Genomic DNA, 72,089 nt, shown 5'->3' on the forward strand with positions numbered 1-72,089 from the left:
GGAGAGGTTCCAGACATTGAGAATTCAGAACGATTTGCTCAACGAAGAAGGGATACTTCTGCAATCTTCTTCTGGTCTAAGCTCTCATGCTTTTATGTTTGCATAGAAAGGGGAGCCTTAGGGTTGGAGACAAAAGATACCCACTGCGGCAATCATGTGTCATTTTGGCTCAACTGGTTACTATGGATACAAAATGGATACAAGGTGTCTGGTCCATTCCACAGTGTGTTTTACTCAGTCTACCTGGAGCCTTAGTGTGTCTGTCACGGGGCCTTCAAGGTGGTGGGTGAACATGTCCATGAGAGAGCCAGTCTGGCAGCATTGGAGAAACAGGCACAACCTCTGGCAGTTTTCACTCAACACTTGGTTTTTATCCCTTTCACTACTGCCTGGCTAGGCTGCTCTTTTTCTCGGAGGGCGTGGAGCAATTAGCTTCACTGAGTAATGGTTGTTAGCTTTTCCCACTTACAGTTACCATTCAGCTTGGTCTCACTGCTAATCCTGGGTAGCATTATGTTGTTGTCACAAGGTAATCTAACAAATTTCACACTGCTCCAGGTCCGGTGAACTATTTATGTCATGCCAGAGAACAGGAACGTTAACCTACATCTGTGGCAATACAGTGTGTGTCTACTGCTCTGCCTCCTACATGAAAGGCAGCTTTTGTCCCTCTTTATTGACAGGACTGAGAAGAATCTATTGCCAAGGGCATTAAGCATGTGCCAGGCAATTTATTTTATAGTAAGTAGCAGCACACACCCAGCACAGCAGCAGAGATTGGAGTTAGGTTAAGTTCCCTATGGTCTACCATGGTTTTCTCTGATGGCGCTTGTTATTGGCAGTGGCCAAACAGGCTCAATGATTGACTTGAACAAGAAGATGATGAATACCTAGCCAGGGGGTACTGGTGCACCCCTTTCATCCCAGCACTCAGGAGGCAGAGGCAGGGGCATCTCTGAGTTCGAGGCCAGCCTGGTCTACAGAGCGAATTCCAGGACAGCCAGGGCTACACAGAGAAACCCTGTCTTGAAGAAAAACAAAAAACAAAACAAAACAAAAGAATATGATGAATACCAACAAATCTACATGCTAATCTTTTACAGACATAAGAATGTCTATGTTTCCCTACAGGCTGCTGTAGTCATTCTGATTTACTGTTTTATCCAGACAAGGTATGCAGTTTCAGGGGTTTCCACTCTCTTTCTTTCTTTCTTTCTTTCTTTCTTTCTTTCTTTCTTTCTTTCTTTCTTCCTTCCTTCCTTCCTTCCTTTCTTTCTTTCTTTCTTTCTTTCTTTCTTTCCTTCTCTCTCTCTTTCTTTCTTTCTTTTTTTTTTCTTCTTCTTCTTCTTCTTCTTCTTCTTCTTCTTCTTCTTCTTCTTCTTCTTCTTCTTCTTTTCTATCATAATAATTTGCTACACAACAGGGAAACCAATACAAGAATTCTGCTAGTTACTACATACACATCATATACATTTCAACTGACATTTTGGAGTATAAATGGGGTGAGTCTCTGACTCCCTAAGGTGAGCCTGGGCCAGCTGGTCTCCATGAATGCCCTCTCTATACATGCTATGATGGGACTTCCTGGCTCCCAGTATAGTGTCAGCTCAGAACTGTATCCCAGAGGCCTTGACACATCTGTGTGCTTTCCTTTTCTCCATTTAGGGTCTCTAGGAATGGATATATTTAGGGATTGTTGGAAGAATAGGCAGGATATACATATTTGTGCTAGAACTGCAAGCTATTTAATCAGCTTCCCCTTCGCATGATGAACTCTGGGTCTAGAGCTTGCTTAGCCGTGTAGCGGGTAAGGGGCTGTGGCTTTCCATGGGGACAGCTAGCACTGGGCCTTCTGCTCACCAGCTGTCCTCCACTTCTTAAGTGACATATGTAGGTCAAAGAGCACTCCAGTGGATGCTCACTTAACTTTCCCCAAGGAGCACTGCTCTGGAGGCCATTATCTCAGAAGCCTGTGGGCGAGGTACTCGGGTTGCTGCTCTGGCCTTGCAAGCTTATTGTAATTATGTCCACTTTCTTTCTGTCTGACAAGGGCTGCTGCCATCTGGCTTCGGCTATTTTGGATGCTTATTGATTGATTGAATGAAGAACTCCAGTTCTATGGCCGGACCTCTCACTGTGTCTTTAGTTAGGGCTGCATTGCTGGGAAGAAATATGACCGGGCAACTTTTATAAGGACAAACATTTCTTTGGAGCTGGCTTAGTTTTGGAGGTTCAGTTCATTATCCTCAAAGTCAGAAGCATTGCTGAGGAGCTGAGGAGCTGAGGAGAGTTCTACATCTCAATCCAAAAGCAGCCGGGAGGCGCCTATCTTCCACAGGCAGCCAGGAGGAGACTGAAATTCCACACTGGGTAGAGCTTAAGCATAGGAGAACTCAAAGCCCACCCCCACAGTGACACACTTCCTCCAACAAGGCCACACCTACTCCAACAAGGCTAAGCCTCCTTTTAGTGCCATTCCCTGTGGGCCAAGCACATGATTCTATAGGGGACAAACCTATTCAAACCACCACACACTGTCAAATACAGTAGACAGCCACCATTGAATATCCCAAAGAAGCCAATGGCACCCCCATCATGGAATTTCTGTCTTAGGTATTTAATATGTCCTTGGGTCTCTTAGGAGAAACACAGTTAGGCGGTGAGTCTTACACCTTATATTTTACTTTTCCCGGTCAGTCTAACTTCCTCTAGATGCCTTCCTTAAATTGAGGCACTGTCATGTCCCCTTCATTCCCTTCATCTGTGTTTCAGGCACCCTTCCCCACCATATATTAAAATGGACTCCAGTGGCCTTGCTTCACCATAAAAACCTATGTTGTTAATGATAATTTTGTCCACTTTTATATCCTGCCCTGCCTGGCTTATTACTATCAAGATCCACTCCCATACCTTTGTTCAAACAAGTGATACTTTTTCTCATCAGAGGTAAGTGTGAGGGTGGGGCAGGGGGGGAGGCAAGAGGAGACTGCTCTCTCTAGGTCAGTTGTTCTCAACCTATGGGTTACTACCCCTATAGGCAGTCAAATGATTCCTTCACAGGGCTCAGCTAAAGCCATTAGAAAACACAGATATTTCCATGACAATTTGTAACAGTAGCAAAACTACAGTTAGGAAGTAGCAACAAAAATAATTATTATGGTTGGAGTCACCTCAACATGATGAAATGCACGGAAAGGGTTGCAGCATTAGGAAGGCCGAGAACCACTGCTCTAAGCAAAGCAAAGAGAACTGATTATTCAAACAGAATATGTATGCTTGGGATGTGTGAGTAGAACTGTCACAGGCTGAATGCTATCACGCGAGGTCTCAGGCTCCCATTCTTTCTCTGCCATGGACTTTGCTATAGATGACTTCTCTGGGCTGTCAATTTGATCTCCTTGGAAGTTCCGTTAACATGTTGTTCAGTCTTGGGTCTGCCTGACAACACAGTTTGCTCTACAGACACAGAAAACAAGCATCTTTTTCAATGCTGCCCAGAGGCTCTAATGGCTAGCTTTAAATGCTGACTTTACACAACTTATAATCTCCTGGGAAGAGAGTCTCGATGACCGATTGTCTACATTGGTTTGGCCTGTGGACATATAGGTTGGGAAGTATCTCGAGCTGATTGATCTGAGGAGACCCAGCCCATTTTGGGCAGCACCATTCCCTAGGCAGGGGACCCTGATTTGTCTAAGAGTAGAAAATCAAGCTAGCACAGGTAAGCAAGCAGCATGCATGTATTTAATGTTCCCTGCTCTTTACTATAGATATGATATAGCCAGCTGCTTCGATTCCCTGTGATTTCCCAGCAATGATGGACTATAACCTGGAACTGTAAGATGAACGGCAAACCCTTTACCCTCCCAAGTTGCTTTTTATCACGCTATTTTTATAACAGAAATAAAACTAAAACAGAGGGTTTTTTTGTGTTTTCATGGCCTGCCCAGAACTGAATACTGGCTCCTTGAGCCCATCTTTTCTTTTGAATCTAAATGCTCCCTTGGCAAAAGCAAGCCAGTCCATAGGTCCCATAATTACCTGTACCTTCAAAATGTTTAAAGACATCCCTATTTGTCTTAGTCACTGTTCTGTTGCTGTGAAGAGACACCGTGACCAAGGCAACTCCTCTCAAAGAAAGCATTTAATTGGGAGCATGGCGGCATGCAGACAGGTGCTGGAGCAGTAACTAAGGGCTACATCTGGGTTCATAGGCAGAGAAAGGGGGACTGGGAGACAGAGAGACAGAGACAGTGAGATAGACTCTGGGCTTGTAATGGCCTTTGAACCCTTAAAGCCCACCCCCAAGAGACATAGTTCCTACAACAAGGCCACATCTCCTAATCCTGCTAATCCATTTAAATAACACCACTCCCTGATGACTAAGAAATGAAATTTATCTGCCTATGGGGGCCATTCTGATTCAAACAGCACACTTGTGAACCTATACCATATCCCAATGATTTATCAATGAAAGTCTTAGCGATGTGACTGAGGCAGGGATACGCACACCTGCTTTCTACCAGCGTTGGAAGGAGTTCTGACCAGTGAGACATTAGTACTAGAATCCTTCTTGGGTAGGACAGGAAAATCTGCTTCCAAGTCTACGTTTACTATCAAATGTCTTAGTCCCGCCACAAGCCAGACTCTGATATGCGGGTTTTCATACAATTGGTTCATTTTGGGAAATGTTTGAAAAGAACAATAGGAGAGAAAGGTAACTAGAAGACAAGAAAGAACGCCAATGGATGTGTTTCACTGGGCACCTGGAGCCTGGTCCTGCTGGGAACCTCTGAACACCTGTGTCAGAATAAAGCAGGTGGCACAGAAGAGGACACACAGACTGACCAATCCCGTGCTGCCATTGTGAGAGCATTTACAGTGGCCACTCCCCCACCCACTGGATGCCTGCACAGAAAGGAAGCAGACAAGTTTTGCCAGGCATTTCGCGTTCTGTCAAAGGAGACCCAGTGTAAAATGCAAGGGTTACTCCATCCCCCTGAGGCAAAACGATGTCAGAGCACAGTTGCTATATGGCACCAAGGGCACAGCAAAGGGCAGGGGTGGGGGGCAAAAAAATACAAGGAAGAAATCAAAGAAGTCAGACACTCATGCATGCATCCCTTAACAGACTACATCCTGGTTGTTATTCTCTATGCCTGCCACCTATCTTAGATGCTAAACACATTAAAAATAGAAACACAGGATAGATTGGCGTTGTGAGCCCCAAGAAGACGACAGCACTTCCGTGGTGCTCCTGCCAAAAGCCAGATCCCAAATCTATGCAGGAAGAAATGTCTGGCAACCAAATTAAGGGACAAAATTTATACCCTGTACTCCTGCTCTTTCCCCCACCCCCAAATGTGACTGTTCTGAAAGACAAAATCTGGGGAGTTAGCTAAATACAAATCAAATGTGACATTGAGCCTGGGTTTTGTCTTGCTAACACAAGCGTCATTGGGACAATGTGTAAAGTCCAAGCATAATCTATAGGTTAAACAATGTATTTTGAATTGATGTTTATTTCCCAATATGTTCTATTGTATTGCAGATAATTTGAAAAGGTCCCCGTTTTTATGAAAATATACCGTGGTATGTTAGGCATAAAGAATATCATCTCTGAAATTCTCCAATAGAGAGTGACAGTAAAACTTTTAGAACTTGAGAAGAAAAAAAAGAAGATATGAAGGATATTTGATAGCTTTTTGTATGGATACTGTGAAATTATGTCCAAATGAAACTTAAATATTTACCACATGTATTCATGTGAATATGTATACAAATATGAATCTTTACATGTATGTATGTATGTATGTATGTATGCATGTATTGCTCTATGTATATCTATCTTAAGCACCTAGCAAAGGCTTCCTGTCACACAGAAGATGGCATATGTATGTTTGAGAGAGGAACAAACCAATGGCGGGTTTTGAGCTGTTTAGCACTGTCTTTTCCTTTAATGATAATTCAGGATATCCTGCTTAGAAGAGTTCTTTCACCCTAACACGTATATTTTCCTAAAGAAAATTGGACTTTGATCATGAATATTGGTTGAGTTCATAGATATAGGTAGACATTGGTTTTGTTTTATTTTGTTTTGATAGGAAAAATTCTACATATCCTGGAATTTACTACTGTGCTCCCGCTTGGAAAGGAGCTAAAAACCCATCAAGAAAGTCATTTCAGTGTGAGTTTCCTGAGCCAAAGAGCTCGACTCCACGTGGGATCACGTGACTAATAATTGGGAATAATTTGGTAAGAGTCAAAGGTTTCCAAACACGCCGTGACCAAATATTACTGCAAAATCAAGTGTTATGAATTTCAACACACAAGCTGTGCCCTGTTCATTCCTCTACTACACAGTGCTGATGAGTGTTGCTCAAAGCAGCTTAGCCCAGGTTCAGGATACCTGAGTTATATCAGTTGCCATACCTACCAAGTGTTCCGTGCTTATGGGCATAGAATGGTCTAGTGATGGAGACAGTAACCATCTTCCCCAGCACATGTCAACTGACCGCATTTGGATGGTATTCTGTTAGGCAAAGGCTGCCAGGTCATTAGAATGGAAACTTTCTTTCATCTCTAAGGAACAGGGAAAATTGCTTACATACCAAAGAATGGAGTTTGTTGTTTTTAGAGACAGGGTTTCTCTGTGTAGCCCTGGCTGTCCTGAAACTCACTCTGTAGACCAGGCTAGCCTCAAACTCAGGCCTGCCTCTTGCCTCTCAAGTGTTGAGATTAGAGGCGTGCACCACAGCTAGCAAAGAACTGCTTCAGAGTCAATCTCTTTATGATTTATTATCAGCAGTGTTTGATTTGTCTTCCTATTTTATATAACTATACATCCAGAGTTCCGTTAAAATCTCCCAGGTGTAGAGGGCAAAAGCGAAGGAATCCCTGGTATAAGTAAAGGCAACAGAGTTCTAATTCTCTGGAAATAAACTTAGTAATAAAATTGTATCAAATAAAAGAAAGATTACAGACGATGGCATTTTTTTTTTCAACTGCACGTTCAAAGTATTTAAAACATCACCTAACATCTGTTTGTTGCTTCATAGCAAAGTCTTAACGCTATCATGTAGTTTTCCGCTGAGAAGGAAACAAGCTGACACTCAGAAAACAGCAGGTGAGAGTTGGAAGAGAGCTCCAAGGAGCCAGCCCTAGTCACTGGTGCTTGAACATGGTTAATCCCCTCACTTCCTTTTACATAATCCAGCCAATTCTTTTTATAGCCACAGCTAGTTTGAGTCAGGCTCCTCGAAGTTCGCTACAAAACCTGTCACCACCAACACACACGAAAACCGAAACTGGTGGTTTGTCACACGCGGAGACTTCACCACGTTGGAGATGTATTCATCGTGGTTTTAAAGAAACCTTAAATAGGACCTTCTTTTGAACCTCACGCGGCGCTCCAGCCTTCCGGATCCCCCACCCCACCCCCACTCCTGGAGATTTTACCCTTGGCTGTTTCTTTCTCAGTTGTGCTCAATATCTAGACCAACCCGAGCTTCTTCGTTTGACACACGTGGCAACACATTTCGAGTCTTGTTTCTTATGTAACCTCTCACAAGCTGCTGTGTGTCTTTGGGATTCGGCCAATCCGTTCTCTATAATTCTCATATTTTTGAGTCTCAAGGCTACGATAAAACCATATTGTTATATAGTATTTTTTTTGGAGAGGTGGTAAATTTTAAAAGAATGTGAATCTGGGACTGCAGTTCCTGGATATTAAGAACAGTGAAGAGGCAAGTAGACTACAGCTTTGCATTGTGGGAAAGAGAAGACTCCCTGGGGACCAATGTTAACAGAGTATATTTTCTCCTATGAAAAATCCATTATATATGACCTTGCTGCCAACCTAATTCTAAATCCAATGGCATGCTTTAAAAACTCCTGAAGCTGGTATGAAATTAAAAAACATGTATATTATTCCTTGGACGTGATCTGCTATATATATATATATATGTATATATATATATATATATATATATATATATATATATATATGTAAAAATATAGTTCAGAGAAAAAGAAATAAAAACAGTTTATGCATAAATGATAAAATACTAGATCTCAACCAGGATTAGAGAAATGTGTATTAAAACAGTAATAGTATACTATATCTTACTAACAGATCGGCAAAGGTTAAGAATAGACCCTCTCAGATATATATTGCTGGTAAAAATTCAAGTTAGCATAAACTCTTTGGATGGCATTTTTGTAGTATTTATCTAAATTTCAAACACATCTGTTTCTTTGACCTAGAAATTCCATTTCTAGAAATACACAGATTCATCACACAAGCAAGCATGAAAGAGCTTATATTACAAAGTAATTTATTATGGCAGCTTGTCACAGCAAAAATCTAAAATCACTCTAATGGTATTTCAGCAGGGAAACCATTTAATATAGGAAATTTATGTTGTGAAAGAGCTACGTGGCAGGAGCAGAGTGAGAGGTGGGGAAAGCTGGCTATAAGATTATGTGCGAGGGGGCGAATTCTGCAGAGGATTAAACATGACAAAATGACAGAGAGATGCTGTTGGCTTCTGAAAAGTAGACTTTTTGTTGAGTTTGCTCGCTTGTTCTCTTGTTTGAGATGGGATCTCTCTGTGTACCCAGGACAGGCCTGGAACTCACTATATAGCCTGTGCTGGCGAAGCTCATGGCTGCTTCAGTGCTAGGATTATGGGTGTTAGCCACAACATCTATGTGGGGAGTAGAGTTTAAATGAGAATAAAAGGATGATTTATCTTAGTTACCTTCTATTGCTGTGATAAAACAATAGAATGAGAGAGAGAGAAAGAGAGAGAGAGAGAGAGAGAGAGAGAGAGAGAGAGAGAGAAGCTTAATTTGACCATGGTTCCGAAAAGAGGGTTAGAGTTTATCCTGACAGAGTGAGGGAACAGAGACAGGTGACTGGAGCTCACATCTTGATCCACAAGTGGGAGGCAGAGGACTCAATGGGAATGGCACCAGCCTTCTGAAGTCCAAGCCCACCCCCAATGTTACATCTCCTCCAACAAGGCCACACCTCCTATTCCTTCCCAAACAATGTCACCAACTAAGAACCAAGTATTCAAACATGTGACGTGACTCTCATTCAATCTACAACATATCACTCATTTCCCCAGAGGCTCATGGCCACATTATACTACAAAGTGCATTTAGTCCTACTTCAAAAGCCCCCGCTGTCTTTTATCCTCAATACAGTCTAAAAGTCTAAACTCAGCCAGGCATGGTGACAGATGCCTTTAATCTAAGAGCTCTGGAGGCAGAGACAAGTAGATCTCTGAGTTCAAGGCTAGCCTGTTCTACAAAGTGAGTAGGTTTCTCCATAGAGAATCTTGGCTCATAAAAAAAGGAAGGAAGGAAGGAAGGAAGGAAGGAAGGAAGGAAGGAAGGAAGGAAGGAAAGAAGGAAGGAAGGGTGGGTGGGTGGGTCAGAAGTCAAAGTATCTTCTAAGACTCAAGCCACTCTCCTGTAAAATCAAAAATCAGATCACATACAGCCAACGTACATTGGCTCAGCGTGTACATTGACATTGCAAAGGAGGAAATAGAGAACCAAAGTAAGATCAAAACTCCAGGACAAACTGCAAATCTTGTTGCGCCGTGTCTGATGTCAAAGGGCTCAGATTTTCCCTTCCAGCTTGGCTACTGACAACAACATTTACATAAATACATGCTACTTTTATAACAAAACATGCTTTTAATTTGATCTCAATGTTGCAATACTATGCAACTCATACTACAGTAGAAAACACCATTTACACTAAGGAGACAACATGGTTGGTCTGTCTTTGCCATGCAAGCCTGAAGCTATGCATTTGGATCCCCAGATCCACATAAAAGCTGGGCACAGCTGGGCATGGCTGTAAGCTCAGCGCTAGGGAGGCAGAGCCAGGGGGGTCCTTGGAGTTAACTGACCAGACAACCTAGCCAAATCAGTAGTCCCAGCGTTAGTATTTCAAAAAATAACAAGGAAAGTGATTGAAGAAGACATCTTACATTTGGCCTACACACACACACACACACACACACACACACACACACACACACAGAGACATGTGTGTATGCATATATAAACACATACACACACACACACATACCACATGCATTAAAAATAAAACCACAAAAGAAAATACAATTGAAGTTTTTTGCTGTGAATTTAGCCACGAATAAAAATCTACAATCTACCATTATAACAGGTGGTATTTTAGAATGCTAATAAATTGAAGTAAAGAGCAATATGTGTAATGGGGTAGTTTCAGTGTGAGATGTGAACCAAGCTTGATGCCCCAGGCTTATAATTCTAAAACTCAAGGGGCTGAAGCAGGATCACTGTGAATTTGAGGCCATATTGAGCTACATAGGGAGTCCAGCCCAACCCGGGCGAAAGAGTGAGATTGTTTCAAGAAAAAAAAAAGGTTAATCACTTTTGACTCTATTTATACAAAGGAACAAAATTCTATTTTACATTAAGTGGTCAAGTAAATTGTATGGAATTATAATTTTAGTAGTCAATAGCAAGGCTACATTCTATACATCAAGTCTCAACTTAACGATATTGTTCTTCTAATGCCATCTTTAGTAGGTCAGTAGAAACTATTTTATAAGATCAGGTATATGGAAATTTTCCCAGTTTCTATACTTACCCTAGAAGAAGTCAGGTCATTTGGAGTCTTTATTTTCCCTGGATAAGCTAATATGCTGTACTGAAGAGAAGAGCATCATATGTTGTGGTGGGGGCAACTTCTTGTCTTGTAGATAGAGAGATAAGGAGTTTGTACTTCTGGTTGGGAGGCTGAACTGTGCCCCCTGTGTGCCTATAAGAGATTGGAGGAAGAAGAGGGCAGCAAACACCTTAGTGCTGAGGAAAAATGTATAGCCCCAAAACATCAGGGCTCTGCTACATGAAACTGGACTGTGCAGCTATGTGCTTTCACTTCTGCCTTAGATTCAGCTAGCCCTGTGACAATTGCCACATGGTGGGCATTCATTAAATATAGATACGAATACATGAATGGCTCAAGAATGAACATTAGAAGAAAGAGTCCCCAGAGGTTTGAAGGAAAATGTATCAGGTCCACAAAGCATGTCAGGATGTGGAAGGCAAAGGAGGAGGAGGAGGAAGAAGAAGAAGAGAAGGAAGAGAAGGGGGAGAGGTGGAGGGAGAAGAGGAGGAGGAAGAGGGAGGGGCGGGGAGAAAGGAAGGAGGAAGAGGAAGGAGGAGGAGGAGAAAAAGAGGAAGAGGAAGAAGAAAAGGAAGAAAAAGGAGGAGGAGGAGAAGGAGGAGGAGAAGGAGAAGGAGAAGAGAAGGAGGAGGAGGAAGAAGAGAAGGAAAAGAAAGGGGAGAGGTGGAGGGAGAAGAGGAGGAGGAAGAGGGAGGGGCGGGGAGAAAGGAAGGAGGAAGAGGAAGGAGGAGGAGGAGAAAAAGAGGAAGAGGAAGAAGAAAAGGAAGAAGAAGGAGGAGGAGGAGGAGGAGGAGGAGGAGGAGGAGGAGGAGGAGGAGAAGAAGAAGAAGAAGAAGAAGAAGAAGAAGAAGAAGAAGAAGAAGAAGAAGAAGAAGAAGAAGAAGAAGAAGAAGAAGAAGAAAAGGAAGGGAGGGAAGGAAAAGGAAAAGGAAAGGAAAGGAAAGGAAAAAGAAAAGAAAAGAAAAACATGATTAGACTCATGAGCTACCTCTGTAGCGTGGTTCATTTGGGAAGCCCCATTTCCTTGTATAACCTAAGGAAAACACCATACATACTCAACTAGAACCATGCAGCCAGATCAAAAAGGATCACATTCTTTCTAATAACAGAGTACTTCCTATAAAATGTTTTGTCTTGAGTAAGACTCTCTCAAAATTTGCACAAATAACATGTCATTCCTGTTCTCAGAATCTCTCATTGTATATCTATCTATCTATCTATCTATCTATCTATCTATCTATCTGTCTATCACAGCATCTAACATCTACTTTCCTGAATCACCGAGCACATCTTCAACCTCAGAGCAATGAATCTTTCCTTTTCACACCTAGAGGGATGAAGATCCAGTCACAGAGGTTACGGCTCATGATTCTATCAAAGGAAATCTTATGGAAATACTGATACTCTTGTCATTACCATGGCCATTAGCTAAAAATGACATCATCCGGTAGTAAATTGGGTTGACATCTCTTTCCTTCCTCCATTGAGCAGCAAGAAGAGGATTAGCAGAAGGGACATAGAAGTTTCAACTCAGTTATTTTCATATCTGTAGCACCACTGAATACTATTATATGTATATTGGAGAGGCAGAATTGAGGGAAGACTTCTGTGGACCAGAAAGGTTGTAGATCTTGGAAATTCTTCTTTTTCTTTAAAAAAAAATTAAAGTTTTATTTTTATTTTATATACATTGGTGTTTTGTCTGCACGTATGTGTGAGGGTGTTGGATCCCCTGGAACTGGAATTACAGACTGTTTTGTGTGCTAGGAATTGAACCTGGGTCCTCTGGAAGAGCAGCCAGTGCTCTTAACCATTGAGCCCTCTCTCCAGCCCTCCCTCTCTCTTTCCAAAGGGTTTGAAAATTCTATCTGGGACTCAGCATCTGCAGAGATGTGTCTCTCATCCTGACTCACATTTTTCTAGTTTTGCTTGGCCTCATTGTCTCCTGGAACAGATGGGCTCTCCCATCTGCTAGCAAGCTTGATCTTCTAGCATTCCAGAAGATTCTAGCAGCTTCTAGAAGACGTCACATTTCTCCCTTCACTTTAAAATTTTTCCAGGGAATTCTTTAAGTGACTTGTTATCACTTAACCCTAGACCAGTCAAGAGGTTGGTGGTTTACTCCTATTGGCCCAGCCTAAGAGAGATGTCTTTTGTTATATACCCAAGTTTAGATTTGGGCAAATTAGGGTTGAATCCTTACCTCTGCCACTTAGAATATCTGCAGTCCTGAAGTAAGTTTTATTGTCCTTTGAATTCCAGATTCTTATCTGTAAAGTGGGGACAATTAAAAAAAAAATCTCCCCTGCAGGGTTTCTGTGAGGTTGAAAAGTGGTCACACAGCACTGCAGTAATCAGCACAGGAGGGACTCAGCTCACACTTGCTCTCATCTATGAGCCCCGAGCCCCTCCTTCCTCCATGAACACAGAAGTGTTCATCCTCACTTGATGAACACTTGATACACCCACCCCATCAGAAGAACTTAATAAACAGTTATTGAAAGAAAAAATAAAGACAAAGTCCATCCCTAGATAAAGTAATCAGAGAGGCCACATGGTTTAACACTCTAACCTATGTTTAATGGAAAGTGGTTGGTTGTATGAGACTTAAAATGGAAACAAACCTGACCTGTAACCCACTGCAGGTGAAAATTCCCTGAAAAACTTTTGAGTTGTCCTGAGTCCAGACAGAACTATGAAAGTCCTGTTTGGTTCAGAGTGACCTTTAACCTTTTATATCCAGTAACTAATCTGTAGGGGCAGGTTCTGATGCTAAGGTCCTGTTCATCAATTGGTTCTTGATCTCAGTAAACAAGCCATGGGCCAAATGCTGGGTGGGAGGAATAGGTGGGAATTCTGGGTCCCTGGAGGAAAACAGATGTGAGCTGGGAGAGGAGAGTTCATCAGGCTTCAGAGAGAGCTAAACCAAGCAGCCATGTGAGATCTCAGGAGGAGGGGGTGCCTATGGCCTCTCCTACAGGCAGGAGGTTGGAAATGTTTAGCAGGGATTAGATGAATCTGAGCCAGGAAAGTTTAGGGCAGGTGGGAGGTTAGGAGATAATAATATTGATAAGGGTACACTTTTCCAGGCAGGAGATAGTAGCACCCAGCAATTGTGCTAAAAAGGCAAACTGAAAATGAGTAACACGTGTGTGTGTCTTCTATTCATGGATTCAAAGGAAGCTTGGTGGGCGCTGACAGCAGGGCCCATTCCCAGAGCTTAGGCAGAGTATCCAAAGCTACACACAAGAGTAATCCAGGCTGTACTCCAGTTGAGGACTCTGGGATCTTCACGTCTTACTAAGATCATGGTTTATGCCTCTTATTTGTACAAGCCTGGGACCAAATGGATGCTTCAGTCCTTGCCTAAGAGCCACCATCACCAATATGAAGAACACTCAAACCTAAGGAGGTGATGGAGGCTCTGGGAGTAGCCCAGGGATAGAGTAAAGCCATTTTCCAGTCAATGTGACTTGGAACCTAGACATAGAGACTAGGTGGTAGCCAGTGTTGGACCGGTTCTGGCTCGTTCTAATCCTGTTATAGCATTTATGTTCAAATGAGTTCAGCAGAACCCAGATATTGCCCTCGGTTCTGATGTGAATATCTCTTTCTAAGGATGCTGAAAAACAAAATTTAAATAGATTTAAAAAGTGTAATCAAAAAGGTTCAACTCAGTCAGCGTTAGTGACATGTCCCTTTAATTCTAGCGCTTGGGAGGCTCAGGCAAATGATCTTGAAATTTTAGCCTGAGTGGAATGAATAGGAGAATTTTTTTTCTTTAATATTTTTATTACTTATTTTCCTCAATTACATTTCCAATGCTATCCCAAAAGTCCCCCATACCCTCCCCCCCCACTTCCCTACCCACCCATTCCCATTTTTTTTTTTTTTTTTGGCCCTGGCGTTCCCCTGTACTGAGGCATATAAAGTTTGCGTGTCCAATGGGCCTCTCTTTCCAGTGATGGCCGACTAGGCCATCTTTTGATATATATGCAGCTAGAGTCAAGAGCTCCGGGGTACTGCTTAGTTCATATTGTTGTTGCACCTATAGGGTTGCAGATCTCTTTAGCTCCTTGGATACTTTCTCTAGCTCCTCCATTGGGGGCCCTGTGATCCATCCAATAGCTGACTGTGAGCATCCACTTCTGTGTTTGCTAGGCCCCAGCCTAGTCTCACAAGAGACAGCTATATCACGGTCCTTGCAGCAAACGCTTGCTAGTGTATGCAATGGTGTCATCGTTTGGAGGCTAATTATGGGATGGATCCCTGGATATGGCAGTCTCTAGATGGTCTGTAGCTGTCTTCAGATACACCAGAAGAGGGCATCAGATCTCACTACGGATGGTTGTGAGCCACCATGTAGTTGCTGGAATTTGAACTCAGAACCTTCGGAAGAGCAGTCAGTGCTCTTAACCACTGAGCCATCTCTCCAGCCCGAGAATTGGCTTTTAAAAGGTGGAGAGAAAATGTAACCAGAATGATAGAAATACCTCCCCAGACTGGCATTTCCTATAAAACCTGTTCACCTGAGTTGGGTCCCTGGAACCTACATGGTAGAAGGAAAGAACCAACTTCCACAAGTTGTCCTCTGACTTTCAATCACTCTCCCTCACTCCGTCTCCCTCCTTCTTTCTCCCTTTCTCCCTTCCTATCTTCCTCCCTCTTTCTATGTCTCCCCCTTTCTCTCTACTTCTCTCCCTCCCTCTCTCTTCCTCTGTCTCCCCCTCCTTCTCTCTACCTCCCCCTCCCTCCCTCTTTCTTCCTTCTTCTTCCTCTGTCTCTCTGTCTCTCTCTGTCTCTCTCTTTCACACACACACACACACACACACACACACACACACACACACACCACCACAGTTAGGCTTTTCAATAATCTTGACTTGCCTTGATCAATATTTTCATAGGCCCTCCAGAAAAGGAACTATTTTTATCCAATCTTCTAGCCTTCAGAAGCCTCTAAAATAACAGAGAACTTCATGCTACACACATAGACAGCTCAGAGTTGCAAAGCTCTGACTGAAAAAAGAAGTAGTAAATTAGTTTTAAGGCTGAGGTCTGTGGTTGGAACAATGAGATAGCACATTTATTTTATTTTATTTTATTTTATTTTATTTTATTTTATTTTTTAAACTGTGTGGTAGCAGTTCTCCGAACACTTCCTTCAGCTGTGAGAAGGTGACTCAGCATGAGGGATGTCTACAGATACCAGAGCAGCATTGGATTGACGTTAATGCAAATGAGATGTCTCAAGGTAAATGAAATGAGCATTGCTTTGTTTTTTGTGTCTAGCTAGCCTCTGCTTGTTTGAAAAGCCAGTTTGACTCAACGAAAGCAAACACTGCTCTCCTCTAAGACCAGCTCTGTTTCCTACAGTCTTCTAAGCAATGCCTGAGGAGGTGCAGAATATATATATATGTTCCCTGGGAAAGGGGGAGTTAGTCATTTTACAAAATGCTTAAAAATCACTTTATTTTTAGAATGTTCTCTTCGGTCGTTGACATCTTAAAGTACTGTAATTTGAAGTGTTTGCATGTTGAGCGAGCGGAGCACAGCACTTCACAGCAGTGACGGTAATTCTCCTCAAATGTGTTATAAATCAATACACAGTGGAGGAATGCACTAGAAGCTCGGAGCACGACTACACCTTAGCAATAATAAGAATGGTTTTTAAAAGACTGGAACAGTGCTAAGTAAAGTACTAATTTTAAGTAAACTCTATAGATCTTTCTTCGTTGATGTCATATTCCAAACAATGAAATCCATGAAAATTAAGTGTCTGTATTGGAGTTAAATGCACATCTCAGGAGAGATATAATTTAATATCTTGGTTTGTTTCTCTACCACTGTGATAAAAACCAGCTTTGGAAAGGATGGTTTATAACCTGTTATGTGGTTTATAACCTGTTACTGGGGGACAGGAACTGAAGCAGAGGTCATAGGACACTGTTTGCTGCGGTATTCCCTGTGCCTTACTCACCTGCATTCCTTCACAAGACAGGATCACTTGCTCCATAGTGGCAATGGGCATAGTGGGCTGTGCCCCAGCACCAACTACTAATCAAGAAAATGCTCCACAGACATGCCCACAGGCCAATCTGATGGAGGTACTTCTTCATGTGAGGTTCCCTCTTTTAAGATGATTCTGGTTTCTCTTGTTGACAAAAACTAATCAGCACACTAGCTGTATGGCAGATATTGGGCGTCTAGACATCATAATAAGATTAGATATTACCTTATTCTTCCTCTACATATGTGTGTGTATATTTGTACATACATTTATATAAGAACATCTATATCACAGATAGAGGCTCATACATATGTACATATGTGGATGTAGATGCATGAACATGCAAATCTGTACTTGTACATATGTGTATGTGATTAAGTGTGTGTACATCTGTGTACACGCATGTAGAGGCCAGAGAACCACATCAGATGTTAACCAGACACTGTCTACATTTTTTTTTTGAGACAGGATCTCTTACTAGTCTCAGTCTCACTGTCTAGACTGGTTGTCCATCGAGTCCCAAGAACCTGCCTGTCTCCATCTCTCCAGAAAGAGAATTACTGTCATGCAAGTCCATGCCTGGCTTATATAGAATCTTATCTAATTGATTGTTTCTCTGCAGAAACAAGATTAATATTCTTGTGACTTGTATTCTTATCTTAAGAGGATAAATGGGGTTTGCAGGTACAATTACGTTAGTGATATTGATGTGGGAGAATTGTTTAGAATTGTGTAATAGTCATAATGCAACTATAAGAATCCTCATGCAGAAGTGCAAGAAGTCAGGGAAGACATGAGGAATGGGTCCATAGCATATGACCGCTTGTTGTGGGCAAGCTAGGAAAATATCTGAAAGAAAGCTCAGAGTGGCTACCATGTTGATTTTAGACTAGCAAGACTTTGATGATTAATCTCAATCGTCAATTTAATGAAATCTTAGAGTCACCTGGGAGATAAGCATAGCTTGCCTACTCTGACAGATTATCTTTATTGGTTTGACCATGGTGGCAAGACACACTTTAATAAAAGTGGGTGGCACCATTCCCTAGGCTTGGGTTCTGGATTGCATATAAAGGGGACCTGAGCTGGGCATCAGCACTCATTGCTCTCATCTCTTGACTGTGAACATGTTTTGATCAGCTTCTTCCAAGTCCTGCTGCCTTGGTTTCTTAGCCATGATGGACTGCACCTCAAATTGTAAGACAACATAAACCCTACCTTCTTTGAGTTGTTTCGGCCAGGGTATTTTGTCATAGCAACAGGATAAGCAATACGGACTCATTCTCAACTTTGGACTTCCAGAACTGCAAGATATCTTTATCTTAAAGTGGTTAAGTTTGTGATAACTTGTTATATCAGCAGTAGGGAACTAATAGTGTGTTTGGAAAATATTTATTGATCTGTTGGGAACAAGCAATAGAAAGTTGTCCTAAATAATGCCATTTTGTCCCAAAACGTAATGACTGTTCCTAACTATAAAAGAATGAACGGTTTTCATTGATTGAACCGTAAAGCCTACATCCCATATCAGTTGACACAGATCAACCACATAAGGAAAGTCCTTATTCATAAAACCTGATTGTTAGAAAACTTGGTAGAAAAATCTTGGCTCAGATATTTGTGGCTTTCAAGCTTAAATATTCTGTAAAATTCTGGCTCACAATCATAGTTTAGCTCCCAAGTCTGTTCTGTAGCTCCGATTGATCACAGTGCCTGACTAATGTAACTTTTTGTCATCTGCATTAACCTGGTATTTGAGTTGTGTTAGATCTAAGAGGACCCCATAACAGATCAACAAAATGGTCTAAGTATTTAATAAATTAAGCTATTATAAACTAAATATTTGATCAGGATTTTAAATTACTATTATTAATATTGTGTGTGTGTTTATGTGTATAAATATGTACATAAAGGAACCTTTGAAGTACAGAAGAGGTCATCAGATTCTCCAGAGCTGTAGTTACAGGCAGCTGTGAGCCTCCTGACATGAGTGCTGAAAACCAAACTCTGGTCCTTTGAAGAAGCAGAAAGTCCTCTTGCCAAAGGCTCATCTCTTCAACCCTGATCAAGATTTGACTAATCACATTGACATATGAGCAAACGGACATTCAGAAAGATTAGATAATTCAGGAACAACTGGAGAATAGACATTGGAAGCCAAAGTATATTCTTCTATTTCACTGTCCGCTAAAAAATTCCTAAGACATGTAGACATACATTAGACTCAAATGAATGATTAATGACTAGATAAATGACGAATCTAATGATTAGAGGAACATCTAATGGTAGCAAAGAAATCTCAAGCTGATTAAGACAGCTTGAGATCCTGTCTTAATCAAAGTTCTAGAGACAAATCAAGAAGAGACACCATGACCATGGCAACTCTTATAAGGGAAATATTTAATTGGGGCTAGCTTACAGGTTCAGAAGTTTAGACCATTATTGTCACAGCAGGAAGCATGGTAGCATGGAGTCAGACAAGGTGCTGGAGAAGGATTCTAGAGTTCTGCATCTGGATCAGCAAGCAGCAGGAAGAAAGAGACTGGGCCTGGCTTTAGCATTTGAAACCTCAAAGCCCACTCCCAGTGACACACCTCCTTCAACAAGACCACACCTCCTAATAGTGTCACTCCCTGGTGACCAAGCATTCAAATCAATGAGACTGGTTTAGTTAGGGTTTCCATTGCTGTGAAGAGACACCATGACCAAGGCAACTCTTATAAAGGACACAATTTAATTGGGGCTGGCTTACAGGTTCAAAGGTTCAGTCCATTATCATCAACTCAGGAAGCATGGCAGTATCCAGGCAGACATGGCGCCAGAATAGCTGAGAGCTCTATATCTTGTTCCAAAGGTAAACGGGAGAAGAACAATTCCTAGGCATCAAGGAGGAGAGTCTCAAAGCTCACCCCAACAGTGACAGACTTTCTCCAACAAGGCCACACCTCCTAGCATTGCCACTCACTGGGTCAAGAGTATTCAAACCACCACAGAGACTATGGGGGACATTCCTATTCAAACCACCACAGAGTCCTTCAGTTTCTTCCAGATTCCTTCAGTTCCCCCAAATACCAGTGACATGGAAATACAATGGTGTGCTTACTTCCACACACAACTTTGAGGTAAGCTCCTGGCTCTTTGTGGTAGAGAGGATGGCTGCCAACAGCCTTTCCCATGGAAAGTACTGGAGTTGCTCAACAGAACTTCACAGGTTGAATCCTTTAGCACCTAACTCATTCTTCATGGACTAAGTCAAACTGAATATAGAAGATCTTCCCTGTCTTCTTTGTCATATTCTTAGGTATGTGTATTAGTCTCATCTTTTAAAAAACACACCCGCAATCAATTAGGCCTCAGCCAGGGCTTCCCCAGGTGCTAGGCACAATCACAAGCATTTTAAAGATTTATTTATTTCTTTATTATATGTAAGTACACTGTAGCTGTCTTCAGACACACCAGAAGAGGGAGTCAGAGCTCATTACCGATGGTTGTGAGCCACCATGTGGTTGCCGGGATTTGAACTCAGGACCTTCAGAAGAGCAGTCGGGTACTCTTACCTGTTGAGCCATCTCACCAGCCCCACAAGCATTTTAATATGAGGATGCTTGTGTGTAAGTGCACCTATTTCTTAGAGCTCTTATAAAATTATTAATACGGTATAATTCTTTTACAAATCTATGGGCTTCACTTAAACACATCCTGATGTATTGCCAATATACAGATTCTGAATTTTCCCCTTCCCTACCTCTCCCATTACCAGATTTATGACGTGTGGTTTTATTTTATTACAGTATGTGAGCATTGGGTTGGGACCAGCCATTGGAGCCTGGTGGGGTCGCCAGAGGGTACACAGCTGAAAGGAACAACTTGTCCTTTCTCTCAATCTTACCAGTAGGAAATAGTTCAGTAGTAAGGTGTAAGGCTCCCCAGACTCTTTCAGTCTTTCCTGGCTGTTGATGGGGCTCATTCTGGGGCAGATGCAGTTGAGGCATCCATAATTGTTGAGAGTTTAACATTTACAATGTCAGCATATTGTTCAGAAGATGGCATTTTGTATAGAGATAACTTTTTTAAGGGTTTTTTTTTTTTTTTAATTTCATAGCCAGACATAGTGACACACTCCTTTAATCCCACACTTGGGAGGCAGAAGCAGGCAGATCTCTGTGAGTTTGAGGCTAGCCTGGTCTATACAGAGTTCCAGGACAGCCAGGAGTACTGAGACCCTGTCATATTTCAGAGCCAGTTTCCAACCCCCATCCCTCCTTCTCCCTGCTAGGTTCTCCCATTATCAAAGCTTTGCTGGCCTGCCTCTTCTCTACTTCAGCTCTTGACAGTGCTCCTTATCTGTTGCAGCCCTCTTCATTCTGGATGCCACCTCTCCTGGTCTGCTTTACAGCTGCATCTCCTGAATGCTCTCCCAGTTGCTTTCCTTCTAGCTCAGTGTGTCAGCTTCCAACCCATAACCACTACGTTAACAGTTTACCCACACTTTTGTGTATGTATGTATGTATGTATGTATATGTGTGTATGTATATATACATATATATATATATATATATATATATATATATATATATGGTGCCATCATCATCATCATCATGGTACTTTATTGGGCTACTCGAATTTCTCAACAACTGTCTTTGGTGTCAGAATGAAGTTTGAACCCTAAGCAGCAGGATAAAACATTCTGAAAGACTCTACTCCATCCAGGTCCTCAGTGGTTTGGTCATTAACCATCACAAGCCTGATAGCAAGGTGTACAACTTTTCTCGGTTTTAATCTTCGTATTCTCATCGCTATTCCGGTGCTTGGGAGACATGGGAGACATGGTTTATTTGCTGAGACCTTCCTTCCCAATCTATAGCAATGCGCAGAAGCCACTCAAGCTTCCTGCACTCCCAGGAGCGCCTACCAACTCTCCGTGCATCTCGCTAACATCTACCTTCTTGTATCTTGACCTGTGCTTTTGTGAATGATGACTCTACAAAGCTAAACCAACCATGGCCGAGGGTTACTTCCTGAGGAAGCTTGTCCCTGCCAGTTGCAAGAAATGAAAGAAGTTGAATTAGGAGGATTTTCATGTAAATAAGTGTATTTGACTAAACACTAAAAAACTCAGTGTTGTTTTCTGAAATCAGTTTTAAAACAAACAATGTTACCATAATCTTGCTATATAGTTAGGTTGGCCTTGAACTTAAGATCCTCTTGCCTCAGCCTAGCAAATATTGGGATATTATCATAAGCTACATGTCCAGTCGAGAAATAATATTGCTTTTGTTGTTGTTCAGTTTATTTTAGTGTGAATTTCTCTCTCTCTCTCTCTCTCTCTCTGTGTGTGTGTGTGTGTGTGTGTGTGTAAAGGGGGGAGAGAGACAGAGACAGAGTGAGACAAAAGACAGAGAAGTAGAGAGGGAGGGAGAGGGAGAAGGGTACGGGAGAGGAGAGGGAGGGAAGGAGAGACACAGAGACAGGGAGGCAGAGAGACAAAGAGAGAGGGGGAGGAAGGGAAGGAGGGAGAGAGAGAGAGGGAGGGAAGGGGAGGGGGAGATGGGGAGGGAGGGAGGGAGAAGGGAGGGAGGAGGAGGGAGCGGGAGGGATGGAGAGAGGGGGAGAGAGGGGGGATGAAGAGAGAGAGAAGGAGAGGGAGTGGGAGGGAGGGGGAGAGAGGGAGAGCACTGGTGTTTAAGAATATCTGAGATATAGGATTCCTTGAGCTGGAGTTAAGGGGGCTGTGAGCTGATGACCTAAGTGACAGGATCTCATTAGGTAGCTCTGACTGACCTGGGACTCTATGTGAATCAGGCTGACCTTGAATTTGCAAAAATTCTCCTGCCTCTGTCTCCATAGTGGTGGGAGTTACAGGCATAAGTCACCACACTGAACAGAAATGGAATTTTAAACATACTTGAATCTCCAGAAAATTACTTTAACATTAAGTATCTACTAGAAATAAAGCTGCATTTGAGAAGGTTTTTACATTTTTGAAGCAAGCTTTCCTAGCGGTTTTACTTTGGTCCTCGGCTGTTTAGTCATGTATCCAGCTATCCCCGGAAGCACTTATCGTCCTGCTTCTACAAGGAGTCCAACAAAACATCCCTTGCAAACCTGGCACCACTGTAAAACAAATCTCATTACTTATCCTTGGGATTTGCTGGGTGAAAGTTGGTATTAAATATATTTCAAATGATGAATTCATCATGCTAAGCCGTTAAACAGGATAGAGAGATATTATATACTTAGCATTTTTATATTTCCACTAAAGGGTGGTTACTTGTTAAATAATTTATATATTAATCCATAATACTATCTCTCTAAATCAATCATTTTTGCTTGGAAATTCCCCATGAGTCATTGCACAAATTACTTCTTGACCATGCTGTGTGCCAAGTTCCTTTCCAGGCGGTGGGAACACAGAGCCTAGCGCACAGCAGGTGAGATCTCTGTTGTGGTGGAGTTGGTACTTGTTGGGCCAAAAGAGATAGCAAACGAGGGGACAGAGTCTAAAATAATGCGGCTCCAGAACTTTCTAACTCTAATAAAATAAGTAAAAAATGGCTAGACGGATGGAGGAGGGAAGAGACTTTAACCTGCGAAGGATTCATAGGCTGATCTAGGTGGATTTTCTTCCAGACAAGGATGGCACATACAAGAGCCCTGGTGTAAGAATAAGTATGTACCTTCTAGCAAAAGCAAAGACTAGTGTGGAATATCGAAATGGAGAATATAAGCATAGAAGAGGGTTTTCTCTCTGGGATTTGTTATGTGTTTTATTTGGAATTTGAAAAATATATACTACATTCAAGGAGAGAGAGACCCCAGGTAGGTAACAGAGTATTTGATAGAGATCTAGAGTCAGGTTAGAAATGGCGCGGTTCTCTGTTGCGGGAAACTTCCTTCTGTGAGGAAAGTTCATGAGAATGAGCCCCAGCCACCTGCATTGATGCGCTAGAACCACAGTGCCTAAGAACGACGACAACCTGTGCCAATATGACTTAGTCATTTGTTCCAGGAAATTTGCCCATAGAAGATAAGAGTGAAAGCCAATAAATCACCTCAATGCTTGCTGCAGGAAATCCCTGCAAATGACATTATCTGAGACACAGTCTGATCATGTATTAAAGCTTACCTCCCCCCCCCCCCCGAAACCTCAGCTTACTCATCAAGACTTGCTTTAAGACCTCTACTTTAGTATGCCAATAAACCCTAAACAACTATATCCAGAGTTTACCCAACCAATCTGCTCACCACTGTGAGATGCCTGGGATTAAGCCTTTCCAACTCCAGTCCCACAAAATTGTGACATCTGCTTTCTTTGGCCCTGTCAAGGAGCTGCTATCTCTGCTTTACTATCTTTTGTCATCTGCACTAGTCATGGGGACTCATATGTAAATAACCCCTTTCCCTAACTTTCCCTGAAACTCAAAATTAATCTAATGAGATTCCTGGAACTGGGAATGCTCTGAGGTATCTCTCTATTCTAATCCGTTTATTTTACAAGTGAAAAAACTTACATAGAGGGTTGGTAAATGTCTTTAGTATCTCAGCTAGCTGGTAGTGACTACATTGTAAGACTTACCACTCAGGTACAGACTCCTTATAGATGAATGCACAAGATTGTGCTAAGATGAAGTATGTTGTTTTTATTTTGTCTATCTATCTATCTATCTATCTATCTATCTATCTATCTATCTATCTACCTTCAGATATGGTTTCTCTGCATAACTCACTTTATAGGTCAGGCTGGCTTCATACTCACAGAGATCCACCTGCCTCTGCCTTCTGAGTGCGGAGTGCATGTGACACCATGGGGTTTTTTGGTATTATTATTAATTTATTATTAATGATATTTTTCATATTTTAAATTGTGTGTCTGTCCCTCTCCTTATATTAGGGAACCACAGCTACAACAGCATCAGCCGCAAACACTTAATCACACAGAATCATGAGGATAAATGGCCGATACTCTGCCATGTGCTGCTTTGTCGAGCTATCGTATTTCCAGTATTGGGTGTATTCAATTCACTCTCGGCTTACGTACAATTTGCACATATTTATTGGGTTGTAATTCTACCCATACTCAAGGAACATCCATGCATACTAAATGGTACATTAGCATAGAAGAAAGACCCTCAGGCTGGGTTAAACCGAAATTTAGGCTTCCTGGAAGACCAGACGAGTCTGCAAGAATGAGGAGGAATGAGCCGGGAGGAAATTATACATTATAGGTAGGGCTTGTCGCTGAGCTCCCAGGCTGTGAGCGCCATGGGAGGAAGCAGAGAGAGAGGCATATGGTGGAGAATGACCGAGAAGAGGATGAAGTAAAGACATGGGTTCGCCTCAGAAGAACCTCAAAAATCAGACCCAAGGGCAGAAACCTGTGATCCCAGCTACTTGGGAAGCTGAGGTAGGAAAATTATAAACCAAAGCCTCAATTCAAGGAGACTGAGGAGACGGCTTAGTGGGTAAAGAGCTTGCTGTGTAAACACGAAGACCTGGGATCAGACCCCCAGGGCCCATGTGAAGTCAAGTCTGGTGAGATACATCTGTAACCCTAGCTAGATGTGGGAGGTGGAACCGGGGTGGCAGTGGTAAGCAAGGGGCTGTTTTTTCAAAGAAAGTAGAAGGCAAGGGCTGACACAAGAGGCTGACCATTGAACTCTATATACGTGCGTGTGCACATGTGCAATAAAATAATAGATTTTGTTTTGTTTTTAAGACAAGAGTTGGGATGTAGCATAGTATCAGAGTAACTTTCTAGCCCATACAAGGTCAATCTTCAAACAAACAGAAATGTACATATACGTAAAACTCCGGACCCATGTCCCTGGAAACAGACTCTGAGGCAGAATTGCAGAGAGAAAGTTTACTGGGATGTGGTCTCAGAGATACGTATGTAAGGGGAGCAAAGAAAAAGACTTAACATGCAGGGCAGTTGCCCCTGAAGCAACTAAAGGTCCCTGAATCCTAAAGGTCTGGTAGGGCTGGGATAACTTTTCAAAGGTCCCAGGTTGAGACAAGGAGATGGGACCTTCCTTAGTATCTTTGCACCAACCATTTATTTACCTAAGAGGGGACTGGAGACTAAGCAAGTCTCTGAAGTTAGCAGACAGTAGATATTCCTAGCATCTGCTTGGGTAAGCGACCTTGGAAAGAGAACACAGCGCCCACTCCACAAAGGAACAGCTAACATTTACTGACCCTGAGGAAGCAACGAGCTTCTCAGTGGCTTGCAAAGGGACCCAGCCTGTCATTGGAGGCATGAAAATGTTTGAGTCAACAAGAAGGGCAATCAGTGGCTTCACCACAAGTCTTGAAAAGAAGAAGAAGAGGAAGAAGAAGGAGGAGGGGGAGGGCTAGTGGGAGGGGGAGGGTTAGTGGGAGGGGGAGGGCTAGGGCAAGGGGGAGGAGAAAATAGAGAACAAACCCCTCAGAGTCTAAAAGGGAGCTCCATTATTCGTTTTATTTTTATTCTGGTTTTCCTGCTTATCAAAACAACATATTTTTATTTTGTGTGGTTTTGCCTTTAAGTGTGTCTACACACCCCTGGAAGTAAAAAAAAAGACACCAGACTCTTGAACTGAAGTTCCAAACAGCTGTGAGACGTCATGTTAGCGCAGGAAATAGAACTCAGCTAGAGCAGCCAGTGCTCTTAAACCATTGACCCATCTTCCCAGCCCCTCAAAATACCATTTTTTAGTAATATAAAAAATATGGGAAGTTACAGAGAACAAACTAAAGTTCATACTGAACTTTAAATGTCACTGAAAATTTTCAGTATTTACCATTCCGTTCTCTTTGTGTTATGTGTATAGTTTTTCCTTTATAATGTGAATATGGTAGTACATAGTTTATGCATTATTTAACATTAGTGCCTCATGTATTGCTCTATGTTGTTCTTTTTAGCGTACGATTTTATCACAGAGGTTCAAATTAAGTGATTGCTTACAGGATGGTTTTAATGGCTTAATATCATTTATTCTTTGTCATTATTTTATTGTTGGGCATTCAAGTTGGTTTCTAACTTAAAGCGATATGCTTTGATAAATGCTTTTGCTCAAAAGGTACTGCAACACTATTCACAACAGCAAGGAAACATGCTTACATGCTTATCCACCCATGGAGGGGTAATGAAAATATGGTTCATGTACACAGCAGAATTTTATTCAGCAGCAAAGAAAAATGAAATTATAAAACTTGTAGGAAAATAGATTAGTCCGGAAATGACAGCCCCAAATGAGAACTGCCTCCATAGGCTCACATATTTGAATGTTTGGTCCCTAGTTGATGGACCATTTAGGAAGAACTAGGAGGTGTGGCCTTCTTGGAGGAGATGTGTCACTAGGGGGTGGGCTCAGAGGACGTTTCAAAAGCCCTTACCAGACCAAGTCTCTTGATTTGTGTCCATCTTATGGGATAGAACTAATTTCTCTGCTACTACTGCTCCAGCACCATGCCTGCCTCCTGGCTACCATGTTGCTCACCGTGAGGATCCTGGACTCACCCTCTGAAATGGAAAACAAGCTCCCAATTAAACACTTCCTTCTACAAGTTGCCTTGGTCATGGTGGTCTGGACGCAGAAAGAAGGACACTTATGCATTTTCTCTCTCGTATGTGGGTCCTGGCTATATACAAATTATGTGTGCAGGTGTGCTTATGAAACTTATAAGGGGACCACGAAGGGGGAACAGGGTATTGAGGAAGTGAGGCAGTATAACACACATGGCATGAAAGCAGAGAGGAGATCCCCTGAGGTGGAAATATGCAAGGGTGAGGGCAGGAAGTAGGGGAGAAGGGACAGAAAGAGAGAGAAGAAACAACAAAACAAAGTTTATTTGAAAACACCCCAATCTAGCCTAATATTTTGTATGCTAATTTTTAAAACTAACTAAACAAACATGACTCGAATGTTCTCTTACAGTCGACTGCGATAAGTGGGATTCTTGGAAATAAGAGATGTGGTGGTTTGAATAGGATGGTCCTTATGAGCTCATATAGTTGAACCTTAGTCTTTAGGGAGTAGTGATACCTGACAAAGATTAAGAGGTGTGGCCCTGTTGAAAGAAGTGTGCCCCTGGGAGTGGGTTTTCAGGTTTCAAATGCTTAACCCAGCCACTGGCTGTCTCTCTTCCTGCCGCCTTTGGATCTGGATGTAGAACTCTCATCTCTTTCTCCAGCATCGTGTCTGCCTGGGCTTCCCCATGCTTCCCACCATGACAATAATGTACTAAACCTTTGACCTGTATGCCAGCCCCAATGAAATGTTTTCCTTTATAAGAGTTTCGGTAGCCGTGGCATCTCTTCACAGCAATGGAACACTGACTAAGACAAGGTGTAAACGCCTGCAAAACTCTTCAGTCAGGAAACACACAAAGCCAGAGTTCTAATTCGGTTCTGTCAGGATGCTTGTGTATTTCTCTGAACCAGAATAGATATCGATTATTATCAGTTATCAGTGGTTTGTGATGGTCAAACTACAATAGAGCTGAGAGTGATGGAGTATTTTCACCAATCCTCCTTGCTATGGGAGAAAACAGTGATGTCTAGCAATGTGAACGTAAAAGGACTATTCTGTGTTACACGACTACATCTAAATTCAGAGGGGAAAAACTCTGTTAATAAAAGTCTTGGCTTTTAAAAAAGTCAAATATAGAATAAAATGCTGTATTCGTTTAAATGATAATTAAAAATACTTCACAAGAGACACTTGAACCATTTTTCTTAATTGTAAACATGTGTCTTCAGAAAATGGAGTCATTCATACATATTTGCTACATTGTTGCTACGTGTAATCAGACAGTAACAAGTTAATGGCACCACGCTGTAATGCAGTACAGGAAAAAAGGAAAGTCTCTGTACTGTTTTATGGTTTATTATCTGGGTTAGTCTTACATGCTTGATGTCTGGCCCTCATAACACTGGGATAAATGACCTTTCCGATTTTAATCATAAGGCAATGGGTAAGAAACTTGGTCAAAGACACTGGGTAAGAGGTTAGGCAGCAATGTGTCCAGGGATTTCCTTGATCTGCGCCCCAGAGATTTGCTGCGAGCTGCTGTAAAGCTCTGAGTTACCGAAAAAGATGAAGACCTGGGCGCCAGGCTGCACGCACGTGACTGATGACGTCAATCCATCAGCCTTCCTCTCTGGTGGCCTAAGGGGAGACATTAGCGAGTTAACACTTTCGTTATTTTTGGATTTCATCTAAATATGTAAAATTAGCGTTATCTAAGTATGTAAGATTACTGCTCGACTGCATTTGTTTGCTAGACGGAAGGGAGAGACTCAAAAGAAAACAAAGTAGCTGGAGGCGGGAAGAAAGAGATGCTAAGGAGGAAACGGGACCATATGGCTCTGAGGTTAAAATCGATCCCAAAGGGACACCCAACTCTGACAGGGAAATAATTCTGGGGGTGTGGCAGAGGATCCCAGGATGACGCAGAGGATCCTGGGAGAAGCAGAGGGATGTTGGTTTCACTACCAATCTGATAGTGACCTACATGGTCTCATCAGGGTCACAGAGCCATCATTGTTTTCCTCTTTGTCACCGGCCTCTCCAACAGGCAGTTGTGCTTATGGGTCATGTGTCTCTCTGTAGGACAGGCAATTGTTAAAGCGTCTATACCTCCCCTCCACGCCACACCATCATGCTCTTCTCACAGCCCCCTTAGGCCGTGAGGCAACATGGCCTGCCCTCTCACACAGAGTATGTGTGCCCTTGATTGGAGCTGGCTTCACGGTGCTAAGTCCTGGCTGGAGCAAAGGCTGCGTGGGTTCAAAACCCAGCCTCTGCTGCTCGCTGTGTGAACTCACACAAGCCATCTGTACTGGCTGGTTTTATGTGTCAACTTGACATAGGCTAGAGTTATCACAAAGAAAGGAGCTTCAGTTGACGAAATCCTTCCATGAGATCCAGTTGTAAGGCATTTTCTCAATTAGTGATCAAGGGTGGGAGGGCTCAGCCCCTTGTGGGTGGTGCCATTCATGGAGTGGTAGTCTTGGGTTCTATAAGACAGCAGGCTGAGCAAGCCCGGGGAAGCAAGCCAGTAAGTAACATCCCTCCATTGGCCTCTGCATCGGCTCCTGCTTCCTGACCTGCTTGAGTTCCAGTCCTGACTTCCTTTGGTGATGAACAGCAGTATGGAAGTGTAAGCCGAATAAACCCTTTCCTCCCCAACTTGCTTCTTGGTCATGATGTTTGTGCAGGAACAGAAACCCTGACTAAGACACCATCTAATTATTATTTGACAAGTCTCTGTAAAGTGAAAATCCATTCAAAAGTACAAATGACAGGCCTGGTGTGTGCTAACACCTTTTTGTCTTTTGGGGACAGAATGATTCACAAAGCACAGATAGCCTAGTTTCCGATGTTATCCTCAAATTTAATTTAATTTAATTTAATATGTTTACATACGTAGGATTAACCTTGGGCTGATTCTGTCTGCTCACCTGTAAGGAAAGATGGGAAAGAAAACAGGGAAAGAAAGAGGCAGAACGTGGGTAGAAATAACTAGGAAACCAGAGAAGAAAGGGCTCCGTGGGATTCGAACAATCTAGAGACATCCAGGGTCTGGGGAGTGAGAGGGAAATTTCGAGGATGTGGCAGTGTCTGGAGCTCTGGGAAGGCAGATCTTAACCGGACAGAGTTCAAAGGGCCAAGGCTGCAGGGGGCGGGGGACGGGGATGGGGGGGGGGGGACGGGAGGGGGCGGGAGGTGGGGAGTGGGGGCGGGGAGCAGGGGGCGGGGGGGGGGGAGCTCAGTATTCTTTTCAGCGGGTGCTCAACAAAGACCAGTACTTAGGCTGAATACAAATTCATACTTCCAGCTGGATTGGAAGAACTTTGAGAGATGGCTTTCTTCTCACAGACCACCAGGAAAGCGCAGGTCCCCCCTGAGCTCAGTTTGTGGTGCCATCATCCCCCAAGAGTTCCAAGAGACTTTTCTTTCTTGTTTTGTTTTTAAGATTGTATTTATTTTATTTATATGAGCACACGGTGCCTGTCTTCAGACACAGCAGAAAAAGACATCAGATCCCACGCCTTCACAGAGGGCTGTGAGCCACCATGTGGTTGCTGGGAATTGAACTCAAGACCTCCAGAAGAACATCCAGTGCTCTTAACCCCTGAGCCATCTCTCCAGCCCCCAAGAGACAATTCTTAGAGACTCAGCGATGGGGTCCAAAGGGAGGAAGACAAAGCAAGGGGAGACTCCTTAGGGGAGACTCCTTAGGTGGCAAGATATTTAGCTTTTTCGAATGATCTTGGTTACAGCTGACTTAGTTATTAAATACTCTGCGGAGGCCTTGTTCTATGACTCTTCCATGTATCCTCTCTTTTACTGTTTACAATAAACTCCAAATTAGAGCTGTGATTACCCATTTAACAGACTGTGAAATGGGAAACGAGGAACTCACTAACTGCAGAGCTGAGATTCAAACCTCAGACAGACTCAAGACTGTATGGTATGGTATGCAGTACGATTCTACTGTACTACGTTCTGTGTTTTGTAAAAAAGATAAGGAGAGAAGGAATATGTTTGGTGGAGGTGTGGGGGAAGGCGGTGCCTCTGCAGGCCCATGCCGAGGCATCCCTTCCCCCCCCCCCCCCCCAGGGACCAGCCACGTGATGACTGTGTAGTACAAAATAAAGTTTATTCAGGGCATGGGGAGGGGAGTTGAGAGGGGAGTAGAGACAGAGAAAGGCAGAGAGGGGTTGGGGAGTAAAGAAGTAGAGGCCGGCCATGAGCACTTGGAGGGGTGGGGGGTGGGGAGAGAGAGGGAACAGAGTCAGGGAGCAAGAGCAGGAGAACAAGAGTGAGGAGGGGCAAGCAGCTCCTTTTATAGTGAGTCAGGCACATCTGGCTGTTGCCAGGTAACTGTGGGGCGGAGCCTAAGACCTATATTGCTCTTGCGGATGGGCTAGGTGGCATTTTTGATAGCGGTGGAATATGCATTGATATCTGTGGAGGACTCTGAAGGAGCTGTGTCATAATCAGTAAGAAATGATGTGCAGACCCTTCATTAGTTAAAGCAACACTAGCAGCTATAGCAATTCCCCAAAGTTTGACAGCTCAAATACAAGATATATATATATATGTGTGTGTGTGTGTGTGTGTGTGTGTGTGTGTGTGTGTGTGTGTGTGTGTGTGTGTGTCTGCAGGCTTAAGAGACAGCTCAGGGTTAAGAGTGTTGTTGCTTTTCCAGAGGAGCTTGCTTTAGTCCCTAGTACCCGTTTCTAGGGAACAACAACTATTTGTAACTCCAGCTTCTGAGAATTTGATGCCCTCTTCTGGCCTCTGGGGGCACAGAATGCAGGTGCCCCCCCACACCCACACCCACACACAATAAATAAATCTTTGAAAAAATGCAGTAGGAAGGTCTACATGAGTGTTCCTTGTGGAAGAAGCTCTCCAGCAACAGAAGATGAACAACGCGTTCAATCTCAGGGCTCTTTCATCTTCAGCACATGGCTCCCCAGGGTTCTGAATTGATTTGTATCCAGCAAGAGAAAAAAGAAGACCGGAAAGGGCAGAGCTATGGAGCAGTCCTGGGGGTGTCACAGCTCACACCAACCTTGACTAGAACTCCATCACCCAGCTGTGTCCAATGGCAAAGGATGCTGGGATATTCTCTAACTCAATTCCCAGAGAGCTTGTCCCTGCCACAAGTGACCTCACGTATGACATTCCCTGCAATTCTACTCCCAGAAGGAAGCCTGAGCTTTAGAGTAACACAGCTTTCCTTCCTATGTAACGTTTATACTTAGTTTGCTCTTAGAAGGACATTCCATGTTCATCTCTTAACACTTCACGCAAGGCCTTCCTCTCTGATAATGTCATCCATCCACAACCATTTGAATTACTTACTTTTCTACTGCTGTGATAGAATATATATATATCTATATAACTATCTATATATAACTTGTAGAAAGTTGTAAAGCTTTCACATTTATAAAACCTCACTGAACTGATAAAACATTTACAATCTTGTTATACCTTTAAAATTCATTGACACATAGCATTTTATGACCTAGTGTAGGCACCAGCATATACAACAATGTGTTTTTTATCTATAGTGATTTATGTATGTACTATAAAGATAGTTATAAACAAATGGGGTAATAATGATGGACCTTCTAGAAATTCTATTAGTTTGTTTTTAAAATATTCTTTTAAATGTTTTGTTTTGTTTTTTGTTTTTTCGAGACAGGGTTTCTCTGTATAGCCCTGGCTGTCCCGGAACTCACTTTGTAGACCAGGCTGGCCTTGAACTTAGGAATTCACCTGCCTCTGTCTCCCAAGTGCTGGGATTAAAGGCGTGCACAGTGTTTTGCCTACATGTATGTCTATGCGTCATGCGCATGCACTGCCCACAGAGGTCTGAGGATGGTGTCCAATCTCCTGAGACTGGAGTTACAGATTGAGAGCTGCATGTCGGCCCTAGGTATTGAACCCTGGTCCTCTGGAAAAATAGCCAGGTTCTCTTAACCACAGAGCCATCCCTCCAGTCCCCAGTTTCTTTCTTTTTTTTTTTTAACTTCAATTCTCAGCCATTTCTTTTTATCTTCTCTAAGTTTCAAATATTTCCTATACATTTTAATTGTGTGTTTTATCTGTTATATTAGTTATAATAAAATATTGAAAAGGACACACTTGTCAAACAGCCAATATTTTTACTTTGATGCCCCAACTCCCAGCTCAGAACAGAAGTGGCCCTTTCTCATTTGCCTGCCCGGTGCCCTGTCCGTGCTTCTGACAAGCACATTCTCTTGCCCACCCTTCCCTATAATTACGTATTTTATCTCCCCTGCTACACTCTCATATTACCTTTAGGGAAGAGAATCAAGTCTTCTTTGTTCTTGACAGTGCTTAATAAAAAAATGGCTAATTTAATTTTTTTTCCTCTTTGTTTTGGCTTCAGATGTTTCTGGAAACATTCGACTACACAGAAACAGTTTCCCTTACTATTGCCAAAAAATATCTCCTGATTCACCAACAATTAAAATGGCAATTAAAAAGTGATGCTCTGTGGTGGTTAAAAACCAGGAGTTGTTTTTAACGTGGAGACTGAGAGCATGCCCTGAACTAGGCAGGGAGGAGGGGGAGGAGGGGGAGGAGGGGGAGGAGGGGGAGGAGGGGGAGGAGGAGGAGTGGCTGGTTTTGCTCTAACAACATCTTGTCCAGCACCTGATGCTGACCTCAAACTCTCGAAGTAGGCTGGCCTCAACCTTGAGGCTCACTTACTGTATGTATCCCTTATTCTTTAACCCCAGTGCTGGGATTAAGAAAAACCAAAGTCAGCTGAGGAGATAGATGACTTAGTAGGAAGAGCATTTGCCGCACAAGAGCAAGGACCTAGGTTCAACTTCCTTTAACCCAAGCAAAGCCGGGTGGTAGCGCATGTCTATAATAATCCTTGTGTTCCTACAGCCGGGCTGGCATCTGAGGCAGGGGTGGGGAGGCACGTCAAAGTCCAGATACAAGGCGGAAAACAAGTACCATCCAAGATTAGTCTTCTGACCTCCACACCTGCACTCTGGCCCATGAATAACTGTACATGTGTGCCCTCACAGGTACACATACACTTCATATACAGTCATACATGAATATATCATGCACAGACATACCCTTATTCACACACTCACATAACACCTCATTTACATAACACACATACACACCCGAAACAAACAAGAAAAAATGGAAGGAAGGAAAGAAGGAAGGATGGACAGACAGACCAGGAATGGTAGCATAAACTCCTAATCTCAGTTCTCAGGAGACAAAGGCAGGCAGATCCCTGTGAGATTGGACCCAATCTGCTGTCTACACAGTGAGTTCCAGGCCAGCCAGCCCTATATAGTAAACCCTTTGAGAGGGGACAAAGCCAAGTCTGCCTTTTTATTCTTATTGGTAATGTATTGCGACAGTTAATTTTGACTGTCACCTCGATCAGATTAAGAATTGCCTATTAGTAAGGCATGATTGCACAAAGAGCTTTGAGATAATCGATGGTTTAATCACTTGATAGATTCATACGACAACAGGATTACTGGAGGTAATGGAGAAAAGTAGAAGCCTAGTTGAGGAAGTAGATTACTGGGGGGTCAGTCCTCAAGGCCCTCTGCTCCCTTCTGTATTCCCTTTTCCTGGTTCCTATTCACCCATACATAAAGACCAGCCTTGTCTGCCTTTCACTCCAGGCAGCCTGCTACTCTATCTTAGTGTATGGGGCCACACAACTGTGGACTGAAACCATGAGCCCTAAGACGTAATTCCGTAAGTTGTTCTGTTGGGCATAATGTCAGGGACATGAAAAGTAACTTACACTTAGCTTTATAGGCGCCTGTAAAATGGATACCTACACCTAGCTGCACTTACAGGTGGCTACAGTTGGTAGCTACAGTATTTTGTCTACATTCTGACGACATAAAACTACAGAACACTGGTAAGTAATGAGACTGCTTGCTAAATATCCTGAATCTGTCTAGTAAGTGATTACAATTTTTATTGAAACAATGAAACAAATATCCACTTTTGATGAAAGGATCTCTGGGTAGAAGCCAATCTATTTTCCCTTTTCCTCTTTGCTACAAATGGTTAATTAGTTTCTCTCTCAGAGCTTTGGTTTTCTTAAGCTCAACTTCTTGAGCCGTGCAATGCACATACATATATACACGTGTAAAGTGATTCAGAGAAAATCCTATTGTAAAGGCATTGCCCTCTGTCTTTTTCAGCTATGTGCAACTTCCTCTCAAAAAGCAGAGTTGCAGTGGAAAACACAGATATCTCAGAGTCTTTCTGAGGGATATTTATTTGATGTTTCATCAATAGTTTCCCACAGAGATATATAATTAATGTAAAAACATTTGTCAACTATAAAAGAGGAGACTGCGGGGTGGCTCAGCAGGTCTCATAGACCTGAGTTTGTCCTCTGGAACCCATGGAAATGGAAAGCAGAAAAATGACTCCACCGAGTTGTCTGCTGAACTCAACAGTGTGCTGTGACACTTGCACCCTCCCCAGATTATCACACACACACATGCACACACACACACATGCATGCACACACACACACACACACACACACACTCTTACATATACATACATACATTCATGCACACATAGACATACATACATGCATACATACACATACATGCATACACACATATATACACATGCTCATATACCCATACATACATATACATGCACATACATACATACATACATACACGGACATGCACACATAATTACACATGCACACACATACATACACCACATGCACACACATACATACACCACATGCACACATTACACATATGCACACATATATATATATACATACCACATACATTCATATATACACACATATATATATATGCGCTCATATACCCGCACATACATATATACACATACATACACATGAACACACACACATGCACACACGCACACATACACACACACACACACACACACACACACACACATTCTGAATCATTAAACATAAAGAAAAATGTTTCAATATTTCTTTTCTCAAAAAAAGCTACAAGCTACAGACCGTTCCATTCTTCTGAGTGAAAATAAGGAAATATGAATGGCAATGAGTAATACTGAGGTCTCCCGAAACATCACCACACACACAGTTAAACGTGAAAGGACCCAAGAGAGTCCCATCGGAGAAACTCTATGGCCGGGTGGTAATTTTCCATCTTCCATTTCTGGGAGATTTGGCAGGAAGCGTTTCCTGATGGCCTTCCTTTTCCCGTGCATATTTAAAGCTATTTATAACTACTGTGTATTTCTCATATTAAAAATGTTCCCCTACCCTTTGACCAGCTACCCCAGACAAACTTTAAGCAGAACTTAGACGTGGGACTGGTTCCATCTCTTGTGTCTCCTCTCACATAGGAAACACTCTCTCTCTCTCTCTCTCTCTCTCTCTCTCTCTCTCTCTCTCTCTCTCTCTCTCTGAAGATGTTCTCCAAGTTCCTCCTCTTCTTCCTCTAACTGAAAGCTCCAGGGAGGAATATGTACTTACCATTGTTTGAGAATGAATCCTGCTTCGTGGAGGAAATAAGAAAGCCTTGGGTCTCTGGGGATGACCCTCTTTTCTTTGTCTTCTGAGATACGCACATTCATTTCCTTGTTTATTACTTTTTGAAACAGGGCCTTACTATGTATCCCTGAGTGTCCTGGAACTCATTATGTAGACAAAGTTGTCTTGGATCTCAAAGAAATCCATCCGCCTCTGCCTCTCAAGGACTGGGATTAAAGCATAGTCTACCACGCACCTTGAGATAGATCCTTAGGCCTTCAGATATCTTAGTATGTGTTCCTTAGTAAGAACTTATTATATTCATACCTCAGCCTTCCAGTCATGAGTGACAAGTACGTGCTGCTATGTCCAGCTTGCGATGGCATCGTCTGGTAACTTTTCCAGGTGCCAGATGGGGCTATGTATGCTGTAGGTCTTTTAAAGTGTTGCTCTGGTCTTATGGCAGTGGGTCATCCCAGCACAATCTCAAGTGGCATACACAACCAGGCACAGCCTCCTGCCCCAGTGCTTACCACCATGCTGACACTGAACTGTCCCACTTCTGGAGTTGTATGTGGGCTTTGGGGTTTCAGAAGCCCCAGTCAGTGCCAGTGACTCTTTCTCTTCCTGCTGCCTGTGGGTCCAGATGTACAACTCTTAGCTACCTCCCCAGCACCATGGCTGCCTGTGTGCTGCCATGCCTCCCGCTCGCAAGGATAATGGATTAAACCTCTGAAATTATAAGCCAGCCTCAATGAAATGCTTTCTTTTGTAGGTGTTGCCATGGTCATGGTGTCTCTTCACAGCAATAGAACAATGACCAAGACAGCACAAGTCTTTAAACTTGCAAAGCCCACCTCCAGTGACATGCAACTTCCAACAAGACCACACTTCCCAAACCTCCACAAATACTGTCACAAATGGTACCAACTGCGAACCAGGTGTTCAAATATATAAACCCAGAGGGGATATTCTCACTCAAACCACCACAGCAGGCTCTGAGCACCTTAGGGCATTTAAGTTTTCTTGAATGACTCATTTCAAATTCTCTTTAAATTGATAACACCTACCAGCATGTTTGTAATCAACTGATACATTTGTGTACAATGACCCTTATGTTATATCTATAGATACCAGTATTTTATATTGTGTTAGGCTAAGTCCAGTGATGATAGAAAGACCACTGATAACTTGATAAGAAAAGCACAGTTAGTAGAAATGACGAGTGTAGACATAGGAGATAAGAGGGAAATCCCGCCCCTCGAGGCTGAAACAAGGCTCCTGGGAGCTCATCACGCACATCGGGACTGAGGTCGACATGTTTGGAGGCTGTGACAGTTAATCTCCATTTTCAACTTGTTGGAACCATGGGATCACCATGAAAACACATGCATTTGGGTGTGTCCATTGAGCCATCCTTCCACCTCCTGAAAGTCTATTCTTAACTGTAATTCTACCTTCTCGTTTTTATGGAGCTGTAACCATTTCTTGTGTGTGTGTGTGTGTGTGTGTGTGTGTGTGCATGTGTACATGTATACACACATATGTGTTAGGACTATGAGTAGGCCATGTACAAAAAGAATATCCTATCGGTAATTCTCCATGCAACTATCTCCAAAGCCTGAAACTCATTAACACCTTCCCCCGCGGTTCGTGATAACATTACTGCCGTGCTTCCCGCTGCACAAGCACAGTTCACGTTTCTCTGATTATTTCCTAACAGCGATGACAGATCTGTACTGGACTGCAAACACAGAATGATTCAGACTTCGCTGTGGCAAAGGCACTGTCGAAACAAATACATGATACTTCATAATTGCTGTTACTCCAATGTAGCTGTGATTTGTGGCTATAACACCCCAGTTCCTGTGACCTCTATTGGGAACTCAGAGTGACCATGATCCTTTCAGGGAACTGCGCCTCTAAGACAACCCCATCTATTAACAGAACCTTGGCAGCCACTTGCTTTGGTTTGGTTTGGATTGGGTTTTGGATTTTGAGACAAGATCTCTCTATGTAGCCCCAGCTGTCTTGGAACGTACTATGTAAACCAGGCTGCTCTTAAACTCACGGGGATCCACCTGCCTCCATCCCACCACACCCGGCTCTCAGAGGCCATTTATGAACTCAAGCACTTTTGGAATGTGTGTTTCATCTCTGAGTGCCAGGGACAGGGCTCCCCTGGGGATTTGAAGATAAACTATGGAAGAATTTACAGATCAGGGGGTCAGCATAGATACCCTCCTCTGCCTGAGAGAGGGTCTTTTTGAAATCGGTCCAAACTAGCAGTCTATGCCACCTTAAAAAAAAAATCAACTATTGCTGATCATGTTTGAAAACTTAGCCACACGGGGGAATTTTTAAAATTCCAGTTAATATTGTGTTCCTCCATGCTCTCCTTGCATCTTATCCTGAAGTATCTCTGTAGCACTTTGAATAACACCAGACATCCTCACTGTAGCCGATGATAATGATGGTGGTGGTGATGGTGATGATGATGATCTGGACCATGCGCTCCTCCTGATTCAACACTTATATGTCTTCTAGCCGCTGCCTGACACACCGATCCACATTAAGATCTGAGAAAGCATGAAGCACGTGCCCCTGCCATCCTCTCTCTATATAAAGGAACAGAAGTTCCTGTGGCTTGCTTCCTTCTTGCTGGTCTTGGTTCATTGACTTTCTCTGGGCAGTCGCTGCGTGGTTCAGTCTGTGACGCCCTGTGCTACCTTCTTGACAGCATCCACCACCACATTGACATCGTTTCAAATGCCAATTTGTTTACTTACTTCATGTCGGTCAAGTACAGTGTAAAGTCTGAGACGAAGAACCTCAGATGTCATACTCACAGGTGTGTGCTCGATGTCTAGAAAGTTATCTGGCTTATTCATACGCCCAAAGGATGATATTTGAATAGAGGAAGCCTGAACTACAGTAACTTATTTATTTATTTATTTATTTATTTATTTATTTATTTATTTATTTATAGTCAGCGTCTTGCTATGTAGCCCAGGCAGGTTTAGAACTCACAAAACAGTCCAACTTGCAGCCATCTGGTCTCAGCCTTTCAAGTGCTAGAGTTACAGGTCTGTGATGTGCCTTACACCCGGCCATCTTATCTCCTTTCCTGCCTTCAGTCTTCTTTCCCTAATAATCTATGCACCTCCTCCATCTGGAGTTTATCTAAAGCTTCATATTGGTCACTGTGCTTCTTCTCCGAGTGACGAGCCTGTGTGATCACTCGCCTAGTGAGGTTGTATGGATGTATGGATGGGCGTGGCACACAGGCTTTGGATAGGACTGAGGAACGTGCTCTGTTATGATTCTGTTTATTTGCAAGTATGTTTATACGTGGGTCTACAATGCTGTCCTATGCCATTTGGGATCTATAATCAGTATATCATTTATAGATAATGGAAAGTTAGTGTTCATATTTCTAGAGGCCGAGATGCTCTGCAGATTTGATGTCTTATAAATAAGTGCCTATTCCTTGTGAGTAGTGATGGTTTTGTTGTTGTTGTTGTTGTTGTTGTTGTTATTGTTGTTTTGGCCTGACATGATGGAAAGGCCAAATAGATTAAAATAATTGTTCTTGGTGGGTGCTAGTGGTGCACACCTCGAATCCCAGCATTCTTGAGGCAGAGGCAGGCAGATCTCTGTGAATTTGGGGTCAAGCCTGGTCTACAGAGTGAGTTCCAGGATAGCCAGGGCTAGAGAAAGAAACCCTCATACCACCACCCCCCCAACTAATATTTTTGTGCTGGGATTCTAAGCCAGGACGTTGTACATGGTAGGCAAGGACTCTGCCACAGAGTTACTGCTTCCTTTAGAAGGAACTGTTTCTAATCATGAAGTCTCTACTCTTGTAACAGTCATCTCCCAGCCTCTTGCCACTGTGGCAATCAGTGTGGGCAGATGGGTTGGAGTTGATATTACAGTCCAGATCAAGTTCTTAGTTATCTTTCTGTCCTGTTGATAACAACCCAGTCTACCAAGTACTTCAAGGGAAGAAACTGCCAGACTCAACTCTGGAGCTGGAGAGCCTTGTGTATGCCATATACCAATGAGTATAGGCATGAAGTTCATTCACTAATATTTATAACATTCCAGGCTGTTGTATGTATTAATCACAATTTTTTTCAATCACTGATGATATAGGAACAAACCTACTCATTGTTCTCAGGAAGTTATTCTGTGAAGGGAAAATGACCATAAAACAATAAACAACTAATTATGTAATGACAGGTGAGTAGAGATAAGTGCCTTATATTAGATGAAGGAATTCAATTTTCTTTCTTTTTTCTTCTTGCATCTATATGTGTGTATGGTGTGTATGGTATTTCTAAACCTCCCCAGACAAGGCCACCAACTGGGGGCTAATCTCCTTCAAGCCACAGCCACAACAAATGTAAAGAGAACCTAAGAGATCATTTCTGAAAAGATAATGGCTAAATTATTTTTCAGATAATGAAAGGTAGGGCTGGCCATTGTCTCAGTCAGAGCTTTTATTCCTGCACAAAACATCATGACCAAGAAGCAAGTTGGGGAGGAAAGGATTTATTCAGCTTATACTTCCATATTGCTGTTCATCACCAAAGGAAGTCAGGACTGGAACTCAAGCAGGTCAGGGAGCAGGAGCTGATGCAGAGGCCATGGAGGGATGTTACTTACTGGCTTGCTTCCCCTGGCCTGCTCAGCTTTCTTTCTTATAGAACCCAAGACTACCAGCCCAGGGATTGCACCACCCACAATGGGTCCTCCCCCCTTGATCACCAACTGAGAAAATGCCTTGCAGCTGGATCTCATGGAGGCACTTCCCCAAATGAAGCTCCTTTCTCTATGATAACTCCAACCTGTGTCAAGTTGACACACAAAACCAGCCAGCACAGCCACCATTAACATGTGTTCTATCAGTGTAGGAAACACTTGAGATGAACACCTTATGGGAAAGAAAATACTTATCTTGACCAGCAGTTTTGGAGGCTGTGGTCCATGATCAGTCAAGCAGCATACCTGTGGTGCAAAGTCACTCACTCACCTCATGGCCGGAAAGCAGAAGAGGAGGCCAGGTTCCAACTACAGCACACAGTTGCGGAAGGCACAGTGGAATCAAAGCACATCAGTTAAGAGTCGATGTGTAATTAAACTGCAGGACAGCAAGGACAGAAGACTTCAAAAGCATCCGGAGAGGAAAAGGGTAACTTGAGAGAAATGACAAGCCAGCGAAAATGGCCATCTCGGCTGGGGAACGGAGCCAGGAGGCGGCAGAATAATAAATCGTTCTTCCTGTTGAAAACGTTACCAGCCTAGACATGTGCACCCAGGAAAAATTACCTTTCCTGACTATGAATGAAACAATAATAAAGATAAAAGTTAGGCGAGAGTAACCTACCCCCTGAAAGGACTTTGAAAATTAACTTATATGTTAATTCTTTGAAAATTTTGTATAATGTATTTGGCCATTTTCAACCTTCCCTATTCCTGTCTGTAATCGCCTTCCCTCCACTGCTAAAACCTTTCCTTGCAGCAAGTTTCCTGCTCACTCCCATACTCTTTGTTGTATTGATTTATTTAGACTTTTAAGTTTTAACTTCGTGTTCATGTGTTTTGCCTTCACACATGTCTGTGTACCATGTGCCTGCCTGGCACCCACCGAGGTCAGACAAAATCTTCTGGAATCGGAATATAGGAGGTTGTGGGCCACTGTGTAGGTGACAGGAACTGAACCCAGGTCCTCTGTATGAACAACAACTGCTCTTTGGTTTTTGTCTTTTTGTTTGGTTGGCTTTGGTTTTTGAGACAGGCTCTTAGTATACAGCTTTCAATGTCCTAGTATGTACTAGGTAGACCAGGCTGGCTTCAAACTAACTGGTAGCAGCCCACCTCTGCCTCTCTAGTGCTGGTCCTCATAAGCCCCTCCCTACCCAAGATTGACAGGTCCATCTTGTGCAAGTCTTGTGCAGTAACAACAGCCACTGTGGGTTCATGAGTACAATGGCCGTGTCATGTCCACAAGGCACCCCCTCTTCTCTATCCTCTGGCTCTTACATTCTTTCCATTTCTTCTTGTGATGTTTTCTGAACTTTAGAGTATGTGATAGAGATGCCTTCCATAGAGCCGAGCATCTAATAGTTATTCTCAGCAACCTGACTAGTTACAAATCTCTGTATTAACCATCACTCACTGGAAGTCGAGCTTCTCTGAACAAAATTAAGAGTGTCAGTAATCTATGTGTATTAATACAATCATAAATGTCTAGAAAGCAGTTTGACACCAGATCCTTTTAGCAAAGCAACAGTAACACGTTCCCCAGGGCCTCCCCAGTTAGGGGCTTTGGCTAGGTTTACAATACCAATACAGAATGAGTTTCCCTCTGTGGAGAGAGCCTCAAACCCAGTTCTAAAGCAGTTTGTTACCCCCCCACCCGCCCCCGCCCCAAACATCATGTACCAGTGGGCACTCCTTGCCTGGCAAGTCAGTATTGTAGACAATAAGGTTCACAGCCAGGCGAGACCATCCATGATATCTCTCCTCCAAACTAGCCTGCATGGCATCTTCTGGCACTGTGCACATCGGCCAGCAGGAAGCAGGCTTCTAGCTCACTTCCAGCTTCATCTCAGTATGCTCTTCGATCTAAATGTGTCGTGTCCCACTGAAGGATTTTTTAATGGATATCTTTAACTACAGAAGAAAGCTTTAAGCCCAAAGAATCACAAAGAAAGAAACTGAAAAATTTCATCATAATTCCAAACAAATAGTGTTCTGTGGGGGAAAAAATTGTCTAAATTGTAAGGCCGTTAAAAAAGACAAAATAATGGAAGAAAAAAAAAAAGCAAACAAACCAAAACCAAAACCAAATCAAGTGGGAAGTGAACAGAGTTTCAATGTTCTAGGTTCTCAAAATTCTCTAAATATCAGCATTTTATATTGTATAGAGTTCAATGACTGAAACTAGGGGATTAGTGTTGATATATTACTATCAGTTAATTTACAGCCCTTACTCAAATTTTACCAATTGTTCCTTTTTCTAGCTCATGATAGCCCATTGCACGCACGGGTATAGTCATTTGCACGGAAGTTCACACAGTGTGGGGCTTAAACAACAGAAACTGATTTTCCCACAGTAACAGGACCAGGCTTTAATCTGAACATTTGGGATCTGGACCATAATAAAGGCAGAAAAACCTAATCTTTATTGTCTGTTTCCCAAGATCATGTTCTTAATCTTTATATTATTGTCTCAGGGCCAAAGTTTTGGAGTACCTCATTGCTTTATTGTTTTATTTGTAGCAGAGCAATGACAGTTCTTCAGGCACTCTAGCGCCACACTAGAAGAGCCCTTCTCTATATCGGACTTGGCAAAGGCTTCTTCTGGGGCCAGACTCGAACTAAGATCCTTACACGCACTAGCCTCACTGGGAGCAGACCTCACCCCTACAACTGACACATTAAAAGCAGTATTTAATTAGGTCTCATAAAATTTAACACCTTAAATACTGTGTGTGTGTGTGTGTGTGTGTGTGTGTGTGTGTGCAAGCCCTCAAGTGCAGGTCAGAAGACAACTTCGTTGAGTCGGTTTCTCCTTCCATCTTTATATGGATTCTGGGATCACCTGCTAAGCTTGTGAGATAAACATCCTTACCCATTAAGCCACCTTGCCAGCCCTGTGTATGCATTTTAATTCACAAATATCATTACCAAAAACCTGAAAGGAGCGCATCTTACCCAACCTCCCTTTTCTATTCAGATTCTCCACCTAGAATGGGGTGGGGGGGATTCCTTCCTGTCTGTGTTCATCCTTCAGCCAGAAGGAGAGCGGTATCATATGTCTGAAAGTCACAAGTAAGAGTCCTTGGGCACATTTAGCTCAGGGAAATCAATATTGTCGAATTCCTGCCGTAAGCCTGGGTCTTAGCTAAGGGTGGCACATTGAGACTTTATGCATCTTTGCATCTCCTTAGAGGCCTGGAGACTGTCACACCAGCTTGGGCTGTGTAAATGAGAAGCTACAACCAAGAGAACTAAGCAAAGCTGAGCTCACAACGGTTTGGTTTAGGGCTAGAGAAGCGTCTCCATGACTGAGTGCTTGTCTAGAGTGTTTGACCCAAATCAATTCTACCAGAAGACTTCTTTATAGTGTCTTTAAATACTTTAAAATGTCAACGCTATGGAAATGGAAGATTTTTTCTCTCTTTGTCATGCTGGGCCTTCTTTGGGGATATATATATGTGTGTGTGTGTGTGTGTGTGTGTCTTCTATCACTTCCTGTCTAAAACCAATAGGTTTAAAAACAATGTGTAGTCTCTGATTAGGAACCATACAATGTCCCTCCCTTAGTCCCAGTCTGCCTTCAATGATTCAGATACTCATTTAAAAGGTCCCTGCCATCATCCCATCCTCTCTCCCCTCTCTCTCCTCACCCTCCCCTCCGTCCATCTGCTCTGGGGTGGCTTTTGCTCCCCACATAATCTCTTGTATGAAATCTATTCTGTGGTATTCCTTAGCCCCCATTCACCTGCCAAGGCACTCTTCCTCAGAAACCTTAACAGTGTCACCTCCATGAAATGGCTCAAGTATCCCACTCAGCTGGAAGCTCCGAAGATCAGGAAAGCAAACGGGCAGAAGCAGAAACAAAAAACAGAAAAGAAAAAAAGAAAGAAAATCGTAGCAATGACTGAATTTTTAATCTCTGTAGAGAATCTTAAAAACCACAAACGGGTAAGAACTCTGGAGGGGAAAATATCCACTTTATAGTCTGTTTTCTCCGTTAAGCAACAGAGGCAAAGAAAGGCCCCACAAGAGATGGGTTTTGAATACTACTGATCAAGACCCCAAGGACAGGGGATGAAGAGATATCTCAGTCTGATAAATTCTTGGATTGAAAACTTGTGGACCCTCACTTCAATCCCCTGAACCAAATGAAATGGTGGCAAAGTAGCATCGACTGGCCAAACAGTGATGGGCAGAGCCCTGGGGCTCACTAGCCAACTAGTCTCAGCAAGTCCTAGGTCAGGGAGATAGTTTGTCTCAAGAATAAAGTGAATGGCATGGCACCTGAGGACCGACACCCACGGAGGACCTCTAGTCCACATGCACGTGTATGCGTGCACGAAAACACACACACACACACACACAGTCACACACACACAGTCACACACACACAGTCACACACACACATACAAGTCACAGGCTGCTACAGGAATACCAGAAATCTCTTTCAGGTGAACAAGAAATCCAGTGTTTTGCGAATTCCGTCATAGATTTTATAAAACATGCACATGAAATATTAATCTCATCTTGACTAGTCTCCTGCTCCCCTCAGTGGGACAAGATAAATATCTCTGAGGATAATGTAATCTCACAATTTAACAAAAGTAAAACCAGAGAGTAAATGATCTTAGCTTTCCAGTAACTAAACGAATGCTAAGAAGAAAAAAACAAAAACAAGTGATGAGACTTGTCTGCCAGTGGTCTCAGAGAGAGGTGGGCAGAGGCATCAGGAGTGAGGTAACTGGAACCCCGTGCTTCTGAACTCATTCATCAAATGGCTTGGTTTCATCACTACTTGGGATACTGAAGGAAATGCTTCTGAGAGGATGATGGTAAACTTTTACCATTAGGACCTCAACCTTCCTAACACTGCGACCCTTTAATACTCCTCATGTTGTGATGACCCCTGTACTGGCTGGTTTTGTGTGTCAACTTGACACAGGTTGGAGTTATCACAAAGAAAGGAGCTTCAGTTGGGGAAATGCCTCCATGAGATCCAGCTGTAAGGCATTTTCTCAATTAGTGATCAAGGGGGAAAGGCCCCTTGTGGGTGGTGCCATCTCTGGGCTGGTAGTGTTGGGTTCTATAAGGAAGCAAGCCAGTAAGAAACATCCCTCCGTGGCCTCTGCATCAGCTCCTGCTTCCTGACCTGCTTGAATTCCAGTCCTGACTTCCTTAAGTGATGAACATCAATGTGGAAGTGGAAGTTGAATAAACCCTTTCCTCCCCAACTGCTTCTTGGTCATGATGTTTGTGAAGGAATAGAAACCCTGACTAAGACAACCCCAACCATAAAATTATTTTCATTGCTACTTCATAACTGCAATTGCGTTATCATTTTAAATCATAATGTAAGTATCTGATATTTCTGATGGTCGTAGGCAACCCCTGTGAAATGGTCATTTGTCCCCAAGGGGTTTTGACCTGAAGGTTAAGAACCACTGCTTTTAGAAGAACCAGTGCCAAGGAAAATTAAAAAGTCTTATTCCAGGCCTCACGATGCACTCCTGTCACGGCTGCTCTGCAGAGGCTGAGGCAGGAGGATTGCCTCAAGGTCAGCTTCAGTTTGGGCTTCCTGGCAAAATCCTGTCTCCAAACCAAAAGCAACCGTGTTTAAAGGCTGGGCAGTGATCCCTTTAACGGTTTCTCCCTTTCTCCTACTTCCACGTATCTGGGCGAGTCCTGTTCTTTCTGATGGTGAACTCATTTTAGATTGGCTTGAAATAGGGTAAAGAAAGAAATCGAATTCTGAAGAATTTGATGCCATCTTGGGGCGCGCTTTAGAGTTTCTATCGATGCAACAAAACACCATGATCAAAAGGCAAGCTGGGGAGGAAAGGGTTTATTCAGCTTACATTTCCACCTCATAGTCTGTTACTGAAGAAAGTCAGGACAGGAACTCAACAGCAGCAGGAACCTGGAGGCAGCCGCTGATGCAGAAGCCCTGGAGGGGTGCTGCTTACTGGCTTGCTCAGTCTCTTACAGAACCCAGGACCACCAGCCCAGGGATGGCTCCACCCACACTGATCACTAATTGAGAAAATGCCTTACAGCTGGATCTCATGGGGGTGTTTCCTTAAGGGAAGGATCCTCCCCCATGACTCTTGCTTGTTTCAAGTTGGCACAAAAACAGCCAGTAGAGGGTGAGAAAGGGTGGGTTTTCCCCCCACTGACTAAAGAATTCAAAGGCAGGAGAGTCTGAAAGTCCATCAAAGCCAAAGTTTAAAAGAAAACCCTGCAAGTCTCAGCAGCTGCCTGTGCAAGTGAGAGAAGGGAGAAGGGAAGCGGGAGGGAGTGTGTACCAAGTCAACTAAGCAGGCCTGGTGGTCAGTCATCTGGGGGTGTGTACTACATCAATTAAGCTGGCATCGCAGTCGGCAGGGGGGAGGGGGGCGTAGGGAGGGGGGCGGGGGGCGGAGGTAATAGATAATAGAAAGAAGAGAAGGGGAAGTCGCTGTTTTCTGAGTAATTGAGAGAATCAGGCAGCATTACAAAGCAGTATGCCTACACTGTAAGAGCCTGCACGTTGGGGCAGGAATTCCGGGGAGAAAAAAAGCATCTCATTAAATGGATAATTAATTTACCCATTTTTCTCTTTAGGAGGCCTAAAAGCAGAGGTTCTCAGGTATAGATCGCAACTCCCAAAAACCAGCAGAATACAGATATTTACATTACAATTCACAGTGGTAGCAAAATTACAGTTATGAAGCAGCAACAAAAACTGACTTTATGGTTGGGGGGGCACAACATGAGGAACTGCATTAAAGGGTTGCAGCATTGGGAAGGGTGAGAGCCACTGTGTTAAAGTAGTCTACGTTCCTCAGAGAGGGCCTGTCTTCTTTAGGGCTGGTCACTGGGCCAGGAGATTGATTGGCCTCAGTAGATGGTTTTCCGGATTAATTTATTTCTGGATTAATTTATTTATCTTTATTTTAGATCTGAACTAAGGCTGGGGATTTCACCTTTCTTGACCAGAAAAAACTAGTTTTCCTTTAATGGACCCTTTACATCAAACTGATAACCCTGAGTAAAATGGCCCAATTGGTACTAACAAAAAAAAAAAAAAAAGTCTAAGATACCAATTCCATTTTTAACAACTCCATAATCCTCATTTGACTGCATCTATTAATGAAAGGATACAGACCAGGCAGAAGGACTCCATCTACAAAGGTTGCCCTTGATGCCGGCAGATGCAATATCCAGGTAATAAAATTTCCATTCAGTAAACATTTTTCTGTATAGGAAGCAGCTCTAAGATGCTATTTAGGGAATATAGATCGCTGATGAAATTCAGAGAACATTATCTGTTCTCTCTAGTTAGAGGATTCAGATTGCCCTTATCTGGTAACGCTATAATCCTTTCTAATCCTCTGAAGGGGGAAGACAGCAAGGCTGTCTGCGCGGGTGAAATTGCTTTTATTGTTCTCTGTTTCCGAGAGTGGACATTAAGTATTCAGCTCTTCAATGATGAAGTCATTAATACAGCGCCTTTCCTCCTCAGCAGGGATAAGAGTGGCTCAAGCCATCCTTCCCCTCCTTCGCAAAGGGTTCTTGCTCCCGTGATCTGTTAAATGAACAATGAAATCGCACCTTGGAAGGAATTCGGGTCAAAGTACAAGTGGCTTAATGCCGGTTGGCCTGTAAAAGCGCTGTTGAAGTTTACTGCCTGCATCTGTGGCTTTCCCACACAGTACAAACGGGCCATCATTGATATTTAGAGTCGGCGGTCCCCGAATAAGTAATTTCTAACCTTATCTAGGCAGATGAATAATTTTTACTTACCTGCATGAGTTATGCCACTGGTGCATGTCGTGAATCCACAGTGTTAAAAACTCACGAGAATTTACTCTGGCCTCTTCATCACTCTAACTAGAGATAGGGTATCAAGACGGGTTGCAGGCAAGAGCCAGATGCCAATAACTTTGGGTAGGACTATAACAGTTGGTCATTCAGAGGCTAGCTGCCTCTGCCAACAACAGCCACCAAAGTGCCCATTAATATAAACAAAATATAAGAGACAGAAGGCTTTTGAAATCCATGCCTCCTCTAGCTTTGTTAGCTAAATAAACTATTGCAAACTATTTCTGCACCTGGCATTCCCATCTGATGGTGTAACCATTGTTCCTCTTCTTATCCAACACAGAGATAGTTATTTCCTCTTTGTGTCTGGCAGGAGCTATACAACACACACACACACATGCTTTGCTGGAATTAGAATAAGGAGGAGACAAGAAAGGCAATCTGAATACGAGAAAGGGAGTGGCCCCCAAATCTTTATTGCACCAGGAAGTTGTTCCATACAGAGATAACTGGATGAGCTTCTGGTTTCCAGTGAAACTTATGGTCTATAGCTGTGTTGGGGGTGGGGCAGCTGCAGCCGGGAGGCAGGGCCAGGGAAACGGGAAGTGGAGTTCACTGTGCCCTCTTCCTGCTTTCCTGACTTGGTATTGGAGGGAGTCCCACTCAGAACACAGGTGGAATTTGGATCCTTCCATTGAAGTCGATGCACAAAACTGCACAGCTCTCGCCTCAAAAAAGGAATGAGAGAGTTTATTCTGGAGCCAAACTAGAGTGACCAAGCCCTTGGAAACGTGAAGCTGGATTGCCCCCAGATGCCATGTTCCCAGTGTGGAAGCAGTTTCATGAAGCTTTACAGTAGCAGAACAAAGGATGTCATAAGTCAAGGCCATTTAAAAATACTTGGTGGAGACATTGGAGCGGTGGTTACAGCGAGATGGGGGGAGACTCTTCTACAGGCCTCAAACACTATCTGATGGTGATCTTAGCTCTTTAGTTGGTAGAAACCAGTAGTTTACTAAGTTAATGCATGCTAAAATGTTATCTATAGTGACAGGTTGTTAATTACAGTACAGGGGTGAGCAAGAAATGGCTACTCGGGGAACTAAGGCTAGCCCAAAGAAATGATAATTAGTCTGTGAGATAAGAAACTTTGCAAATCTTCTTCACCCTCTGAAGGTTTTATCAGTTGATCCCCCTACACAGATAGCTTCTTTCCACGAGTTCTAGTTTACCTCGTGGTTTTCTGGTGAGCAGTATGGTGCATTTTCAGGCAGTCTGTTTGCAGAGCCAGGGAGAATCGAGACGGGAAAAGGAAGGAGATGTGGAACTAGAGGGACGATTCTGATTACCACATGATGCTCTCCCCTCTGTTTGCCATTAGATCAGACCCTGAAAACTCACATTTTGGTTGCCAGCTAGAAATCTAAGTTAAAAGCCAAGAGTTCTTCCCCCCAAACATGGTAAGATGATAACCAATGGGTGAGCGTCTACAAGGAGAGAAACGGTTTGCAAATGTCACTGTGTAATGCAGACCCAGGAGCCAGGGGTCTCCTGTAATCTAAAGCATCAAGTCTGAGTAGCCAACGGAACATAGGAGACACATGAGAGCATGCACTAAGCGGTAACAGGACATCATGGACCAGCTCTTCCTAGATGCAAAGGTGGGCGTGTCCATTGGCATAGAAAGAATGGAAACTGACTCCTACTGTGAGTTAGAGACTAGCCCTGCCTAGGAACATGTGAGATACCATGGGGACCTTTATAAACCCTTGTGTGGTTGTTTTTCCAAGGCCTCAATAGAAAATTGAGGTCCTGTTTTGAGATGAGCAGGAGTCAAGGAGAGCAAGGGATTTTAATAATTCTTTCCCCAAGTGTGGTCTCATTCTTAGACGCTGTGACAAGCATATACTCTTAATTGTTTCTCTGTCATAGTAGAGGGTATCACATTGTCCCTGTCATCCTTTGGCACAGAACAAAATGTACCAAAGATTTAAGGGAGGTACTTCCCACCAAGTTGCTACCAAAGGAAACATATTGTCAGAGCTGCTGAGAAAAGTCTCACTCTGTGGAAGGAAGAATGCCAGTTATTAGTTAAGGGATATTGTAAATTTGGCTCTGTGTTTAATTTCCACATCTCTCTATTCCGGTGTATTTGTACTCCTTTGAGATTTAATTCATCCTTTGGTGAGGGACCCTTCAAGACTCCTATCTGGGTTAGCTTCTCTTGCTTTTCTTCTCAGAGATTCTATGCTTACTTAATTTTAATTACATTTATTTCTGTCTGTGTGTGGAAGTGTATGTGCCAGGGGTGTGTATATGGAGGTCAGAGGACAACTTACAGGGGTTAGTTCTCTCCTTCCACTGTGCGGGTCACAGATCAAATGCAGGTTGTCAGCTTTGGTCTGGTGTGACTTTACCCAGTGAGCCATCACTCTTTCTCTTACTTGCTTGCTCTCTCTCTCTCTCTCTCTTCCTTCCTTCCTCTCTTTCTTCCTTTCTTCCTTCCTTCCTTCCTTCCTTCCTTTCTCTTTCTTCCTTTCTTTCTTTCTTCCTTCCTCTCTTTCTTTTTTCCTTCCTTCCTTAAAGATGTATCTATTTTTACGCATCAGTGGGAGTGCCTGCATGCTTCAGGATTACATACACTCCTGGTATACTTGAGGATCAAAACAAGGCTTGCATCCCCCAAAACTGGACTTACAAAGATACAGCACAGGTGCTAGGAACCCAGTCCAGGTCCTCTGTAAGAAGAACAAGCACTCTCAATTGCTGAGCCATCTCCCCAGCTCCCGGGTGAACTTAACCTTACTTTTACTGAACGACTTGGCATGCCACCAGCACCTGCACCTGGTTTTGTTTTCTTTTCCCTTTTTCTTTTGCTTTCGATCCATGTCCCTAATCTCTTCTTTGCCTCAGCTAGGGATCAGTTATGGTGTTTGTTTGTTTGAGACAGAATCTCACTAGTTAGCTCTGGCTGGCCTCAAACTCACAGCAATCCTCCTGCCTCAGCCTCACAAGTACTTAAATCACAGATGTACACTAACATGCCAGACATGGGGGACAGTTCCAGTGTACATGCAACATACACCCTTGAATTCACCACAGGCGAGGTATAAGCAAGAGGACCAGGAGTTCGAGGTCATCATCAGGTGGAGACACTATCTGAACAAAACAAAAAGCAGATGAGATAGACAGACAGACAGACAGACAGACAGATCTACATGGCTTTGGTTAAGGGGTTTGTTACTTCTGGCAAGCTTACATCATCAGTCTTTGTAAGGATGCCTTTTGGTGACATGTCTTATTCCTCTTTTCTTGATTCTCCCCTATTCTGTTTATAAGAATTTATCTTAGTGTGTCTACAATATATACTTGAAACTGGTTTGTGGGTTGTTCTTTCGTCCACCCTTCTCCACCCCTTTTCTTCCTCCCTTTCAACTCCTTAACTAGATAGGAGAGGAAAAGGGGGTTGGGGGGACAACATTATCATTAGGCTGCTTCCTCCCGATTAGGGACATTGAGTTCCTTGGGGCAAGTTTTCTCTTCACTGTCAGGATATCTAATTATTTCTTCCTCCTCCTCCTTCTCATTTGTTTCTTCTTTGCAAATGACTACTTAAAGAGTCGAGACCAACAGCCATGACAACCAACCAACAGCCACACCCTACCTCTCAGGGTCCTAGCATTTATATACCCTCTGGAAAGTTCCTAGAATTCCTACTGTCACAAAATCACAGAAACGATTTGCAGCTGGAAAAACTGCACCCCTGCTAGAGCACGAGGCAAATCATAGTCAGCTGCTGCGAAGAATCCCCGTTCCCCACACCTGGGATGAAAATGAAGCATATTCTTAAATTTCTGTGTTATTTAAAGAAACCAAATTTCCAAAAATTCTCACTACAATATACCCTTGAACATATCTATGCCCATGCAAAAATACATTTTTACTTTACACTTGTAATTTACAAATTGAAAAGTGCAAGAAATACCAAACCGAAAGGATTCAGAGTTCTGTGTGTATGTTCTCTGGGTTCTACAGATTCTTTGTTAACAGTGAGTTCATCAAAATAAGAGGAACAACCTTGGTTTTAGATGAGGAGAAAGCTTAGAACTCTGTGGGCTTCCTACCCCTTATCTTTCCTCCAAACACCACAGTCGGCCTGTAGACAGGCTGACAGAGCTAGCCATGCACACCTCACAGAGCTATTTCTTACTCTAAGCTCAGCTGATCTTTACCCTAAAGAGAGACATTATTTTTACTATAATGTTCCGGAAACGAATAGGCCCTTCATTAGTACTGTCTTCCAAAGCAGTTCACTACAGGACACAATTGAACAAGTAGGCCAAGACAATGCAGCCTGCTGTTCAAGGCTTGAAAAACCCAAGAGGAGGAGACTCTCAGAAATCTCTTCCTACACAATATTCTCTCTCCCTAAGCATCTGACGATTGAAGCTAACACTGTCAGATCACATGTCCTTGTTTGATATGTCCTCGATAAACTCTAGGTTATGGCCTCTCATCTTGGAGAATATCTGAAAAAGTCAACACACTCACTATCTTTAATACCCTGGCATTTGGATGCCAGGCTCTTCTTCTCCAGAGCTCTTCCCCGCTGTCTCACTGCTGGGTTGTTTGTGAAGTTATTTGCTGTTATGAGTGGCATCAGAGGATTGATTATGGTCCTTGCTGATTATTGCTGATACAAGGGAACGTTATTGATTTTCGTGAGTGGATCTTGTATCTGGGCTTTCTCGATAAATTCTCTTGTCAGATCTATTGCCTTTCTTATAGATTATCTCATCTGCAGGAAGTGAGTAAAAGAGAGAAGAGCGGAAAGGAAGAAGGGAGAGAGGGACAGAATAAAAAGAAAGAGAAACAGTGTGCCTTCTCTGAGATACAAAGGAGGTGCCAACATCCTTTGCCAACAGCAAGAGCCACAGCAAGCCTAACCTCATATTCTAATATGAGCACATATATTCTAACAACCATTTGACTGATTGTAATGGCACAGGTAGTTTCTACTTTGCATTTCAATAATTAGATTGTTCAATGCTGACAAATGCATCCCTATAATTACCTTTAGTGTTCTTAACCATATGTGGATTCCTTTGAGATATATAATTAAAATGTTTTTTTTTTTTTTGCAATGTTTAATGCTACCAAAGAGTGACCTTGTGACACCTTACGTCAACAAGCACAGAGTAACCAGTGTTCTTTAGGATGATTTTTTTTTTTTTTTTTTTTTTGAACAGCTGTATTGAACCTCTCAACCTTCTTCCCAGTATTCACAATGGAGGAAATGTAAGCTTACGTGTTAAATGGGGAAGCTGGGGAGTGAATCCCGATGACCTCTCAAACTGACTAACTCAGGCTCACTACTGCTTCTGGATGGTCCAGATTCACTGTTAAGAGAATAATCACATCACAGCACACATCATTTCCCGAACCGAACAATATGTACAAAATCAAATTATGCTCTCTCAGGGAAATAAATAAATAAAACTTGGAAAGTGTTTCAGTGCCAACATATGACTGTGGAAGGTGGATATGACTCACAACTGTCACAGGAAACCTACGTGGCTTTAGAGGCAAGTTCTTGAAATTAACCAAGTTGGAAAGTGGGAGGGGTGCGGATGAGTTGGCTCCGGGATAAAGTGTCGAATGTAAGGCTCACTATCTGGCCAGCCTAGCCTAATTGGTAAGCCCTAGACTTAGTGAGAGAGTGTCTCAAAAACAAGGCAGTCATCTCCTGAGGAATGCCATCCAAGGTTGATCTCAAATCTACACACACACAATGTATATACACACTCAGAAAGTAAAAAAGAGAACAAAGATTAAATAAACAATCAGTTGGGATTAAAAATGCATTCCTAGATAGTGCAAAACTCATTTAAGTCATAAATAGTTTCTACCAGAATAATAGGATGGCACTTGCTGAAATCTAAGCAAGAATACTTTAAATTCTAACAAAACAGATTCCGACAAAAAGCTTCTTATAAGCTAAATGAAATTGAGAGAGACGCTACAAAACAGAAGCCTGGCCATCAGTCCTTGTGAAGGGAACAGGGTTCTCTGTGTCCTCGGAGAAGAGGGGAAAACCAGTTTGCAAGGATGGAATAATCTTTACTTCCCACAGAGTAGGTAGCACACGATAGAAAACAAAATGGTTTATTTAAAAGGACTAACCTGTAACGACAACACTCAGTTTTGTGAAGGCAACTCTGTTATTTTACTTGGAAAAGAATGGGGTAAAACATAAACATCTTCAAACAAACCAATACAGTGGTGGTTTAATGTAAAATTGTTTCTAAAGACAGCAGTGCTTTCAGTGGAGCCAGTTCATTGGGGAAATACATATATGTGTGTGTGTGTGTGTGTGTGTGTCAGATAGATAGATAGATAGATAGATAGATAGATAGATAGATAGATAGATAGATAGATAGTATGTGCCACTATGAGCAACTAAAAGAACTCTCTCTCTCTCTCTCTCTGGTTTTGTTTTTTAAAATCTATGTGCATTAAGGCACACAGGTATAAAACAGGTGTTCAACTCTGGAAAGGGTTTGTGTTTTAAAGTAAGGCGATACGTAATTTAGGATTTTAAGCTCTCGCTGGACATATCCATCATCATGGGGTTTGGCTTTCTAAGACATATGACTTACTCTAATTGAGCCACAGTGCCCTGAACGGCTTCAGTCTAGACTAATTATGCTAACCCCCAAATTTGACTTTTAACTCTGCCAGATGCCATTTGACAATAGATTCTCCAACACTGAAAATCTTGCCAAGTGCACATCATGTTGTTGTATAATTATGGTTCTCGAGTACTCTATGCGGTATTATTAGCTTAAGCTGGAGCTCATTTAGCGTACGTAATTACAGTGCACTCGACAAAGAGCGCTGGCCTGGGGGTAGCTCTGCTCGTATTTTTATCTGTGTTGGTTGACAGCATATGCAGCTATTACCGGGACTGTAAATTTTGACAAAGTTTGATACGCAAACTATCCTTGCAAGTCCCTTTAGGCCAGTCAGCTTCACTTGTTACTCAGGGCTATTGTCCCCTCTAATGATGACTGCATATTGATATTATTTGAAGTACAGTTTTAAATTTAATTTTTGTTTTAAGTTTGTTTCTCTTTTTCTTGAGGGTGCCTGGGAGAAAGATGATAAAGGGCAAAGAAGTGGAGGAGTGTGACATTTTTGAAGAACTGTCCTGCTGGGAGGTTATAAAACCTATTAGAGTTGTTGTTGTTGTTTTGGTTCTTGATATTTAATTTAATTTTTACTTATTTTACATCCCACTGGTTGTACCCCTTCCTCTCCCTCCCCTTCTCCTCTGAGCTGGTGGGGACCGTCCTGGGGTATCCACCAACTCTGGTACTTCAAGACTCTGTGAGGCTAGGTGCTTCCTCTCCCACTGAGACCCGACCAGACAGCCCAGTTAGAAGAACATATCCCTCTTATAGGCAACAGCTTTTGGGATAGCCCCTGCCCCAGTTGTTCGGGACCCACATAAAGACCAAGCTGCACATCTGCTACATATGTGTGTGGAGCTCATCACGTTTTGTTTTTGTTTTGTTTTGTTTTTTAATAAGCCTAAGGCAGAGTCACTTCTTCAGCAAATGCCACATCATTGTCATCATTACTACATCTATGTCTCACAACTTCAAGCTCTCTGTTATACATGCTTAGGTGTGATGGTTTGTATATTCTTGGGCCAGGGAGTGGCACCATTTGGAGGTGTGACCTGGTTGGAGTATGTATGCCTCTGTGGGTGTGGGCTTAAGACCCTCACCCTAGTTGCCTAGGAGTCAGTCTTCCACTAGCAGACTTTGGATGAAGATGTAGAACTCTCAGCTCTGTCTGTGCCATGCCTGCCTGGATGCTGCCATGCTCCCACCTTGATGGTAATGGACTGAACCTCTAAATCTGTAAGCCAGTCCCAATTAAATGTTGTTTTTTATAAGACTTGCCTTGGTCATGGCATCTGTTCACAGCAGTAAAACCCTAACTAAGACATTAGGTAAGCAACTGCAATGAGTGTGTTCCAGGATCAGAAATATCCTGCTGAGGCCCCTGGAGTGAATCCTAAAGGGACCACGGTGTGAGGGGATGAAGGCTGGCTGTCCCTTAGTCGCTTATACATCACAGGGAAGAACTTTGCTTCCGCATACATCTTGCTCTCAGATTTAAACACATTATAGGCTTACCAGGGAAAGAATATAGCACATAATAGAAACACTATCAATAATTAAGGATCTTGAATCTATTGAAGAAAATGTTTTGAAGTCCACCATTTTATCACATGAACGACCAGAGTTGAGGCTTTTGTCTATATTCTTTCACACTTGTCAAGGCCTATGAACCTAAAGAACTCTCCTGAGTTATGCAGTATAAAATTCCATTTTATTCCAAAGTACCTAATGGTTTAATTCAATGAAATGAGTTTTTAAGAAAGAAACTTCATTTTTAAAATGACTCATAATTTACATTGTAACAATGTACATTTAAGCCACTGGAAGATGGAAATCGTGGCTACTTTTCATTTCCAAATACACATAAAAGTACTTTTCACTTGTGGGGTTGAAAGTTTATATGCTAATACGGATGAGAGAATTACTTTAATTCAATAAAAGGCTGGAAAATTGTGTTAAATAGATGCTCCCTGGCATAATCAGGTAATAAAGTTATAGAGGGCTTTTATTTCATGTAGGCATTTTTTAGAGACAGGTTTAACCAATGACACACACACACACACACACACACACACACACTTTCTAAATGCTAAGCCATGTTATAATAGGGTTCTTAAAATATTTTGACACTTTCTATAACTTGATCCTATATGTCTTAGTTAGGGTTTTACTGCTGTGAACAGACACAGTGACCAAGGCAACTCTTATAAGGACAACATTTAACTGAGGCTAGCTTACAAGTTCAGAGGTTCAGTCCATCATCATCAAGGCAGGAACATGATAGCATCCAGGCAGGCATGGTGCAGAAAGAGCTGAGAGTTCTTCATCTTCATCTGAAGGCTGCTAGTGGAAGACTGACTTCCAGGCAGCTAGGATGAGGGTCTTATAGCCCACTCCCACCGTGACACATCTATTCCAACAGGGCCACACCCACTCTAACAAGGCCACACCTACTCCAACAGGGCTACGCCTCCTAATAGTGCCAAGTCCTGGGCCAAGCATATACAAAGCCAAAAATCATTATGAAACTGAGTGATGGGGTACACAGGAAGGTGGGGCATCTCCTGGACAGGCACCAGGGAAGCACAGGGATGTTGGAGCTACATGAGATCTTAGAGATGACCTATCCAGGAATGCCATTTATTAGCAACGACACCAAGTTCAAAGAAACTGACCTAATGAAATATTACTCTATGCTGCATTATGTCGTACGTCTCTTTCACACAAGGACCTTACCACAAGGGAAACCCTAACAGCTAATAGTAAGACCAGCCCAAGAGATTGTCTTGGGTAATCTTTTAATTTGAATAAACAACGTATAACTTATAAAAAAATACTTACCCAGTGTTCACCTAGATACACCACACCAAATACTGCCTAATTATTTTTTTTAAAATCCATCGTCTTGAAAAGACTTGATTTCAACCCACTCACTTAAGTTTATTGGAAATCCCATACAGGAAACACATACCTTAGATGCTGTGGATGATTTTAAGAACTAAGCCAGGAGAAAAAAGCAATTCCTCTTAATCCTAAACCGGCTGTCCTAAGACTATGTTTAAGCCTCTGCAAGCACTTCTGCATTCTGTCTGTTCCCTGACATTCACTGAGCAGCTCGTTGAGGCGGAGACGCATCCTGTTTACTAATGTGCCCCCCAGAGTTCCTTCCCTGAATGGCATCTGTTTGGAAAATGCTTCTTGTACACAGCATGACCTTTCAAATTTCACTGGTGTGTGTCCAGTTAACCTTTTGTATGAGTACCAAGAATGTCTGTAAAACAAGAATATACACAAGTCCCTTTCAATCCTTTGAAGGAAAGACACAGGGGAAAAAAATTGTCCTTTTAAAAAGAAGTTGAGTATTTTTTTTTTATTGTGTTTTTTTTTTTTTTCTCTGAGTGAGTTGAGTCTGATTTGGAAACTTAGCCATCGACACACTTGCTAAAGCCATCCTATTGAGATTTAGTGGAAGAGCAGGCAATCCCAGCTGAAGATGGCTCGGAGTGCTTTTGTTGAGTTACTCTCAGTTGAGAGGGGAGGGTACTGAAGAGGCTTCAGCTGAAGTCAATGGAGACAGATGTCTGTTGACAGGTATTTATTCTATTCAGAGGAGGACAGGGCAGGGGAGGCTCTTGGGAATAGGCCACAAGAAAACGGGGAGTCCTAAGAAGGGTCCCACCTACTCAGAGAAGAAGGGGGCATGGGGGGAGGATTGTGGGAGGGCATGACTGGGATGTAGGCAGTAAGTGGGATGTAAAGTGAATAAGTAATATATATATATACATATATATATATATATATGTTTATGTATATATATATATAAATTTTAAAAACCAATAACATAAGTAAATTGCTGAACATATTGACACATATAATTTCTACTCTGTTATGTGATAGCTAGAACTATGTAATTGGTGTCACACCTCTCAGACAAACCCTGGAACCTGGACTAAGTTCTTTAAACACCACCCATTTATGCTGGCCTTCCCTCCCCCACACAAGCTCTGCTACTGGATGGTATTGCTTTCCTGTGAGCATCTGGCTCTGAACCTGTCCTGGGTGATCCATCTCTGCACCAGGAGGATCCCGTTTCCTGCTCCAGCCCCTCCCAAGCTGCAGCTTCTTAATGACATGTTCTGTCCTGAAATAGAACACTAGGGACTTTCATCTCGCAAACGACCAAGCTAAGGAATACTTAAAACTGCTTTCAAGTATCCAATGGCCTGGGTCATAACTGGGACTTCTAAAAGTCTCATGGTGTCCTTGGATGAGCCATGAAGCTGACAGACATTTTTAGATTAGGACGTAAACAGTATCATGGGCTTACAAAGAAGCCAGTTCTATTAAACTACAGTTACTGAAATGTTTTAAAAATAAGATTGTCACATAGCAACATAAAAGGGTTTTGAGAAAAGGTCTCAGGCTGGAGAGATGGCTCAGTGATTAAGAGCACCGACTGCTCTTCCGGAGGTCCTGAGTTCAAATCCCAGCAACCACATGGTGGCTCACAACCATCTGTAATGAGATCAGATGCCCTCTTCTGGTGTGTCTGAAGACAGCTTCAGCATACTTACATATAATAAATAAATAAATCTTTTAAAAAAGAAAGAAAAGGTCTCCTGGAGCCCAGACTGGCTGTGGTCTCACTACGCTGACCTTGAATTTCAGATCGTCTGTTTCCACCTCCCGTGTACTTGGGATTATTGATGTTCATTACCTCCCCTCAGTCACTTTTGTTTTGTTTTGCTTTGTTTTGTTTTGTCTTGTTTTGAGACAGAGTCCCACTACACAGCTCTGGCTGACCTAGAACTCATTATGTCGACCAGCCTCACCCTCTAACTCAGAGATCACCTGCCTCTGCCTCCCAAGTGCTGGGATTAAAGGTGTGGGCCACACCATGCTTGGCCTTTCATTTTTACTTTTAATTCCCCAAAATAGTAAGTGTTGGGGGCACAGAGGTGTTTGCCCTCACAGAGAAGCACTAAGAGAACCAAGAATATTAATCACGAAGGGTTGCCTCCTCAATGCAGGAAAGAAAGGAAAAGAAAATCAAATACCTACATTCCACCCTGAAGACTGGGAGTGGGTTTTCTTAATGATCTGCTGACCTTTCTGCTCTCGGTGAAGGCAGAGATCTCCACCTTTTGCTATAGCGACAAACCTCACCCAAATTCCCCAGAACGTTATAAGACTCTCCCTCCCTAGACCATTGTCCGTCCTTGGGTAGATGTCACAACACTTAATGGCCCGCTGTCAGAGACCATATTAGATTCTTGGCGTTTTTTACAGAACCCACCTTCCTGGTCCCTCGTATTTTGTAAAAGAGTTTCAGTGAAGCCACGCCTTAAGCTTTATTGTGCACCTGCAATTGGGCTGATTGGACTGATTGTTGCCTGGAAACCTTTCCCCAAATTGCACTGTGGTTTAAATATGCTGACAATGATCCACCAGGCACTAGACTTTCCCAAGTCTGATCTAGGCTGATGACGTCAATCTGCACTGGGTTTTCAGTCTTTTATCTCTATCTGCCTGCATTGACACCTGCTGGAACCTCTCTCCCGCAAATAAGCGTGCCTAGTAAGACCAGAGATTACAAAGTTATCTTGAACTGAAATGCTATTTCAAGATTTTGGATATCAATATGATGGGATACAAAATTATCTGTGATTTTTGTTTTGTTTTTGAGGCACAGTTTCAAGATGTGTCACTAACTACCCTAGGTTAGCCTTGAGCTCACTACCCCAGGCTGGCCTTGAGCTCAATACCCCAGGCTAGCCTTGAGCTCAGTACCCCAGGCTGGCCTTGAGCTCAGTACCCCAGGCTAGCCTTGAGCTCAGTACCCCAGGCTGGCCTTGAGCTCACTACCCCAGGCTAGCCTTGAGCTCAGTATCCCAAGCTGGCCTTGAGCTCACTACCCCAGGCTGGCCTTGAACTCACTACCCCAGGCTGGCCTTGAGCTCACAGCATTTCTCCTTTATCTGCCTCCCAGATACTAGGATTACATGGCTACACCCCCTCATCTGGCTTGTGAATTCTGTTACAGATAGTCATAAAGGCTGTTAATACTATTGTGGTTTAGGTCTCTATTCAATAATTGAGAGAGAAATTTAACTTAGAGATGAGTAAAATCTTCCCCTTTATTTAAGTTTCCAGATCCCTGAAACCTAACCCTAAATACCCAAGCCCTGTGCCTGCCAGATCCACCCTCTTAAGACCTGCTCTGAGGCTGGAGAGACGGCGCAGTAGTTATGGGCATTTGTTGCTCTTGCAGAAGACCCGTGTTCAGCTCCCAGCACCCACGTGGTGGCTCACAGCCATCCATAAGAGCTCTAGGAGATCTGACGCTTTCTGACATCCATGGACACCAGTCGAGCACACGATACACATACATTCACATAGCCAGAACACTCATATACATAAAAGAAAATGAATGAATCTTTTTTTCTTTATTTTTTTCTTTTTTTCTTTTTTCCGAGACAGGGTTTCTCTGTGTAGCCCTGGCTGTCTTGAAACTCACTTTGTAGACCAGGCTGGCCTCGAACTCAGAAATCCACCTGCCTCTGCCTCCCAAGTGCTGGGATTAAAGGCGTGCACCCCCCCCCCAGACTTGAATAAATCTTTTTTAAAGACCTTTTATGAGTCCCTGTGAGTCGTGCCATGATTGCAGCTCAGAGTTGAGTTCCCCCCCTCCTGCTTCTATGCAGTGTGCGCATGAAACAAGCCCTCCATTTCTGATCCACACTCCAGCTCCAAAGCTGAACTTTCTAATAATTAAAAAAAAAAATCTTCAAATGTAATAGTCCATCCGCTTCATGAAGTAATGAAATCTTCATCACTGAAAGTGTTCGAAAGCAGTGAACTGTCACTCAGCAAAGGACATTAGTAACAAGGAAATCAGGGCTTTATGCACATAAGCTAGGATGTGCACCGTACTCTCTAGGGATGGTTCACATTCACACTCGCTGGCTCACTCCCTGCTAATGGTGGTGGGCGTGATCTCCCCCATCTCAGTGTAGGTTCTTCTCTTTTTCCTAACTCCTGACCAGTCCATGAATAGTGGCGCTGGCCTTTAATCCCAGCACCTGGGAGGCAGAGTTGGGTAGAACTTTGTGAGTTCAAGGCCAGCCAGGGCTAAGTAGTGAGACCCTCTCTGTAAAAATAAAAGAACAACTGTATCAATGGGGCAGGGGAGATGGCTCTGGGGTTAAGAGCACTGACTGCTCCTCCAGCGGTCCTGAGTTCAATTCCCATCAACCACATGGTAGCTTGCAACCATCTATAATGGGATCTGATGCCCTCTTCTGGTGTGTCTTAAAAGAGCAACAGTGTACTCACATACATGAAATAAATAAATCTTTAAAAAATAATAAATAATAAAAAAGAACAAACAACAACAACAAATTCAAATTAAAATCTACCAGGCCAAAAGTCTAATAGTTCTCATCTGTAAAATGTGCTAGTAAATACTTATTTATAGGATCTTTGTTTGGACTTCTGGGCTTCATATGACATACGATTATAATCTATGTTAGATTATCAATGACAATGATATTCTGAGCATTTAAACTTTATTACCTAAGTGCATCTTCACAAAAGCTTAACAAAGTAAGTTTTGCTGTTACCATGCCCATCTTGCAGGTGAGAAAACAGAGGCACTAAGATACTGACAGAACTGTCACGGTTATAGCTGCAAACCGGCCCTGAACCAGAATGTGGGGCTCCAGAGTCCGTGCTGGCAATCAGGGCCTGCTCTCAGGCATGCCAGTGGCAACTGGAGTTGATGTATTTATTTATATTTGAAAGTAGGGAAGGTTTCCCCCCCTCTATAAAACGGTAACTGTTCAGGTATAAAAATAAAACTGTCTAGGTCAAAAAGTGGTTTGAGTGAGCCATAGAATTCAGCTTGGCCTGTAGTTTTGTTCTGTCTTCCATGTTAAATGGACCGCATTAAAGGTCTGCCTGTCATTCAGATCCATACCTACACCAAGTGTTAGCGGCTGTGCAAGAAGAGAGCCTCGTCTTGAATCTTGTTTTGATTCCCAATCCTGTTCTGACTGCTAGGTGAGTCACCAACAACCCTCTGACAAATTGAGAAGATTTGGCAGGTCTCCTCCTCCTCCCCCTCCTCCTCCTCCTTCCCCTCCTCCCCCTCCTCCTCTTCCTCTCCTCTCATCTCTCCTCCCATCTTCTCTTTCTCCACTCCTCCTCCTTTCTTTGAGGGAGACAAGGGACAAACACATCAGTTTTACCTGAGCCCTTCCACACACTAGCCGGCAGGGTTTGAAGCAGGTACCGTCTCCCCCTGCAGACTCCCCATTCCTCGAGGCCCTTTTCTGTGACTCCTCTCTGAGGAATATGGCGAGAAATACTCGTTAAAGTGTGAACTGTCAAAATAATAAAACAAGCATGTTTTTCAGTATCCATAGCTGCCAGTCTGATTCAAAACCAGTTTGTTCTCCTTGTCATTTGTTTTTAAAGAAAATCATTAATATTATTTTTAATCTCAGATTTTTTTTTTCCTTCACGATTGGTCACCAACAATGCACTCCAAGGAAGAAGCAGAGCCGCCTACTCTCGGGAAGGCTTTAAATCCCGCTTTCTGGTTACCGTGAAGCGGGTTTCCCTGCCCCACTGTAGACTCCAGGGTAGTGATTTACAAGCCAAGATTTGCTGCTTGGTATGTTCAAAGACACAAACAAAATATTTCTAGAGCTTCTCCTGTGAAATTACCTCACTCACTTCTATCTCATAATATTTAAAAGGCTGTTTTAAATAAGCATGTGCCAACCTTTGTTAAAAAAAAAAAAAAAAAAAACCAACCCTCACAGACCTACTGAGTTGGATTTGACTGATATAACGACCACAGGGGGCTTGTGAACTTGCAAGGCACTGTGTTCAACACAGAGCTCTCATTGTTCCTAACAAACCTGTACAGGGTTGTTTCTGTATTGTTTTGTTTTGTTTTTGAGACAGGGTTTCTCTGGGTATCCCTGGCTGTCCTGGAAGTAGCTCTTATAGACCAGGCTGGCCTCAAACTCAGAGATCTATGTATCTCTGTCTCCTCAGTACTGGGGTTAAAGGCAAGCGCCACCACAGCCTGGCATGGATCCAAGTTCTTAACCTTCTATTCTCAATGACAGTCGGCCCTTCTCAACAACAGAGGTGGAACTCTGGCAAATACAACCGAATACTTGCTTATCAGCTACAGGGTTGCCGGGCAAGGGGACTGTGCTACCAAACAGAAGAACTGGTAAGGTTGAGTGAGCTCAAACCCCGTGAATCTCAGCATTGAGAATGGTAGGAGTGGGGCCAACTCCCTGCCTTCCTCTACTTGATCTGGGACACATAACCATGACCTTGACAATCAGTCACATAGGGAAAACCTGGAGTCCTTCCCCATGCAAATAGAGCATCCCTGGCGTCTTAATCTGAGCCAGTGGGAAGCATCTACCCCTGGATCCCACCCCGCTCCTCAATGTTAAATCCCCACCCACATGGAATAAATTGCGCAAGTTATTTCACCGAGAATTGTGGAGAGTGACGGTTTTACTGAGCTCTAACACTTTGGGGGAGATTTCTCTCTCCCAAAGCCTTTGTCCCTGGACCTCGGACCGGCCCCTGCCATCCCCGCCCCCACCCCACCACCAGCGCTGGTACTGCCAGTGCCATCGCCGCTTCCCACCACTGCCTGCTACCACTTGTCACCGTCTACCGTTGGTTTTGACACTGCTATGGTAGCAGACAAGTCTCAGGACCCCAGCTACCTGCCCTAAGAAGGCTGTCCAAACCTCCTTACTTCCCATCTGAGAGCTGCAACACTTTGGCTGTTTCCAGCCAGACTAGAGACCCTCGGAACCTCTTCGTCCAGCTTTCGTGGAGGACGACACCGGGTGAATCGCTCCATCCAATATAAAAGAAGCACTTCACGCCACATTTCCCTTTTCTTTAAAATCATGTATCAGATTATCAGGTAAATCCGTGAGCTTCATCGGTGGCATCTTCACACCTACGGGTCCTACCTACTCTCTTCTTATCCATTGCCCTACCCCGCTGCCCTCCTCCAGTCCCCTCCATTGACGAAGGTAAGGTCATTTCCTTTTTCGGTCTGAGTCTCAACTGTACAATATCCAGGCTCAGGACAGGGTCTAGAAACTGTAAGGAAGCTGGCTGCTTCTGCAGGAAGTTTCTTCATAAATGGACAGGTCAGTGTTCTGATAAGGGTACAATGAAGTCTATAAACTTGGGCCGAGCTCCAGACACCTAAACTGGACTTTCATCAGCCTCTTTTTCAGTACCTTATTGTGATGGTTTGTATATCCTTGGACCAGGGAGTGGCACCATCTGAAGGTGTGGCCTTGTTGGAATAGGTGTTACTTGGTTGGAATGGATGTGTCACTGTGGGTGTGGGTATAAGATCTTCACCCTAGTTGCCTGGAAGTCAGTCTTCCACTAGCAGCCTTTGGATGAAGATATAGAACTCTCAGCTCCTCCTGCGCCATGCCTGCCTGGATACTGCCATGTTCCCATCTTGATGATAATGGACTGAACCTCTGAACCTGTAAACCAGCCCCAATTAAATGTTGTTTTTTATAAGACTTGGTCATGGTGTCTGTTCATAGCAGTAAAACCCTAACTAAGACACTATCTATAGTAGAAATAAAGGTCACTAGATTTTTGAGGAAACTCTTAAAGACCAAGAGGGACTCTGCATTAACTCCAAGATAATTCCAAGAATACAGGGGAAAAAAAAATGACAAAGGCCTAGGAGAAAGAATAGGGTGGTCAGGGGAACTGAGACGACTCACCAAGTAAAATGCTAGTCCCAGCCAACGATGATGGCGCACACCTTTAATCCCAGCCCTCGGGAAGCAGAGGCAGGTGGATCTCTGTGAATTCAAGGCCAGCCTGGCCTATAGAGAGAGTTCCAGGATAGCCAGGGCTACAAGAAGAAACACTGTTTGGGGTTTTGGGGGAAGGCCTGGGTCCAAGACCTAGAACCCATGTGGTGCAATAAGAGAACACTCTCTACAAAGTTGCCCTTTGACCTCTACACGTGTGCTGTGGCACGAACACACATATGCACACACATAATAAATAAGCACATTTTTTAAAAAGAAAAGATAGGAGAGTGTCATGGTATGGATATTTAATCCCAGCACTTGGAAGGCTGAGGCAGTAGGTAAATACCAGGACAGTAAGAGTTACATAGTAAGACTCTGTCTCAAAAAACACACTAAACCAAAACAAAGCAAAACAAACAAACAAAGAATAAGGTGCTCCTGAGACTGAAAGACACAGAGAAAGGATATGAGAGCCACATTCCTAGCAGCAAACAATGGAAACTAGAGCACAAATGATTGGTTGAAACTTTAGAATTCTGAAAGATAATCCCTAAGTAGGATTCTATGCCTACTGAGTCTAACACTACATAAAATACAAAGAGTTTTCAATTGAGCAGGATTCAAAAGAATTAGCCCCTCCCCCACATCATCTCTGTCAATCTCTGAGCAGTTATTGGATGCCACGGAAGTAAAATAAGCCAAGAAAAGAATCGGGACCCAGCACCAGAGGGAACCCCAGCAAGGGGCACCCCAGGACCTGAAAAGCAGGTTGTATAGTGACAGTCTGGGCCGGAGCAGGGGACAGAAGCAACAGCAGTAAACTGGGAGCCACAGGCTGTCACATATGGTTATCGGTGTCAGAGAGGTTTCATGAACCAAAGTTGCTCCAGGAAGGAGGGGAGGCAACATGAGGGCAGATGAGATAGGGTCACAGCAATGTAATTAACACTAATTTGATTTAAAATAATAAGGGGTTCACAGTCATCCATTAGTCAGAGCACAGGGTCCCCAATGAAGGAGCTAGAGAAAGTACCCAAGGAGCTAAAGGGGTTGGCAGCCCCCTAGGAGGAGCAACAATATGAACTAACCACTAACCCCAGAGCTCCTTGGGACAAAACCACCAATCAAAGAAAACATACGGAGGGACTTTGTGGCTCTAGTTGCATATGAAGCAGAGGATGGCCTAGTCGGTCATCAATGGGAGGAGAGGCCCTTGGTCCTGTGAAGGTTCTATGCCCCAGCGTAGGGGAATGCCAGGGCCACGAAGCAAGAATGGGTGGGTTGGGGAACAGGGGGAGTAGGGAGAGGATAGGGGATTTTCAGAGGGGAAACTAGAAAAGGGGATAACATTTGAAATGTAAATAAAGAAAATATCTAATAAAAAAAGAAAAACAACAACAAAATAGTAAGGGGGCATAGGTTTATAGCCTCATCTTTCCTAAAAGGAGGTTGTTCAGCATCAATTATGAGATGAACTTAAGAGTCAGATAGAGGAGGGTCTACGTGCAAACTTCATCATGGAATGAGTCAAAGGAAAATCAGGTTGTGTTTTCTTTGCAATGAGGCCTGCAGAGCACCATGAACCATGGTATGCTATAACACATCCATATAAGTTTAGTGTCTTAGTCAGGGTTTCTGTTCCTGCACAAAACATCATGACCAAGAAGCCAGTTGGGGAGGAAAGGGTCTATTCGGCTTACGCTTTCCAAAGGAAGTCAGGACTGGAACTCAAGCAGGTCAGGAAACAGGAGCTGATGCAGAGGCCGTGAAGGGGTTCTGCTTCCTGGCTTGCTTTCCCTGGCTTGTTCAGCTTGCTTTCTTATAGAACCCAGGACTACCAGCCCAGGGATGACACCACCCACAATGGACCTCCCACCCTTGATCACCACTGCTCGGCCCTAAAATGAAGTTTAATTAGAAAGACACACCTAAACTTACAGGATATTTAACAACAGAGACCGGCATCAGTATATTCTGGCCAGCACATGGTAACAAGCTTACATTTTTCATATATAATGTTTTACCTGACTATGAGAGAAATATATATCTCCTGTCTCACAGAGACAAGCCCTTTTAACTTTTAGTGGTTTTTCTCTTAATAGTATTCTGGGTTTTCACTCTTTTTCTCTCTTTAAAACATTTGGTTTAAATTACATCATAACTGTATCTCCAGATAGATCTCCTGCAAATAGATTTTAATGACCACAAAACGTTCCACCGAGCATCCAAGCAGGAATCTAACGCTTTCCATTTACAAGAGAGTTGACTTGTTACAGCTATTCACACTTTAGCGCAACGGTTCTCAGCTTTCCTAATGCCGGGACCCTTTAATACAGTTCCTCACCTGTGGTGATCCCAACCCAAAATGATTTCATTGCTACTTCATAATTATAATTGTGCTACTGTTATAAATTGTAATGTAAAGTATCTGATATTCAGGGAATTTACTATAGGACCTCCCACAAAGGGTTGTGGCCCACAAATTGAGAACCACGACCTTAGAGAAAGGAGCTCTGCTCTTGGGCAATGTCTGCCTTAAATGGGTAAAAAGAAGCCGTTTGAGCGATGGAAATACCTCCTATCTTGCTTCGAGTAATTTGACACAGGGGTAACCAATTGTCCAAACGGAACCGAATAGCTGAGATTTCTCTGCGTTTTATTGAACGTAAATTGTACCTCAAGGTTAAAAGTACTGTCAGCAGTTTTCCTCTTTGTGTAAGTAACCAACATCCATCCCAGAATGTTTAGGAAAGAGAGATGAACACACACACACACACCAAAGGCATACACACTCATGCACACACACATGGCTATAAAGGGCCTGAAGAGGTGGCTCTGTTGGTAAGCTGGGCACAGTTCTGAGGAACTGGGTTCAGTGCTCAGCACTAACATGAAAGTCCTGCTATCTGTAACTCCCACACTGGAAGCAGGAAGAGGAGGCAGACAAAAGAAACTCCCTGGGGCATTGACAAGCTAGGAAGAAACTGAAGAATATAGTCATGCCAACCTCTGGCCTCTATATCCTGTTCACAGGCATGTGTGTGCACCTACTCACATAAACACACACAGAGAGAGAGAGAGAGAGAGAGAGAGAGAGAGAGAGAGAGAGAGAGAGAGAGAGAGAGAGAGAGAGAGAGAGAGAGAGAGAGAGAGAGAGAGAGAGAGGAAATAAAATTGCCAAAGGTCTTTATAAACCAAAGGCAATCACTCCTAATGTTTAGATTGTAGCAACCTGGGTTTTCATTCACCTGCTCGCTCAGTTACATTGTTACTAAGAAAGCCGAGTCAGCACACTGCAGACACACAGTTTACCACCAGTTCAGTGCCCACCCAAACACCCTGCAGCTTCACTTCAGGTCCCAACCCCACCCATCCTGTCAACACCACGTTTGTCAGGAAGCTCTTCCCCCTGGGCAGGATATAAATATGCACGCAGGAAAGGAAATCGCCTGGAAAGTGGATTTCGATATAGCTCACGAAGTCAGGGAGCAATCACGCTGGAAAGTGACTGAGCCATACAAAATTGCTGATAGACGAGGTCACAGACCTGAGGGACAGTGAGGGGGTTTCAAAGGAGAACAGTTTGATGATCAGAGATGAAAAGCAGTCGCCTAAGATAATGAAGCTCCGATTCTTTTTGTCGAAAAAGCATGAGACAGACACCGAAGTGCCAAGAACATTGGATCTTACCACTATACAATTTTGCCCCAAGACAAAAAAAGCCAAGCTTGATTTTAGAATCAAGCACCTTCAAAGCTGTTTTCTATATTAAGCGTCTCAAATGCTGCTGTGCATGGAGACAGCCTAGATCCCTCGCTATCATGCTCACCCTGGTTCCATTCTGTTGTGATGCAGATCCTCCATGCGGAGAATACACCTCTAGAAAGACAATACTGTTTGTCTCTGGTCATGACTGAGTTATAAGACTATCTAATGGTCCTAAGAAGAATACTTTAAATGTCCTTCATACTAATTATTGAGCACTGAGAAACAGCTACCTATGGTCCTAGTTATATCTACTTAACTTCTCTAGTCCTGAGAGATAGGTGCTTCTCAAATGCTCTGTGTGTGTGTGTGTGTGTGTGTTGCTTGGAATTAAACCTATGACCTCATCCAAATGAGGCAACTCTTCTATCACTTATCACTGAACTATTGGGTCCAATATGTGGTTCTCAGAAAACACTTCATCTAGAGACCCTTATTTCCACACGGACTGTACAGCCCCACCTCCCGCGCTTTCTGTTGGGAAAGAGAGGTGAAAATTTGCACTTCCGGGAGGTGGTCACTGCTGCTTCTGCTAACACTCACAGCGTGAATGACTGTAGCAAAACTTGTTTTAATAGACAAGCTCTCATGTAGCTTAAACTATCATTGAAATCACAATGTATCAAAGGACGACCTCGAACTCCTGCTTGTCCCACCTATGCCTTCCAATAAAGGACGACCTCGAACTCCTGCTTGTCCCACCTATGCCTTCCAAGGGCTAGGCAATAACACTCAGCTCACAACATGGGTTTTGGTGTGTAGCACAGGCTAGCCCTGTAATCTACTGCATGGTGTGAACAGAGGAACTAATGAGAAGGCCCCTCATGGTCAGACCATCTCTCTAGATCTGTCTTTGTTTAGTTATGTTTTCTGCCTCCCACCTTGAAAACCATTTTCCTTATTAAAAAAAAAAAAAAGGGCAATGCACAAGTAGCTAAACTTTCTCTACCATCTGTCAGCATTATATCATTTGCCTGTTCTAAATGTAGTTTAAAAAAATCCTGGATGTTTTTATTATCTATAACCCTAGCTGATTCTGCACTTTTCTCTTCTGCAAAAAGGAAAAGGAGGAACCATGTGTTCTTGGTTGTGTATGACTTTGTATCCTCAGAAGCTGCAGAGGGGCATCCTGATTCATCCAGGATTCCTGAATTCTGGTCTCACTGTAAAGTTGATCTCCATTTCAACATGTCTGCCTAGCAAGTGGCTTGAATTGCACATTACTGTATACAAAGGGTGGGGGGCAAGAGTCCCCTCGGAAAGAATAATTCCAAAGGAAGAGAAATTTGGAACAATAGTCGACTAGAAGGAAGAAATAAGAAAGGAATACTTAAAACTTTCCCTCTGCTCCAGCCTTCATAAAGACATGCTAGACTAGGCTCTATTTCAGACCATGTAAGATAATAGAATCAAAACAGTTCCATCAGAGTACTTACCTAGCACACAGGATTCTGAGAGTTAAATCCCCAAACCAACCAACCAACCAGCCA

The 72,089-nt window shown here is 43.0% G+C and overlaps 2 long non-coding RNA genes across 3 annotated transcripts; both read right to left on the reverse strand.

Annotated features, from left to right (window-relative positions):
• Positions 1–28,560: 28,560 nt before the first annotated feature.
• Positions 28,561–42,115, reverse strand: Gm51781. Of its 2 annotated transcripts, none has more exons than XR_003948938.1 (2): positions 41,770–42,115; positions 28,561–28,858 (listed from the first exon to the last, which is right to left on the reverse strand). It is a non-coding gene; the product is annotated as a predicted gene, 51781 (long non-coding RNA). The 2 variants fall into 2 exon arrangements; XR_003948937.1 differs by lacking the exon at positions 41,770–42,115 and adding an exon at positions 36,735–36,818.
• A 7,628-nt stretch (positions 42,116–49,743) lies between these two features.
• On the reverse strand, positions 49,744–59,138 carry Gm29916. The gene is made up of 2 exons (XR_380784.4): positions 58,965–59,138; positions 49,744–50,029 (listed from the first exon to the last, which is right to left on the reverse strand). It is a non-coding gene; the product is annotated as a predicted gene, 29916 (long non-coding RNA).
• Between the last annotated feature and the right edge of the window lie 12,951 nt (positions 59,139–72,089).

Source organism: Mus musculus, chromosome 10 (assembly GCF_000001635.26).
Source record: "Mus musculus strain C57BL/6J chromosome 10, GRCm38.p6 C57BL/6J".
Lineage (NCBI taxonomy): Eukaryota > Metazoa > Chordata > Mammalia > Rodentia > Muridae > Mus > Mus musculus.